The sequence below is a fragment of the Mercurialis annua genome, linkage group LG5 (assembly GCF_937616625.2).
Source record: "Mercurialis annua linkage group LG5, ddMerAnnu1.2, whole genome shotgun sequence".
NCBI classification, from domain to species: Eukaryota; Viridiplantae; Streptophyta; class Magnoliopsida; order Malpighiales; family Euphorbiaceae; genus Mercurialis; species Mercurialis annua.
The window spans coordinates 42,825,951-42,898,039 of NC_065574.1; the positions used below are offsets into that span (position 1 = coordinate 42,825,951).

General features: G+C 35.3%; 5 protein-coding genes and 1 long non-coding RNA gene across 17 annotated transcripts in view; 2 read left to right on the plus strand and 4 right to left on the minus strand.

Annotated features, from left to right (window-relative positions):
* The first annotated feature begins 23,707 nt into the window (after positions 1-23,707).
* On the plus strand, positions 23,708-25,072 carry LOC126681885 (stemmadenine O-acetyltransferase-like). Its single transcript, XM_050377443.1, has one exon. It carries the CDS (start codon positions 23,708-23,710, stop codon positions 25,070-25,072), a length of 1,365 nt encoding a protein of 454 aa, XP_050233400.1.
* Positions 25,073-26,439: 1,367 nt separating this feature from the next.
* Positions 26,440-29,186, minus strand: LOC126679880 (uncharacterized). Its single transcript, XR_007641002.2, has 2 exons — positions 28,649-29,186; positions 26,440-26,656 (listed from the first exon to the last, which is right to left on the minus strand). It is a non-coding gene; the product is annotated as an uncharacterized LOC126679880 (long non-coding RNA).
* A 1,312-nt stretch (positions 29,187-30,498) lies between these two features.
* LOC126681886 (uncharacterized) lies at positions 30,499-32,440 on the minus strand. The gene is made up of 5 exons (XM_050377444.1): positions 32,019-32,440; positions 31,817-31,943; positions 31,163-31,576; positions 30,788-30,900; positions 30,499-30,685 (listed from the first exon to the last, which is right to left on the minus strand). The coding sequence occupies exons 1-5, from the start codon at positions 32,438-32,440 to the stop codon at positions 30,499-30,501; spliced, it is 1,263 nt and encodes a 420-aa protein (XP_050233401.1).
* Positions 32,441-44,491: 12,051 nt separating this feature from the next.
* On the minus strand, positions 44,492-50,836 carry LOC126680902 (pentatricopeptide repeat-containing protein At3g61360). Of its 10 annotated transcripts, none has more exons than XM_050376185.1 (7): positions 50,707-50,836; positions 48,980-50,555; positions 48,812-48,881; positions 48,310-48,364; positions 47,579-47,661; positions 47,176-47,309; positions 44,492-46,676 (listed from the first exon to the last, which is right to left on the minus strand). In XM_050376185.1, exons 2-3 carry the CDS (start codon positions 50,482-50,484, stop codon positions 48,878-48,880), a joined length of 1,509 nt encoding a protein of 502 aa, XP_050232142.1. In that variant the 5' UTR covers positions 50,485-50,555; positions 50,707-50,836; the 3' UTR covers positions 44,492-46,676; positions 47,176-47,309; positions 47,579-47,661; positions 48,310-48,364; positions 48,812-48,877. The 10 variants fall into 10 exon arrangements, with proteins under 10 accessions (XP_050232142.1, XP_050232140.1, XP_055961683.1 ...); XM_050376183.1 differs by having other exon boundaries at positions 48,453-48,881; XM_056105708.1 differs by lacking the exon at positions 48,812-48,881 and having other exon boundaries at positions 47,176-47,281.
* LOC126680904 (cytochrome P450 89A9-like) lies at positions 44,597-46,117 on the plus strand. The gene has a single exon (XM_050376186.1). The coding sequence runs from the start codon at positions 44,597-44,599 to the stop codon at positions 46,115-46,117; it is 1,521 nt and encodes a 506-aa protein (XP_050232143.1).
* A 19,430-nt stretch (positions 50,837-70,266) lies between the features above and the next one.
* Positions 70,267-72,089, minus strand: part of LOC126682587 (serine/arginine-rich splicing factor SR34A) — a 4,556-nt gene continuing 2,733 nt past the window's right edge. For all 3 annotated transcript variants that reach the window (XM_050378311.2, XM_050378313.1, XM_050378312.1), the window contains 8 exons: positions 71,944-71,990; positions 71,810-71,867; positions 71,554-71,603; positions 71,410-71,466; positions 71,027-71,124; positions 70,865-70,936; positions 70,706-70,748; positions 70,267-70,581 (listed from right to left, as the gene is read on the minus strand). In XM_050378311.2, coding sequence (XP_050234268.1) covers positions 70,561-70,581; positions 70,706-70,748; positions 70,865-70,936; positions 71,027-71,124; positions 71,410-71,466; positions 71,554-71,603; positions 71,810-71,867; positions 71,944-71,990 — 446 coding nt within the window. In that variant the 3' untranslated portion in view covers positions 70,267-70,560. The remainder of the gene's footprint in view (positions 70,582-70,705; positions 70,749-70,864; positions 70,937-71,026; positions 71,125-71,409; positions 71,467-71,553; positions 71,604-71,809; positions 71,868-71,943; positions 71,991-72,089) is intronic.

The window sequence follows — 72,089 nt, forward strand, 5'->3', positions numbered from 1 at the left end:
GAACGATTTGATCCCTCAAATTAACAAAAGGATCTCTAAGTTAACAGAATTAAAACTGAGAGACCATTAAGTAGACTTTTGAAACAGGGGGTACCAAACTGTTAATTATGATATACCTCAATGGCCTCTATGTAATTTGCTTTGTATTTTTTAAAAAATAAGTATTAAATATTTTAGATTTATTAATATTAATATTTAATAAATAATTATTTATATATTATTAATTTTTTTAATGTAAATATTTGTTACGTTTTTTAATTTATAATTAAAGTGGCCCATACTATTACATTTTTAACCTTTAAATATACAAATATATTGATCCGTAATTGTTTTTATTTAATTGATTGTTTATTAATTTAGTTATTAAAAATTTCACCATTTCAAATACTCTCCATGATTTTGATTTAATTTAAATTTATTGTTTTCAAGTTTACTTAATGATAATTGTCATTATTCAAATACACAATAGATAGGAAGTAGTTACATGTATAGATTGATATGATTAAAATGTCCTTGGAAAGTTAACTCAAATACCTACAGTTTTTTGGAAGACGGAAATTTTATATTCATCTCCTAAAAAGGACGAAATCGCCATTGAAGTTGCGGGCTGTGTACAGCTTGGTGAAATCTATATGTACCCAGTCTGCGTATTTCTGTCATAACTCGTTTTTTCGACATTGGATTTAATTGATTTAAATATTCATGGAAAGGTAACTCGACTACCTACAACTTTCATGGAGATGTCTAATCCGGATTCAACCTGGAAAAGGGTCAAAAGTTCTCTTGAAACTTCTGCATGTGTGCAGCTCTGCGAAATCTGCATGTAATCAGTCCGAGTATTTAATTCATAAATCATTTTTCCGATATTGGAATTCGTCGATCCAAATGTCCATGGAAAGGTAACTCGCATATCTACAACGTTCATGAAGATATCCAATCCGTATTCGACTTGGAATATGGACGAAAGTTCACTTGAAACTGCTGCATGCGTTCGGAACGGTGAAATCTATATATATTCTGACTGAGTATTTCTGTCATAACTCGTTTTCCAGATGTCAGATTTTATTGACTCAAACGTTCTTGAAAAGGTAACTCGAGTACCTACAACTTTAATGAAGATGTCCAATCCAGATTCCACCTGTAAAAGAAACGAAATCTCCCTTCAAGTTGTTGCATGTTTGGAGACATGGAGAAATTTACGATGTATCACTAGGAATATCCCGTAGATTAAAATTTTACACAAGTAAATATCCATATATATCCAGCTCTTTTCAAAGAAGGTAGAAGTATCTTCCAAAAACAGCCCAGTTATTTGTGGCATAATTGTAATAACCTGAATGTTTGACGTTGCAAAAGTAAGCAACGTGTCTCATTTTGAATTGTTAAAATGTCCAAAATAAAGAATTTATAGGAGGAATTAAATAAAATAGGACCCGATAAGTTCAATATTGAAGTTCTAATAAGAGAATTTTGATATTTGAAATCCATAAAAATATGGAAACAGGACTACAAAAAATCGTAAGGAAAATGGAATAAAATTAAATTTAGGTCCCGAAATTGGATCCCAAAAATTATAATTTTAATAAATTATTGACGGGAATGAGTATTTATGAAAATAATTTCAATTATTTGGATATCGATATTTATTAAAGCAAAATATGGATGCAAAAGTAAGAAAAATAAGCTTTATGTCTCGGAATGAGATTTATGCGTTTTAGCCGAAATTTATTAAAATAAATTATCGAAAAATAAAATAATAAGGTATCAGAATGGTATTTTCTATTTGGATATAAATAATACAAAATTAAGCGAGCTTAAATGATTAAGTGATCGGTGGATGAAATTGAGAGAAAGAAAAGTTAGAAATTAAAGCGGTTTAAGTCAGTAACTTAAAGGACCAAAAGAGATAGTTTGCAAAACATTAAATATCTCTTGCATATAAAATTTTGGATTAGAATATTACATCTATAGCAACCAAAAACGAAATGAAGAACTCCTTCTTCTTCAAGCTTCCAAATCTTCAAATGGCTATAACTTCTTCGTTTTTTGACCGATTCTCTTGATTCTTACATCAATGGAACGGGGAAAATGATACCTACTGATATAGCCCATCAAATTTAAGGTAAGAATGGTGAATTTTGTTAGGGTTTCTGACCATTAAGGGTTGTTTATGATTGAAGTTTTGAGAATTGAGTTTTTGCTATATAAATCTTTAAAATCTTGTAGATTCTTCGTTTGACATCGGAATTGAGGGATTTTTGCGGCGTTACAACAAGGAAAGAATTGTATATTAATTTATATCATCAACCAAGGTAAGGAACTCGACTTTAAATTAGGGTTTTGCAATATTATGGGCTATTTTATTAGTTAAGTATTGATGATGTATGAATTGGATTAAAAAGCTGAAATTCATGAGTTTTATGCTATGATTAATGAACTTATTGGCTGTTTGTGTGTGCTTGGTGAGTTGTGAGTGTTGGTTAGTTGTGTTAGGATTTTGTTTGCATCTAACTGGAGGGTGGAGAACCACCGTACTGGCTAGTCTCATGAGCAGCAAGTCTCACGCCGTGCTGAACGTAGCACAAGGGTGAGCAGGGTGTAACAGCCCTGGTGCGACGCACAGGGCATAGCCGTAGCAGCCCTCCCCTTGTTGGACAGGGGAGGACAGGTCGAAGGAGGAAAAGGGCTGAATAAACTCTTCCTCCGCAGCTTGAACGTGTATCATTCGCGTTTAACGTAACGCTACGAAGTTAGAAACTGATTTGAATGTGTCTCGGATTCATACTTTGTTGTATGGATAAGGAAAATGAGAAATGTAAATGATAAAATGAAAAAGAATAAAAGATGTTTTCTTGTAATAAACCATTGAAAATCTTAAAGATTATAAGTCGGGAGTTAAGCGATACGTGTGCAAAACGTAAAGTACGATATCGACTTTAAAATACGGTTATCGAATTTGAAAGTTTGATAAAGTATCAAAGAGATATTGTCGAGTTAAAGAAAAATGTTAAGAATAAAAGACGTCAAACTAAGTTTATAACTTAGGATTATAATAATTGACGCTACGTTTATGAATTAAACATATTTGAATTGTATTTTGTGACAGATGTGTCGACGAGTTACGAGATTGACGGAAGCAGGGGTTCAACCAACGCATAAATATTGAAATTAATTGGATCACAAGTCGTAAGTTATATTTTACTTAACGTATTGTCATATGAAAATTATTTGAGATACTATATGATAAGTACTAAATGCATCACATATTATATATGATTTGATTGTATTGTATATGGATTTGTTGATAGTTGTGGATATGGAATCTAGTATATGATCCGAGGAAACAACTACCTATTGGGTGTCAATAGGCTGTGTGATCACCAGTGTCAAGTAAGTATTAGTTGTTAGAAATAGACTAACTCTTTTGTGAAAACACACGAGGTTGAATTCGGTGGAACTATCTCGGGACCTGTGTCTAAGGAGTTAAACTTGGTGGAACTATCCCGGGACTCATCTCGATTCGTTTGGATATGAGTAATGGTACGAGTTAAGCTGAATTGAACTATCCCAGGAATGTACCACTTGGTAAAGGTTGAACTTGGTAGAATTATCCTGCGACCTCACCAAAAGGATTTGAGAAAACAGTTCTCTCGATAAAACTAGGGAAATATCTAGTTCAGGATTGTTTTAGGATTAAGGTTTTGATCAGATCAAATACTTGGCCTATATTTTATGTTTGTATATGAACGAATTGTTTTAAATGCGATGCTATTTTTATAATACTATATAGTAACATATAATCTCACTCAGCTTAAATTGACCCTATTGATATAAATGTTTTTCAGGTGTATAGACTCTGGACCTGCCTAGTGTCCACCTTTTGATCCGAAAGTCGATTATGACATGTGCAGTTCCTGACTTCCGTAGTACTGCAGTAGTGTATTACTTTGACATAGTCGTGCCCTGAGACAGCATGTGCTATATATGTGTTATTACTTGTTGTCGTGTATATGTATTTTTTGTAGGCTACGCTAAATGTTTTGTACCACGGAGGTAAATGCCTATGATGTGACGTTAAACACTAGTATGCGTTGGGCTAGTACGTACGGGATACGGAAGTGATAAGCCCATGTGTTCTGCATCGATTTATGTTGATATGTTGCTTCCGTGTATAAGGTCAATATATGATTGATATTTGTGAAAACGTTGTAGTGAGTTTTAGGCTTACTACGGGTTTCAAAACTACTATTCTCATTTCCTAGCGCCGGCCGCGATTCCAAAATCGGGTCTTGACAATAACGTCCCTATAAAGCTAACTTGAATACCTACAACTTTCATGAAAAAAGCGTATTTATTCATCTCCTAAAAAGAACACAAAATCGTTCTTGAAACTTTTGTATGCGTAGAAACATTATAATTTTTCACCAAATCAATATATAGATATAGATAGAGATACATATATGGATATAGATATGATTTTTCTATCATAACTCGCTTTTTTGATGTCGTATATCATTGATTCAAACGTTTATAGAAAGGAAAATCGAATATCTACAACTTTCATGCAGACATCCAATACTGATTCAACCCCAAAAAGGGACAAAAGTGCCCTTGAAGCTGCTGCATTTTGTGAAGCTTTATGAAATTTGCATTTACCCAGTCCGAGTATCTAATTCATAAATCGTTTTTCCGAATTTGAATTTCAAAGATTCAAACGTCCATGAAAAGGTAACTCCAATACTTACAACTTTTATGAAGACATCCAAACCGGATTAGACCTGGAACATGGACGAAAGGTTCCTTGAAGCTGCTGCATGTGTACGGAATGCTGAAATCTATATATTCAGATTGAGTATTTTTTTATAACTCGTTGTCCGACCTCGGATTTTATTGATTCAAACGTCCCTGAAAAGATAACTCGAATATCTATAACTACTTTGTAGTTGCTGCATGTCTGGAGACATGGTGAATCTACATTGTATCCCTAAGAATATCCCGTAGATTAAAATTTTACACAAGCCATTATCCGTATATATCCAGCTCTTTTCAATAAAGGTAGAAGTATCTTCCAAAACCTGCCCGGCAATTTATAGCATAACTCTTTTTCCCAAACTCCAAGTTAACTGATTCGAAGGGCACTAGAAATTTAACTCGAACACCTACATTTTTCTTGAAGAAGATAAATTTGGATTCATCCTCAAATAAGGACAAAATTTCCCTTGAAGTTGCTGCATGTGTAAAGGCATGGTGTCTCTTCACCAAATGACGTATTTTTATGATAAACATATTTATAACTCTTCACCAATTGCATTCCGAACTCAAATAAATAGGGGAATTTATATGCTTACTTTGTTCACTTCTCCCATTAAGTAAACATTATGGAAATGGACATGGTTTATTATTATTTATATTTTATTTAAATAAGATACATATGTTTAATTATTATAAATATACCTCCTTTTTATTTATTTATAATAATCTATTTTATCCGAATAATTCAACACGCGCCAGATTTCTCCATAAATTATATTTAGCCGAAATTTATTATTTTCAAGTTTACTTATTAATAATTGGTTAAATGGGGTAGAAATTTGTTTTTGAAAACCGGCCTGAGTATTTTATCATAACTCGCTTTTCCGACGTCAGATTTCATTAATTCAAATGTTCATGGAAAGGTAGATTGAACACCTACAACTTTCATGGAGACGTCCTATCCGGATTCGAACTGAAAAGGGGCTGCAAGTTTCCTTGAAGCTGCTGCATGTGTGCAGCTTTGTAAATTCTGCATGTACCTAGTCCGTGTATTTAGTTGGTAAATTATTTTGACAACATCGTATTTCATTGATTCAAACGTCCATGGAAAGGTAACTCGAATACCTACATCTTTTATAAAGACATCAAATCTGTATTCAACATGGAACATGGACGAAAATTCTCTTGAGGCTGCTTCATTTGTACAGAATGGTCAAATCTATATATATTAAGATTGAGTATTTTTGTCATAACCCGTGTTTGCAATGTCGGATTTCATCGATTCAAACATTCCTAGAAAGATAACTCGAATACCTACAACTCATACGACAACTTTCGAATCGTATTCTACCATTAAAAGAGACGGAATCTCCCTTCAAGCTTCTATATGTGTGAAAACATGGTCAAATCTACACCGTAGCGCTAGGAATATCCCATATATTAAAATTTTACACATGATTATATCTGTTTATATCTAGCTCTTTTTGATAAAAATAGAAGTATATTTCAAAACCATCTCGGCTATTTATTGCATAACATTTTTTTCTCAACCTCCGATTTAACTGATTCGAACGGCCCTAGAAAGATAACTCGTATACCTACATTTTTCGTGAAGACATCAAATTTAGATTCATCCTTAAATAAGAACGAAATTGTTCTTGAAGCTGCTGCATGTGTAGAGGCATATTGTCTCTTCACCAAATAATTAATTTTTGTGATAAAAATGTTTAAGGCTCTTCAACAGTTGCATTCCAAACTCAATAGAGAGGGGAATTTATATGCTCGCTTTGTCCACTTATCCCCATTAATAAATATTATGGATATGGATATATTTTATTATAATTCATATTTCATTTAAGTAAAATCTATATGTTTAATTATTTTAAATTTGAATTTAAATATACATCCTTTTTATTAATTTATAATAATCTATTTTATCCGAATAATTCAACACGTCATTTCTCACGATATTATTTTTAACTAATTCAACATGTCAACTTTACTTATTAATAATTGTTAGCTATTCAAGCGATATAAAGGGGGATAGAAATTTATTTTCAAAAACCAGCCTGAGTATTTCTGTCATAACCCGCTTTTCCTTCGTCGGATTTCATTGATTCATACGTTCATGGAAAGGTAACTCGAATGCCTACAACTATCATCAGGACGTCCAATCTGATTTTGACCTGGAAGAGGGTCGAAATTTCCCTTGAAGGTTCTGCATGTGTGCAACTTTGTGAAATCTGCATGTATCCAGTCTGAGTATGTAGTTCGTAAATATTTTTTCTGACGTTGGAATTCATCAATTCAAACGTCCATGGAAAGGTAAATCGAATCCCTACAACTTTCATGAAGAAATTCAATCGGGATTCAACCTGGATCATGGATGAAAGTTCACTTTTGCTGCATGTGTACGGCACGGTGGAATCTATATATATTCATACTAAGTATTTCTATTATAATTCATTTTTCAGACATCGGATTTCATTGATTTAAACGTCTCTAGAAAGGTAACTTGAATACCTACAACTTCCATGAAGACGTCTGATCCGGATTCCACCTCTAAAAAGGACGAAAACTATTTTATCTGAACTATTCAACACACGTTATTTATCCATGAATTTTATTTAACTGAATTTTATTATTTTCAAGTTTACTTATAATTGGTAGCTATTTAAGCAAAATAAAAGGGGATGGAAAATTATTTTGAAAACAAGCCTGAGTGTTGTTATCATAACTCGCTTTTCCGACGTTGTATTTTATTAATTCAAACTTAATGGAAAGGTAGCTAGAATGCCTACAACTTTCATGAAGACGTCCAATCCGGATTCAACCTGGAAAAGGGTCAAAATTGCTTTTGAAACTGCTACATGTGTGCAGCCTTATGAAATCTGCATGTACCCAGTCCAAGTATTTAATTAATAAATCGTCTTTCCGACTTCATATTTCATCAATTAAAATGTCCATAAAAAGATAATTTGAATACCTACAGCTTTCTTGAAGAAATCCAATCCGAATTCGACCTGAAACATTGACAAAATTTCCCCTGAAGTTGTTACATGTGTATGGAATGATGAAATCTATATATATTCAGACTGAGTATTTCTGTCATAACCCGTGTTTCCGACGTTGGATTTCATTGATTCAAACGTCCCTAAAATGGTAACTCGAGTACCTACAACTTTCATGAAGACTTCTGATCTGGATTCAATCTCTAAAAGGAACGAAATATACCTTCAAGCTGCTTCATGTGTGGAAACATGATCAAATGTATCGCTATGAATATCCCGTAAATTAAAATTTTACACATGCTTATATCCGTATATGTCAAGCTCTATTTAATCAAGGAAGAAGTATCTTTCAAAAAAATGTCGGATATTTATTGCATAACGTTTTTACCCGACCTTCGATTTAAGGTATTCGAACAGCCCTAGAAAGCTAACTCAAGTACCTACATTTTTCGTGAAGACATCAAATACGAATTCAACCTCTAAAAGAAATAAAAGTTCCCTTAAAGTTTCTTCTTGTGTCATTCCATGGTGACTCTTCACCAAAGAAACGTATTTTTGTAATGAAATATTTATATCTCTTCGCCAATTGGATTCAAACTCATAAATAAGGGGCTATCTATGTTTATTTTGTCCACTTGTCTCCATTAGATTAATTTTTTAAAAAAAGATATGGAAATGCTAACGGTTTATATATGATGGATACCGAATCCTACTATAAGTACTATGAAGCCGAGTCGCAAAAGATCCACTCTCAGACGATATCGGATTCCCACCCAAAGGGCTAAGCTAGACGAAACTGGTGGCCAAATCCATGAGATCCGTCTTGACTGGAATACAATCTCTATCCGTGAGGATAATACCGAATCCCTGGGATTCGGACAGATTACCAAATCTATGAATATTCTCGAATATCTCTCCTATTTGGACACAAACTCCAATTTAGGAAGATAACTTCTAACTTAGGAAGACGAGACTATTTAAGAAGACGTTCCTAAATAGAACTCTAGTCTGAATAAAAAATCACACTCCTAATCAGGGTCAAACCCTACTAAATAGGAATCACTTTCCTATTCCATATCTACAAGGTATACATTCAACTACTATAAAAGGAGCTTGAGGTATGCCTAAGCACACAACTACATTGATATACTCAAAACGCTGCTCAAAGCTCAATACTGACTTTAGCATCGGAGAGTTAATTGGACAACCACCGTCCGGTTAGCTTCTACCCTGTTTTGCAGACTAATTTACCGGATCAGAAGGCAGAATCCATCAATTTGTGCCGTCTATGGAAAAAGCTTGACAACTTCAATTCGAAGGAGCTTTTCTGAACTCAAATAAATTCTATTGAAAGGATGACTTCTGATAGAAATTGAACAAAGACATCGAGGATTATACATCTGAACCGATAAGTCCTCAAACTCGTTAAATATTTTATTACATGTGAAATTAATTGGTCGTGTCATGATTTCAACATGTTTCACATCTTGCATGATTTCTTCTAAATTCATAGATTAATCATTTTTATAATTTACAATTAGTTTTGCATGAATCAAAATTACATTACAAGAGCTATCAAAATATATATTTTGTCTTAGTACAAATTTTGAGATATTTACTTATTAGGAAAGATTGACACATGAATAGATTTATAATGCTTTAATTAAGCATATAAATATGACTATATGAGATGCTTACTTATTAGAAAAGATATATACATGAGTAAATTAACAATGCTTTAAATTAAGCATAGCGACACAAGTATATGAGATTTTCGCCAATTAACAAAATCATATAAAAATGAATATATTGCATAATTACCACAATCTAATTTTCTAAGCTAATAAGGAAATAATTAAATACAACATAGAAAAAAATATGGAATCATTAGTTTTATTTATCAAGTAATAGATTTACTACTTGAGTATGAAATATATCGTGAAGTCCATTAAATGACTAGTAAAAATTTATAAAACTGAGACACATAAAATGAAGAAAATAAAAGGAGAAATGTCGGAGAATATACCGAAAGAAGAGATGAGATGTTCTAAAAATCAAGAAAACTAGGTGAACAACACCCAACAAAAATAGAGAACGAAATGGACCAAGAGGCGAAAATAAAAGTGGCCCGAGAGGCGAAGAGATAGATGGCCTGAAAGAGGAACCGAAGGCAAAACCAATATATAGATGAATATGAAGTTTAGATCAGGAGCAAAAAAATGGAGAAAAAGTTGAAAAATGTGCAATCAAAGAAAAATCAAGAAATCGCTTGTAATACCCCCAAGAGATTTAATTATCTAATTGGACCACGTGTCCAGTTTTGAGTTGTTGGAGTGGCGATAGCGGAAAGATATCTGAGAAGTTAAGATAAATTTTAGTAGGTCGGTTTCGGAAAAGATTATTGCGAGGAATTTAATATTATATTTCAATTTTAAAGTTGGAATTGGAATTAAAAGGAAAAATGGCAAGGTCACAAAATAAAGTTCAGGAACTAAAGTGGTAATTTAGCCAATTACGTCTCAAGAATAGAAATTATAAGTTTTGACGGGAAAATGAAAATTCTTGGATCGTATTATTTATTGGATATAAATAATACGTATACGAATTGATTAAGAGATTAATTGATTTAGTTGTGGACTAAATTGAACAAAAGAAAAGTTCAAAAGTTATTTTGTAACAAATAAAGAAAACAAGGATTAAAGAAGCAATTTAACTATGTTATATAAGAATTGGATTAGGAATGAAAGAAACAGAAGAAGAAAGGGAATGTTCCTGAGAAAAGGAGAAATCATCGACGAAGAAACGTCAATCGCGATAACTTTGTCGTCCGACGTCCGAATTCCGCGTTCTTGGTGTCAATCCTCTCGAAATCGAATACTCTACGGATTCTAAACTTCATTTTAAGGTAAGATTTCATAAATTAGGACTGAAATTGGCAAATAGTGGATGTTTTGAACACTAAACCCTAAAGACGAAATAAGGACCTCGATAACTTAAAAAGAAAGGTTTTGGCTCGACGTTTTACCCGAGTAACGATAACAAAAACGTTAAGAAAGTTATACAATTCTCGAATACGAGGAACAGTATTTGTTAATTCGTAAATACGACTAAGGGTTATCGAATACGTGAATAATATTAAGAATGAAACCAAACCTAGATTATGAAAGTGTTACTCATATAAACACAAGATTCATACCTAACTATTAAACGTTTTATCAGAGGTTCTAGCGAGTAGCGAGGTCAGTAGACGTGGGCTAGCACGAGCATATTGCCACATCGACCTCATTATAGATTGGATAGCGGTCACAGTGAGTAAACGCATCGCATTATATATATGTCTTGCTGAAATGTTATATGTTTCTATAAAGTTTTATGTACGAGAAATTGGTATGCAATCCGAAGAAACTAGCTACCTATTGGGTGTCAATAGGCTGTGTGATCACCAGTAATTAAGTCAGTCTAGAGTGTTTGACTATGAGAAATGATTTGATATATATGCATGACCTGATTATGAATACGAATTTCTAAGTTGGATATATGAATGCGATACGAGCGAGAACTCGGTTAAAGTTACCTGAGCCCTGTATCTAGTGGGTTGGACCCACCACTTGGGATTAAGAGGTTGGTCGCGGCCGACGTGGTTGAGTTAGAATTACTCCCAGGTCGGACCATTTGGATCAGTTTGATTTGAATATTTGTAAGTCGTGTTGAGTTTCAGGATTTTAGTTTCGAACGGATCAAATACTTTCCTATATATTTTTGTATTAGTGCTTATTTGAAATGCGATGTTATTTTTTTATAATACCGTTAGTAAATTGCAAGCTCACTCAGTATTTTCCCAAATATTGACCCCTCACTTTTAATATCTTTCAGGTGCTTAGTGTCCAGACCTAGCTAGAGGTCGTTTTTGGGATCCGGAAGTCAGCAGTACATGTATAGTTCTCGACTTCCGTAGCGATGTAGTAGTGGTCCTGTGTCGACAGAGTCGTAGCCTTTACAGCAGTGTATTTTGGTTTTATGCTTTACATGTTGTTTATGTTTATATCTTTTTTGTAGGCTGCGTTTGTTATGTTTTGGTCATGGTACCAGATGCCGGTGACATGTTATGATACGATAGTATGTATGTAATCCCGTGAGGCCAGTTTGTACGCGGTATAGTAACTAGAGCCCACGTGGATATCAGAAAGTGTAGTGCAAATATTTGTATATATGTATTTATGTTTGCTTCCGTTTGCATATGTGTTATATTTGCGAAAAATTATTTTTATTAATTTAGGCTTACTACGGGTTTCGGAGCTAGCACTCCCATTCCCTAGCACCGGTTGCGGCTCAATTATTTGGGTCGTGACAATGTTGGTATCAGAGCAATTGATCCAGTTACCACTGCTAGTTTGTTTGAAATGTTTGTTCGAGTTTAGATACTCTGTCAATAAGTGTACCTAGGAACTATTGCAGCGATAGAGTCGAACCTTAGTTGCTTGCATTTGTTTAATATGTGCATTATTAGTATGTTTTATAACGCGCGCGTAACAAAAACTGTTAAATGAATAAGTGTTTACTGTTTGCGCATACGAATTGCTAAGGAAACTAAGTGTTTCTTACTTACGCAAGAAGTATTAAGTGATTGAATGCTTGCGATCTGCGTATGGACTGCTTTAGTGAATATAGAATTTTATAAGATAGTATTGGTAATCTGTGTGGAAATGGGCTCAGATGGTCTCTTACGTTTGAAATTGTTTCCTTTCAGCATGTCTGGGCAAAACGGAGCTCAGCCACATGCTGCAGAAGAAGAGGAGGAAGCGCCCTCCTATTTTCAGAATGGATTTCATTATGAAGTAGGCGGACCATCTGAAGTCCACCAGAATGGATTTCACACAGACACTAGGGGATTACCTGAAATCTATTAGAACGGTTTCATGTCAGGGTCAGAAATTGGTAGTTATTCTAGAGTTAGAGGTAGAACTCTCTCGCCTGAAATAGAATATAGTAACGAAAGTGAGGAGGATCCAGAGGAGGATCCAGAGGAAGAGTCAGAAGAAGATCTTCAGGAAGAAGATTTAGAGGAAGAAGACCAGACATATGAGTCTGACGTTGAAGAATACCAAGGTGAGCGTTTCTGGTCTGATGTGCGGAGATACCGCAATCTGAGAGAGGATGCAGATATAGCTAACAGTCAGGCACAGAATGTTCTGAGTCAAGTTAGGAGGCAAATGCGCTCCTTTTCTAGGGGAATGTTACCAGTGGGGTTGTATTCTTCTGACTTTCTGCGTATGGTCGAAGGAGTCCCAAACCTTGTAACAGAACGATTAACCGCAGATATGTTAGGGGTTTGGGACCCGAGTTTGCAGAACTGTATGATTACGTTGGTGAGCACTTTGGAACGCTTACTATGATGGCTCGTAGGATCGAGAGCGACCGCGAGTGGGATGGCAATCCCGCTCGACCCTACTTTTTCAGACGCGAGTTTCACCCAAACTACACTAATCGATCCTCTGCTATTTGGACCAACTCTAGATTTGTGCATAGAGGCGGAGGCAACGCCGGTAGAAGAGTTAGGGGTCGACACACCGGTATAGTTATTAGGGAACCCAGTGTTCCACATCAGGCACCCCCAGGTATTAATGATTAATATGTTGTGTATTTGTGTTTATATGTTTGCATTGCTGTGTATATATGTTTGTCTGCATTGCATAATAGAGTATAACGATTAGGATATGCCTACAGGATAGCGCCTCGTGAAGCTAATACCTATAGGGAGAGACATCACCGATAACACGCTTAATGAAAGAATAACTATACATAACTTACAAAAACAATAACATAAAGAACAAAACATATAATACATTGTCGCGAACGTGATTCCTATATTACGTTCTAGAAGTCGTGAAGGGATAAATTGATTGCTGAAGAGGAATCGACGTGAAGAATCAATATTTAAACTTGTAATTGACTTGATACAAGTATAATGAAGGAGTGGATATAGTGATTACAGCTATAAGAAACTTCGGATTGAATTGAGTTAGTGAAGACAAGAAAAAGGAGTGGTGTTAACAAAAGAATGCTCGGGAAACGATAGAGAGTGACGGCAATATTAAAAAATCATAATATACCCAATAAATAATAAAGAGAAGCCGTTAAATTGTCGCAAAGTGTACAATCTGGAGTAACTTACAGTCTTATGAAAAGTACAAAGATTTTTATGATTTTAAAAAGGTGCAATTGAGCTCATGCATTGCATATGGCATATCATAATCACGATAGGAATGCATAAAAGAATGATTTTCAAAATGTAGATCATGCATCATACCTTTGGAATGATAAAGAAAATGCGATTTTGAGCAACTCTTTGGTGATGAGAGGTGTCATCACTCTGAGCTACAATTGTACTATTGATTTCAAACGATTTATGAGAAGTCATTGAAAGAGCTGGCCAGCCAAAAGATGTTTTGAAATTGTTTTGCTTTGTAAGTGAACTCAGATGTGAAGCTCTGTGACAAGTAATAAAAGAGTTTCGATGAACAAGATTGAAATATATAAAATGAACCCCAATAAAAGAGTTAAGCCATATTAACGATAGATTGTATAAAAGGTTAATGAAGCTAAGATGGAATGTGAATACGAATTCGACGCCGGAGGGCATACGCGATAAGGATATAATACCTTAGTAATGCCTGGAGGATACAATATTAATCCTTATATCAAGATAAGGGATGTAATGACCGAGGATCACATTGTAGAAAAGGAGAGCAAAGGATATAGACAACGGAGAAAATAATCTCGTGAGATACAGAGATTCAAGGTTAGGATGACCAGGAAATAAACGACATTGTATGGTGAATATCAAGTGACGCTCTAAGTATATACGACGTTACTAATACCAGTATCAGGAGTTATAAGTTACGTTAACAGAAAGGAGAAAAGTTAAATTGCGGAAACCCAGTATAAAGACAAGGGTAACGCATATGAATGTATGCATGAGTAAACGCAAGGATGACGAAAAACACGAAAGGAAGTGTAATAAGATACACATATACATTAGAGACTTCGCAAAATGGTTAGAGAAATGAAAGTTCTACAAATACGTTGAAAGGACTATCATAATAAATACAGCAGCAGTAGAGAGCTGTTATAAACAGATGGAAGACATAATGGATACAACAAGTAAAGGACAAGACGATATTTCATCACTATTGAATAGATAGGAGTGAATTACATCTAAGAATCCACGATGTTATAAGGACGAAAGTCGAAATTAATACATAAAAGCAAGGTACTTTAAAAGGCAATTAGAAGGTTTAGATAGTATCTCATGATTAAAAATTGTTTTTGTTTCAACATGTTTGGGAAAAATGGAGCTCAGCCACATGTTGTATCAGAAGAGGAGGAAGCGACTCCTATTTATCAAAATGGATTTCATGTAGATACTGGCGGACCATAAGAGATTCATTAGAACGGGTTTCACACTGACATCAAAGGATCACCTGAGATCCATAGGAATGGGTTCATGTCAAATAGTGATAGGTCTTTTGTATCTCGGTGTAGATCTCATTCACCTGAGATACAGTACAGTGAGTATAGCGAGAGAGTCGCCGGAGGAAGAATCATAAGAGGAGGATCCATCAGAGGACTCGAATATTGAGGAGTTTAGAGGTGAACAATTCTGGGATGAGGTACCGTGGTTTGAGAGTATGTGTTAGTGAGAGAGAATCAAGCAGAGTATAGCTTGGACAGTATTAGGGCACGGGTAAATTCTTCTTCGAGAGATATGATTTCTGTTAAAGCTTACACTGCTAAGTTTCTAAGTATGGTAGAGGCAGTTCCTAAGCTTAACAGGGACAACGATGAGGTAAATCGTCGATACATCACGGGTTTAGGACCCGACTTTGTTGAGTTGTATAACGATGCACCTATGCATTATGGATCGTTATCTGCTAGGGCTCGTCAGGTCGCCAGTGAGCGTAAGTGGAACGACGATCCTATTTGACCCTTTTTCTTCCGACCCGATAGACCAACATTCCCGGTACTTAGAAACCGCACTAGTAGTATAAGGCGTAATCCTATGTTAGTACCTAGGGGTAGAGGTAGCGCCAGACGCGCTAGAGGGCGTGGCCATGGTATCGTGATCCGAAAGATGGGTGAGTCTAGTCAGGCAGCCCCAAGTATGTTATGATTTGTGTGTTTATGTGCTTTATATGGTAATATTAGTTTGTTTGATCGATAAGGCATGCATTTATTAAATAGTATATTGTATAAGCATTAACTATAGAAATAGATTTTTATGAACCATGCTTAATAGGCTTTATCCTATACAGAGTTGCTATTATAATAATTGAACGAAAAACATATAAAATACATATAATGTAATTCCTAATATTACATTTTGATTACCGCAAAGATGGTAAGTAATATCGAAGAAAGATCGTTGTGAAGGATCAATATGTGTGCCTAAGGGCTATGCGATACAAGTTTTGGATCGAGAAAATGGATTGTCAAGATGGATAATTATTATAAAACTTTGAACGTAATATTTGGCTAGAAATGTTGGAGAAGAATAGCATTAGCTGCGAAACACTTAGGTAAGTGTTAGCGGATAACGAAATTTCCACTGTCAAAATTATAATAAACTCCAATAAATAATAACGAAAAGCCAATAATGTCGCAGAGTGTATAATCCGGAGGGACTTACGATTTTGCGAAAGATATAAAAATCTGATTGTTTTAACAATGCAATTGTGCTCAGACATCGCATATGGCATGTCATAATCATGTTAGTAATGCATACAAGTATTACTTATGTATGTAATTTATATACAAAAGAAAATTTTTAAAATATAGATCATGCATCATACTTGTACAAAAGTTAAAAAAAAAACGTGATTTTATCGAGCAACTCTTTAGTGATGAGAGATGTCATCAGTCTGAGCCACAATTGTACTAGAATTTTCAAAATGATTTAAAATTGAAAGAAAAGATTGAGAGGCCGGCCACACAAAAGATGTTTGAAATTATGTTTTGTTTTGTAAGGAAACTCCGATGTAAAGCCCTATGATAATAAAAAAAGCTTATCAATGAACGACAATAAAAACAAACTTATGAGATAAAATGTACCCCAATAAAAGAATTGAGCCTAAGTAATAATGAAATGTTGCTGAATCGATCGATATGAGCAGTAAGAGGTGTCGTTGAGATACCTATGATCAATACTTACACAAATATAAGACGGGATAAAAGTAAGAAGCGTGAGATGAAAAGAGGAGAACATAAAGACCCGAAAAGAATGCGGGATACGAGAAGATCTATTGGTATTGATGAGAATTGGATAATACGCGTTGGACGCTTAGTATTCGATGCGAATAAACAAGAAAGGGAAGTAGAACGTGAGGTGGTAGGCTAACAGAAAGACGCTTAATACAAAGATTAAGCAGTAATATAAGAAGAATTTGATTCTCTATAGCCATATGCAAAAAGATCCAAAAGGATATATTTGAAATAGGTACAAGATTGACCTTGCTGATGAACCAGATATCAGTAAGAGTCTAATACAAGAATGTACACATGACCGAGAGTTCAACACGTCGACAAATTTGAAAAGAGTAATTTTTGACCCTATATCAAAAGTCAAGATCAGAGATATTAGAATAAGAGGTATAAAATGATCGAGAAACATAGTAAAAGAAGGGAAAGGATTCCATTGGACGATGGTGAAATATAACAATACTGAATTTATTTCAGATTAGGAAAATTTTGGATGCTTGATTTATAGGCTCAAACAGCAGCCTATAAGAGTTGTTTTGCAAAACTAGCCTAAGGAGGCAACTTCCGAGCTAGTTTCTGAAACCTTCGGGTATTCTTTTCAGCTTAAAGTTTAAATGAAAGTTGTAGACAACATTGCAGACTATAGTAATACCAATTTTGGTTGGATAAACGTGCGCTTTTGGATCAACGGTTTGGATAGCCGAAGTCGGCTATAAAAGCAACTTTTGGACAAGTTAAGGTTAACTTAAAATATTCAATTATTCAATTGGATGGTTTTAATTAATCAAATATGATTTTGATTAATATCAAAGATATTTAAATGGACGTTTTAAATTTGTATCAAAAATGATACGATACGAATATGACTTTCATGGTATGAAAGAAAGAGTGAGGGATAAAAGCGTAAGTAGCCATAAATAACCTATAAAAATCCAAAGTGATTGTAGTCTAAATCCATTTGCAATGTGTTAGAAGTTTATGGGCCAATTTGCAAGTTTGACGGACTGAAATTGACCATGCCCAACCCCATAGGACCCTAGGAGACATTTTAAGCACTTCCAGACATTAAAACTTATTTTAGACACAATTTACTTAGCCCTAAAGAAATAATCCGAATTTAACTAATTAAATAGAAGTTTTTACTAATCCAAACACTAAACGGAGTTATCACTTGACACACTTGCACACTCCCGACCAAACTCAATCTCTAGCTAACCATAAGTTTTCCTCACCCCTATAAATACTACCCTTAGACATCATGGCCAAAGGTCGGAAAAATTGAATAGACCAGAGCACCAATAAACCCTAGAAAGACACCTTCAGTGGCTGAACCTCCTTGACACACACACACACACAAATTGCACTCGATTCCAGTCCTAAAACAAAGCTAAACGCTTTAATAAATCAAGTACAAAGCTACTACGCACGATTCGAAGCTGGATTATACATCCACTTTACCAGTAAACGAGCCAAAGAATCAAAACAGTACTTCTGAGGAACCTATTCCATTCTCTCATCACTTCGATTCATACAATTTTTAGAATTGTTGATTTAATGTGTTAAAATGCATGTTAGGTTTTGAAATTGCCATAATTGCCATTTTTTAATGATTTGCTAAAACTGTCATAAAATTGGGTTAGGAAGCATATTTTAGGTATGTCCTAATGTCTTTAATTCAATAAATTCAAAATTGTTTAAATCCAACAATTAGGGAGCATGTTAGTATTAAAACTGCCTCTTTTTACGTTCTTGGTGTGCCTGTCTTCTTTCCATTAAAATTGCCTTAGAAAATCATGATTTATGGTGTTTAATGCTTGTTTAATCATCTTAGATCGATTCCATAATATTTATATGTCTTTCCGTGTGCGTTTGATGTCTTTTTAGTGTTTTTGGCATGAAAAACAGATGAGAGAACGAGTAAAAACGACAAATTGTTGCCTCTACTCGAACTGGCGTCGGCGCCGCTGCCGGTGTGGACTTGCACCGCCGCCATGAAGAACTATCAACGCTGGCACTGCAACCGGCGCCAAGTTCCTCCCTTCCCTGCATCCCAGAACCGTTTCCAGATCCTATAGACTTTGATCCAAACTTGTTTTTAGGTTTTCAAGCTCGTTTGAGCTCAGACTGAAGCCCTATTTGAACCCAGAGTTAGGGTTTTTATGTTCTTTAATATTCTATTTTATAATGGGCTAGTCCCATTGTAATCCGGGCCTCGAAGCCCAAAATTGTAATCCATAATGAAAATCGGGCCCATAGGCCCACAACCGGCGAACCCAGCAACTTCTAGACAAGATTTTGGGTCCACCCAAATTTAGAATCGACCCCGGTTCAAACCCGTGGAACTGTATCGACTAGACGGACAATTTTCATGTTCTGCCTGAGACTAGTTCGTACTACACCGATAGTCAAAACATGGCAAGTGCCAGCTAGTCAAGTCAACGAGGTTTAAAAGTATCTCTCACCTTTTATGTCTATCCAACTGCCCATGAGTACGTCGATAATGTTTACTGCTTTACAAAAAGCATGCAAATTCAAATATTAACAAGCTAAAGGACTAACCACGTTAAAATTACAAATCAAATCGATTACAGCCAATCACCTAGACATATTAGGATTGCATGTAAAATGTTATTAGAGGTTGTATAGGATTTTCAAGCAAACATATACATCTGGTTTAGACTTTATGCATGTAATCAATCCAGACCAGCCAATACTTGTTATCTGTTAAAAACCGTCAAGTTTAGATCTATGTCTAGGAGTAATTGCTACTTGACCAGTCCGGATTGAGTCATATGTGCGTTAAACGTGTTTACTACTTTCATGAGTGTTTCTTTTCTTCAGCACCATATCATGTGAGCTGCAATTGAATGTAGAGATGATACTGATACATCCAGTAGATAAAAAGTAGAGGTTAATAAGCCAAGCATATCCTCGAACCCAATCTTTAGTCGACATACGATAACCTTACCCATAAGCGAGTAAGGTTATCGAGTCAATGTAAAAGGTATTTCCTAGCTGAGTTAGGTGGCAACTCCATATTATTTTAAAACTTGTATAGAATAGTGTTATGCCATAAGGCTGGGCGAACGGGAGCCCCGAAACCACCGCTTCCACTCACAACGATTATGTATAAAAATAACCTAAAATAAATGAAACCTCTTATATATATAGCATGATATTTTTATAAATATGTTTGTGAAAAGGGTAGTGAGAGAAATACTAAAAAGATGGTTGAAAAGGATGTAAATAAGTTTTAAAATGAGGTATTTTAAAATTAATTCCAAAAATTCCCCTTCTTCAAATGATAAAAAATAATAATTGAGTTGGTCGTATATTAACAAAAGGCACGATTATTATCACATAACAAAAGAGAGAATTTTTTACACGACACTATTTCCTATTTTATTCACAACTTTACATTATTTTTTTTATTTTCCCTTTTTAACTTCTTTTTTACGAAAAATGCCTTCTTTTGTTTTAAATTTTACAAATACTTTTTTTTTTGCTTTTTAATGATTTATTCTCTTTTACCATAATTTTTTTTTCTAGTATTCTTTTTTCTTTTTTAGCGTAACTATGGTGTATTATAGTGTATCTATTATGTTTTTTTAGTACAATTATGGTATTTTTATAGTGTATATATATTGGATTTATGGCATTTTGTCAGTGTTTTTATAGTGTATACTACAAAAACACTGCAAATACACCATAAACTCTGCACATACACAATAAACATTGTAAATGCACCATAGATATACTAAAAAGGGGCGGAAATACACCAAAAAACATAGATATACCGAAAAACAACAGAATTATACTATAAATACACCAAAAATATACTATAACGTAAATACATTATGAAAACACTATAAATACATCATAAATCAATTAGTTTTTTACAAAATCAGTAGCATTAAAATAAATAAAAAATCTATAAATAAGAGAAAGAGAAAATAATTATATGAATAATAGAACAATTTTATAAACAAAAAAAATTATAGATCTACAATAGTTTATTTACAAAATATTTAAATCATCACAAAAAAAATTTGAAAAATTACAAAAAAATCTAAAAACGATGTCGAGAAATCCGTAGTGCGAACGGAAGAGTCGAACGGAAAAGCGCGAACGGAAGAGACGAACCGAAAAGCGACCGTAAAAGACGAGAAACTCAGATCGGAAGTAAACGAACGGAAGTGTGAATGGAAAAGCGAACGGAAGAGACAAACAAAAAAGCAACTGGAAGAGACAAACAAAAAATCAAACAGAAAATAAAAAGAAAAGAAAAGAGAATTTTGAGAGAAGAGAATGTCACTATGTAAAAGTTTAACCTAAATTGAGATAAGGCTTTTATATATAGTAGATATTTTTATAAACAAGTTTATTATTAGTATAAAATGGGAAATTATGAACGATGGACAAATTTGTTGTAAATATGTTTCAAAATGAGGTATTTTTAAAAGGGTTAATTACATATAAAATCACCACCTTTACACGATTTTTTTTTAAAAAAACTCGACTTTTAACGTGTCAATTCAGGGTATCACCTTTAATTTCTTTTCAAAAACAACATAGGCATATTTTTAGGTAAAATTTTGTTGACTTAGACGATGGGTCTACCGCGTTTCCTGCCATGTCAGCAAATGTCACTAAAAATTGCCGATGTTGTTTTTGAAAAGAAACGAAAAGTGTTGCCCTGAATTGACACGTTTTAAAAGTTATGTTATTTTTGGAAATTCGTGTAAAGGTGGTGATTTTATATATAATTAATCTGTTTGAAAATAATCCCATAACAAAAGACATTTATGATAAGGCCTAATGTCTTAAAAAACTCCGACCTTTCATCCACTTTTCAATTCTATCCTGACGTTGCAAATTAGTCAGTTTTACCCTATTTTGTATTTTTTTTCATTGCAATTATACTCTAAAACATAAAATTGACCTTTTTTATTTGACAAAAATTCTCTAAATTGACTTTTTTTGCATTAGATTATACCTTTTATATTAAATTGACAAATTTTGAAGAATTTTTTTGAACCTTTGTCAAATAAATCAAGGTCAACTTTATGCTTTAGGGTATAATTGAAATGAAAAAATGCAAAATGGAGTAAAATTGACAAATTTTCAACGTCAGGATAGAATTGAAAAAGGGATGAAAGGTCGGATTTTTTTAAAGTACTAGTTTCGCATTACGTGCTATGCACGTGGCTCGTAACGTAACTCGTCAATGTACATATTAGTAAATTTATTATAATTAAATCAATTTTTTATATATAATTAATATTAAATTAGTTAAGAATTTTTGTAAAAGTAAATATAATATATTCGATTATTAAATTTTTTTCCATACTGAATTTATTTTTCTTTTGATTTTATAATAACCATAATTAAATATTTAATTTAATTTTATTAAAATAATAAAATAGAAATTTAAATAATAATATATTGACCAAATACAGTATTTAAATTTTGTAGTTATATCAAACTAAAAGATAGGTATTCCTACTAATTTGGAGACAATTTAGCTACCTATTCTAATTAGGACTTTAATTATAATAGTGATTAATTAAATAATTAATTAGTTAATAATTATAAAACCTTTATTTAATAATAAGATGAAAAGGATTATTCAGTAAATTTGTCTGTCCCCCCATCCGTACTTTTATATATAGTATAGATATAGATAGACCGTATGAAAATTAATATGTATAAATTTATTTCTTTAAATAAATTAATTGAGAATCAAGAAGCAATACGAATGAGTAATTTTCCTTTAAAAAAAATGAGTAATTTTAAAATAGAAAAAATCCGTCATTATTGACAGCCAAATCAATGAGCAAACATCATTTTTAATTCTCAATATAGACAAATAATTGAAGACGACAAGAATTATGATAAATTACTCTTCCACTCCTACTCATGTCACATAGTTTAATGTACAAAATACGTGGTAATTGATACTACTATGCTTTATCTCTTGAGCTGGAAACAGTATCCATGTGATCACGTAATTTAATGTAAAAATAACATGCCAATTGCTATATTTTATATTGATGCCAGCAATTTAAGACTGGTGGACGGTGCAATCAAACTACATTTTGTAAGATTTGTTCGTTGGAAGCTACAATTTTATATTCCTTCGTTACAAAAAAAAAAAAAAAAACTTCTTTCATTAACATACATATTAAAAAATTTAATTTATTTAATTAAAATAATACTAATTTTTAATAATATCTTTATTAAATAATTAATATATTCTTCTTTTCAATATATTTTTATTAATTAATAATTTAAAATCACTCATAAAACATAAATAAAATTATTTTTTGTATTAAAACTATCAAAAATAATTTATTATTGTTATTATTAAAAATATTATCAATTTAATTTAAACTAAAACTAATTTAATTAAAACAAATTTATACAATTAACTACTTTCTAAAAATAGAAATAAATTCATAACTCGGGACGCCTAAAATAGAAACAAGCCTATCTTTATGAATGAAAATAATATTATTTATTTTTTATTTGGAATATATGACTATTTGGATATTTATAAAAAGAATATTTATCTCGTACATTGATTGTGTCATGTCATATTTATAATAATCTAATGAGCATTTGCGAACAAGACCAATAATTTTATTTATAAGGGTTGTCACGGCTTGAAGTCCAAATGAAGGTTAAAAATGGAGGTTGAAAGAGTTAGTGAAGAATGCATTAAACCTTCATCATCAACTCCATCTCATCCGAAAACATACACCATTTCCTTATTAGATCAATTTATACCTTCTATGTATTTCCCCATAATTCTTTTCTATCACAACCAAAACCCTAACCTTACCGACATTAAAACCGTCATCTCCGAAAGATCAAAACTACTAAAGAAATCATTGTCCGAAACCCTAACTCGTTTTTATCCGCTTGCCGGAAAGCATAAAGATAATCTTTCCGTCGACTGCAACGACGAAGGTGTGTACTATGTCGAGGCTAGAGCTAACATTTCTTTATCAAAGTATCAAAATGAATTTATAGCATCAACTGCTACATTGTTGCCCCAAAAATTCAGTTATTATGAGGAATTAGCTCCTGGATCTTATGTTGCTATGATTCAAGAAACAAATTTTGCATGTGGTGGCATTAGTATTGGGATATTAGCTTCTCACAAGATTATGGATGGAACTGCTGCATGTTTTTTCATAAAACATTGGGCTAAGGTTGCTACCAAATCTTATGAAGGATTAGTTTGCCCTAATTTTAATAGCTCATTTATTTTTCCAAAAAATGATGAATTTCCAAAAGAAGCAAGTCTTGTTGAAATGATGTCACCTACCCTTGTTCAACAAAAGAAGATGACTACAAAAAGAATTGGATTTAATGCATCTGCCGTAGCTAGTCTTAAGGCGAAAGCAATGCGCTTAGGCGTGGAAAATCCGACCAGCGTTGAAGTGGTGTCTGCGCTGTTTACGGAACATCTCATGGCTATATCGAAGGTCCGATCAGGCACTGAGAAGGCACATGCAGTAACTCATGCAGTGAATTTACGTCGGAAAGCTTCGCCGCCTTTCTCTGAAGATTCCGTAGGGAATTTCATTTGGACTGCAGCTACATTATGCAAACCCAAAGAGGCAACGTTTAGTACCATACTATTGCAGATCAGAGAGTCCATAGCAAGCGTTGACAGTGACTTTGTGGAGAAGTTACAAGGTGACAAAGGACTTGTTAAGCTTTATGAAAGGGTGAAGGAGATGAGAACCAGTGTGATTGCGCCACCTGGATTGTCTTGTGAGGTGGATCAAATTAAGTTTGTTAGTTGGTGTAAGTTGGGTTTGTATGAGATTGACTTTGGATGGGGGAAACCTAGTTGGGCTACTAACTGTTTTGATACTTTTGATGGTTCTGAAATTATGTTTGGAGGATCGGCATTTTATTTAATGGATACAAAAGAGGAGAAGGGGATAGAAGTATGGGCCTTTTTAGATGAAAAAGACATGCTTTTGTTAGAAAAGGACAATCATTTTCTACAATTTGCTTCTATCCATCCCCTTCCCTAGGAACTCAACATATTTTGCATAGAAAATTCATGGACCGGGACTAAGTAAGAATTTTCCGAGGTTCAGTTAGTTGTCAGTTATTATGAAATCCACCATTGCTATATTCATCTGTCAATCAATTACATTACTAGTTGACTTAGTTAAATAATACGTTTGTCTGAAATAAAATAAAATTTAAATTTTCTATCTTTTATATTAAAAAATTTAATTTGAATAAATTTTAAAGAGTAGTTCGCAGATATTTATTCAATTGTTATTTATGTTTTTAAATTATAGTATATGTATAGATAATAGATATATACATGTGTGTGTACTATAAATTTTAATATTAGTGTTATAATTTCTTTAATTACAATAATAAATTTTAAAAGTAGACTCGATCGGAAATATTTAAAGAGCAGTTTCAGAAAATTCATAAATTATACAACAAATTATGCACAAATCTGGTTTCAACAAGTTTGGGCAAGATTTATCATCCGACTCTCGAGCCTTTTTATTAAGAGATGGTCCCTAAATATTCCAACACATTTAGCACCGGCAAGCGCAGTACATTTCAATCACTAAATATCACACATTATCCTAAAAAGTTTCAGAAAAGGTTCAGTCCATGACCCCATGGTCTACCGCCGGATTGGTCCAGGGCATGGACGATCACATGTTATGATGGCTTAAATATTGGCAAAACAAATTATAGCGTTTCAACTTTATAGTATTTTAATGTTATTGTTTAAGACGTTTTGTTTTTACATTTTGTAGATTACATCTATTTTCCTGTCTTTTTTGCGTAATAGTGTCGTTTTACGTGTTTTACACGTGGCTCGTAGTGTAACTCGTCAAATAATTATTTTTTATTATAAATTAAAAAAAATTATATTAAATTAATAATTATTTCTATAATTGCAAATTATATTTAAATATAAAATATCAAATAATTATTGAAATAGTAGTTATTAGAAATAGTTTATCTTACTTATAGAAAATATAATTAAAAACGAAACACAACATTTAAAGTTTGGCAAAATGTGGTGATTTATAAAAGTTTGATTATTACTGACACAATACGTATAGATTTGACATTTTTTTGGTGATTAAGTCTAAACAAAAGATATTAAATAATAATTAAATTAGTAGTTGCTTAGAAGTAGTTTGTCTTACTTAGAATTATAGATGATTGAATAATAATTAAAATAAGAATTATTAAGTAAATTAGTCTATTTTAATTAGTCCTCTAGCGAATATATCATTATAAATAATTTATTTAAATTAGTACTCTAACTCTAATAATTGTAATAATTGTAGTTTATGTAAGTTAAAACTTGCCTATGCTAAAAGGCCATTAGGAAAAAGCTACACAAGGCACACCTGAATTAAGATACTGAAAATAGGTAATCCATCATCACCTTCATCAGTTCACATACATTAATCAGTATTGAGTACACAAGGCAAGATTTTCTTTCATTTTTTTCTCAATCTTTTCCATTTTTACAAGAGACAAACATATCAACTCGACTCTGTCGGAGGCTTTTCTTTTGGATGTTTGGCGGCATAATGATCACCAAGCTGATTATGATTTGCTAGCTGCGCCTGCAATTCACATGTTGCGGGTTTAGCATATCTCAAAGATATCAGAAACAACAATATATACATTAACTGAATAGAATCTAGCATATAAGCATGAATATACTCGTGACTTGCTAAGAAGGAAACGGGTTAAATGGAAAGCGTAGAAATGGAAATTGACGAAACTTTGTTTTTTAGAAACATAAGTTATAAATATAAGTTTTGGAATTTCATAAGCATATCCGAAAATAAAGACAAAATGCCAAGATGCAGGACTTTATAAGTTTCCATGCAACAAAGCCAAAAAGCAGGAGAAATTCCATCTAAATATCAGATGCAAGCTTCTACATGAACATATGATACTCAGCTTAAATAAAAAAAGCCTTGCTGAGGATCATAATTTACCCAATCCAACTCCTCTGGATATAAGATTTGCCTAAAGTCAGACTAAAACTAAAATGTAACTTCTTCAAGTAACAAAAAATGTGCTCAAGATTGCTTAGAAGTAATATTAGCAATGAACGGTACAAACTGAAAGTTGAAAATCCAGTAACCATTTTGCTTTGTGAATTGTGATTATAAGACATGCCAAGGACAAAAATTGTAAGATAAGTAACGGTCTTTCTCATGACCTTTAGGCAACATTTTGTCAAACATTGTTGGATTTAAATTAGCTATTTGAGCCAAACATCTAATAGTCTCAACTCAACAGACAATTACATGCCACTAAAGCTAAAACATGTACATTTAAATAGGAGCTTAGAGCCTCGAAGTACAATTTTTTTGCAAAAAATCCACAATAGACCAAAATTTTAACCATCTTTACAGTTCTTGCAAATGGTTACCACATGTAAAGGTGATAGCTTGTTAGTCTAAAAGAATCCAGGCAAGAAACTCGGTTTTGTGGCACCATAATTCCTCCAATGTCAAAGTGAGTAGCCATTTATTCCCTGAACCAAATTCTCAAAATGAAATTGGATAAGTTGTTGATGCCTATCCCTTAAAAACAGCGATTGTTATTCATTTTTTTTATGTCAGATTACCTAGCAACATTGGCACATAAATGTAATAGTGAATACTAAACATTGCAAGAATACGGAGAGCATAAGTAGAGAAAGTTAATACAAGAAATGAAATACTCTATAATGGTTTAGCTTTTCCGCAAGCTTAGTTCACCCTTGAATCTCCAAAACTACATTTTGAAAATTTGCTACTCATAGATTCTTCTGCCACAACCACCCTACTACACTATCTTAGAGTTCGTAGATCGTATTGATAGTTAATTGGAGTTTCTAATTCTAAAAGTGACAAATTGTAGCTCAATTAAGTATTTCAATCATTTATCAATGGTGTTCTTAACTTTATTAAATAAAGAACTTTTATCACGTCATTTGACAACTAACATCAATGGTTATTGAAACTTGCACATCGTAAACCTAGGAGTTTGCGATGCCTTAAAAAAATTGGAGTTTCCAACCAGTTCTTTTTAAATTAAAGATTCCTATTTCCAAAACATGGGAAGCTACTCTACTCAACCAAATTTCTTAGCTTAATATCTTTTAAGTCCTCAAATGTGTACTGAAAACACTTAGCACTACCAACTCATAATTTTCTAATCGACTAAACTTTCAGTACCGAACAGTTACCATCAGTTGATTCCTTCATAAGGATAGAGCAGTCTGCAGTGTGCAGATTCAAAAACTTGCTAACCTCATCTACTACATTCATCTTGACAAGAACAAGCAAAATGGTAATCTAATTTTCATTTTTAGACCAAAGTTGCTAAAGTCATCTACACCCATGAGCAACGAGCTATAACTCAAACGGTATAAACGCTCACTAGCATTCTGCTGATATCGTGGTTCAATTCCTCCCACAAGCGCTCCTCTCAACCAATTATCAAAAAGAAAAATTTGATCGACACCCATCAACATATAATAGACAAACTCAAGAACCCAGATCATGTAACAACCAAAAGAAATCAAAAAACTTAAAAGCAAATGAAGCAAATAATACCTTGCAGATGGCACAGATGACTTTGAGAGCAACAGCTCGAGCATCGAATTGAGACCCTTTGGCCTTCTGGTTCTTCTCCGCGTTCTTTTTTTGGGCTTCGATCTTTTGTTTCCCTCTCGTCATCTTCACGATCCACCTCGATGAGGGCGACAACGGATTGCAATTATGTTTTTATCAGCGACTCGCCGACTACTTACCCAATAATTTCATTTTAATAAAGGACCAATTCACCCCCTCAACTTGCCATAAAACATCCAATAGAGGTTCATTTTGCCCCCTTAATTTGACATAAAATATCAATTAAGGATACGTTTATGGTTTTAGATAAAAACACCCACAATTCGGCTAATTTAGATCATTTTACCTCCTTATCAAATGTGGCACAAAATGGTTGGAGTAATTGGACTGAAGTGAACTAGCAACAAATTATTAAACCATTTAGAGGTGTAAGAGAAAAATGGGTCAAAATACCTATTTTGCGAATATTTTCGTTCAAAATACTTACATTAAATATATTTTTATTTAAAATCACAAATATAAATTTATTTAATCTTTCATTTCAAGTTTAAGGGGTAAAATGAATCTTTGGCTATCGTCTCAGCAAATATAGTAAAAGAATAATCCCACATTTTAAATCATTTTAACCCAAGTATATACAATTGCTCTATCCAAGTGTAGAGATTCAGATTTTTTTATTAATATTAAAAATAATTATTTAATAAAATAAAATTGACCCTAATATTGTTTTTTTTTTTGTCAATCAACCAAAAGTTTATATTACTTAAAAGGCTAGGAATAAAATCCAAAAGGGCTACATAGAAAGCCAACGGGCACAAAGCAAGCCTACAGGGCCTCAACAAAAAACACTCCACCCTGCAAAACCACTGCTTAGGCATTCATGTTTGGTATGCTCTTATACCAAATCTTATGTTATTCTATGACAGTTTCAATCTTTGCGATCTCAGTAATGGACAAACTAAAGTAAGCAAAACAACAACTTAATTGAGTTTAGCTCTAACGTAAAAAGTAATCGTGGACATAACTTGATCAACATTCTGCATTTTGCTGTTGAAAACAGCATCATTCCTTGCTTTCCAAATGTGATACACTGCTGCATTAAACCAGAGTCTTATAGCTTTGGCTAACATAGATCTACCCCTCGCTCTTCTTGAGAGACAGCTAATTTCCCTTCTCCAGCTCAAATTTTGTCTGAGCTCTCCAGAGATACTTAAAGTTTTATCCCACACCTTCGAAGAGAAACTACACTTAAAAAACAAATGATCAGTTGATTTAGTCTGAGTGTTACACAGAGGACAAGTATTGGACTGGATAACTCCCCAATTCATCAATTTATCCTTACTGTTTAATCTCCCTTTTAAAGCCAACTAGGTAATAAACGAATGTCTAGGGATTTAACCAGAACATCAGATAATTGAATACCAAGAGACTCTCAACTGCACAGGACTAAGACTTTTCCATGCACTATTCACATAGAAGCTACCACTTTGATTCCCTTTCCACTTAATCACATCTGGAACCTGAGTTCTAATTTTAAAATTACTATTCAAGAAATCCCAGGCATGTTGGGTATGCTCATCCATTGGATCAGGAAGAACCCAATTGTTATTTCTCCAAACATCAGAAATTTTGTCCTTCTTAGGAATATCAGCATCAACTAAGTTTACTTCTAGAAATTTGTCTTTGATAGACATGTCATTCATCCATAGGTTAAACCAGAAGGAGAAGGAATTTCCATTACCAAGAACATAGGAAAACAAGTGTTTAACCTTATCTCGAATCATCAAAGTTTTCCTCCAAACCCAAGAGCAATCATTAGGCTTTTCTATCCCCTAGAAACTTAATCTCTTCAGCTTGTTAGCAGACACCCACTTAGCCCACAGAGAAGCCTTCTCAGTAACTAGACCCCAAATATGCTTCACTAAGGCAGCAATATTCCAAAGCATCACAGATTTAATGCTAAGCCCTCCTGCATTTTTATTATAACACACATTATTCCAATTTACAAGCCCATGCTTCCTGCTGTTGTTACCAACTATTCACTCTATTTGTGATTCTTTGGATGAGAGTATTACAATGGTCTTTGGAGAGTCTTGTGGATATCAGAGGTAAACTAAGTACTTCACTGGTAAAGTGCCCTCCTGGAAGCCAATTATCCTAAGAAGCTCAGACTTATTAACTAAGTTGACACCATTGAAAAAATAGTGCTTTTCTGTGGTGATTAGGGGCCACACCTGAGACATTTGAGAAATTCTTTAGGGTATCATTCACAATGTTAATTGACTTGCTATCTCCATTGCAGAAGATGAACATATCATCAGCAAAGCACAAGTGGTTTAAATCAATCACTTCACAACCTTTATGATAGCTGAACCCAGATCCCTCTCATGTATTCCTCTTCATCATCCTAGTGAAGTACTCCATACACATTACAAACAGGAGGGGAGAGACTGGATCCCCCTATCTGAGGCCCCCCCCTCCAGGGAAATAGCTTACAATTTCTCCATTAACCATTATAGAAAACATAGAGGACTTAATGCATTTCATGGTTAACTTAATAAATCTGGCAAGGAAACTGAAATCATTCATCACCTCTTCAATGAAGTCCCATTCAAGGGAATCATAATCCTTCTGGATATCCACTTTAAGAGCACAGTTATTCCCTTTACCTTTATGGTAGTTCCTGACCACTTCATGAGCCAATAAGATATTATCAGCTATGTTCCTGCCTGCTACAAAATCAGACTGAAAAGAATTAATGATTTTGTTTAGTAATTTGCTGATTCTTCTGGCTATGATCTTAGAGATTCCTTTGTAAATGACATTGCTACAACTAATGGGTCTGTATTCTTCAATTGTCTCTAGGCAGTCTACTTTGGGGATCAAAGTAATAATAGTTGAGTTTGCTTGCTTAAGTATTTTACCAAAGGAAAAAAAACTCAAATAGCATTATTAACATCTGCTCCCACTACACTCCATGAAAGCTTAAAAAAAAGCACTATTGAACCCATTAGGGCCTAGGGCCTTGTCATAATTAATGGAGAAAATAGCATACTTGACCTCTTCAGCTGACACCTCCAAATCAAGAGCAGTTTTATCCAAGTCATCTAGAACTATACCCTATCCAATTAGAGTGGCATCTGTAGGAACTCTATTAGAATTCTTAGAGCCATTAAAGTCTTCAAAATGCTTAACAATCATCTCTTTAATTTTGTCAGCTTCTTTGCAGATGCTACCATCATTCAGCTTAACAGAAAGAATTTTCTTCCTAGACTGCCTTTGTTACAAGCTCCTATGGAAAAACTTAGAATTATGATCACCCAATTTGATCCACAAAACTCTAGCTTTTTGCCTTAGGATGCTTTCTTCCCAAGTCATAATCTTGTGAATATGAATACTAATGGCTCTTTCCTCATCATGCATGATTTCATTAAAGGGATCCTTTATCAACTCAGCTTGAAGATCACCAAGTAATACTCTAGTTTGATTAACTTTGCCAGAGATATCACTAAAATCCCTTTTGTTCAGACTCCTCAACTCAGGCTTGAGATATTTCAACTTCTGATACACTTGATACATTTTAGAACCCATCCTTCTGACATTCCAAAAGTTGCTAACAATCTCATAATATCTAGGATGACTACACCAAATATTAAAGAATCTAAAAATGATTTTCCTGTCATTTAGTGTATTTTCAAAGCAAACCACTAAAGGGCAATGATCAGAGATTCCTGCATTCTCAGCTTTACAATAAGAATCAATCCAATTACTCATTAGATTCTCTTATCTCCTCTTTGATTATTACACCAAGTGAAGACATTGCCTTGATGCTTTAACAAAATCACATTAGCTTGATCAGACCAAATCTCAAACTCAAACCCAGCATGAGAGACTATATCTATACCACCAATTCTATCTGTATTTGACATAACAGCATTGAAATCTCCAATTATAACCCATTTTCAGTCATATTCTCACTAATAGACTTCAACTGATCCCAAAGCTCTATCCTTTGCTTAGAAATGTATGAGCCATAAACCACAGTGCAGTTCAGATTCATTTCACCATATGACAACTTACAGTGAATGAATTGATTGTGATTTACTAAAGGAGTGATAGACACTACATCCTTGTTGTATAAGATCCAGATCCTACCCCTTCCTTGAAATATTGTAGTTATGAACAACATCCCAACTAGATAGCCTTTTTTTCATATCATTCCAAATTTTCTCAAAATTATTACTATTGACTCTAGTTTCCACTAGACCACAAACAAACAACTTATTACTATTAATAAGATTAATAACCTCTGATTGCTTGAGGGTTGTGTTAACCCCTCTAATATTCCAGCACCCTATCATCCAGGTTTTTTTGTTGGTTTAGTAGACCTCAGTCTACCCTCACCGATCACACCAGACACACTAGACCTCATATTACCCTCCCAATCACATCATGCTCAATCTCTCCTCAGGGATGCTACTAAACTTAATCAAACTACTACTTTTATTAACATCATTACTCACAACTCTCTCACTTCCAATCACCAGAGCACTATAGAAATTAGGGGATACCGCATATCTTCTGTGATTTTTGTAATACTAGGTTGTATCTCTGTAATTTCAGCATCCTTCATTAGAACTTCTTCCTCAGGTTATTTCCTATCATTTCCTTTTTTTTTCTCAGTCTCCACTTTTTCATTAGTCCTCTACATTACTCTACAGAATTTCTTAGAATGCCCCATCTTTTTACACTCCTCACAAAATAAAGGCTTCCATTCATACACTATTCTCTGCTTGAAACACTTCCTATTTTCATCCATCAGGTCTACAGAATCTGGATATAAGCCCAGCACATCCATTTCAATCAGAATTCTAGCATATCCCAATATTGACTTATTAATGGTACACTGGTCAGAAAACAGAGGAGACCCATAGAAACTCCCAATTTTACTAAGAATTTCAGGGGACCAAAATTCCCAAGGAAGACTAGGGAGTTGAATCCAAATTGGGACTGATTTTATCTCAGAGGATCCATATTCATTCTAGGATGCCTTTTTTTAGCAGAAGAGGTTTCTGGTCAAATGTGTATGGTCCTGATTCTAGAATCCTCTTACAATCATCTTCACTCTTAAACTCAAACAAGAACATGGACGCATTGATTCTAACCACATTGAGAAGGCATAAGTTACCCCATCTGTTCTTAACAAATGAATTAAGTCTTTCAAACTTAAGAAACATACCCAAAACGCATCCAACCAGAGCATTCTTCCATCTACTTTCTTCATTAACAGTTTCTTTGGAGTGGAAACTGACAAATCTTTCACCATCCTTCACAGAGGGAGGAATGTACTTCAACTCACACCCAGCACTTCTGATTCTATTATCTGTAAATAGGGAATTCCAAGTTTTAGTTTCCTCAACTTCTAGAACCCTAGCCATGGAATTACTCTCCTCATGAACCTCACTAGGTGAAATATGAACTTCAGTTATCCTTCCTTCAATTAATGTCACTTCATTGTCTATTACGCTAGGGTTTGAATCAAAATCCAAACTCTCCTCATTTCCTCGAACAAATCCCAATTGTTCAAGAGAAACATTAGAACTATGATCCATGTCAAAATTCAATCCATTCGGCTCTGGAAGTTGCTAGTTTGGTGGGCCTCGGGCTTGTGGGCCTGGTTTATACACTATGTTATATATTGGGACTTCTGGTTCCGTTTTACATCGGGTCTGGCCTATTACAATACATAATATTAAAGTATATTGGATTAGCTACGTCTAGGTTCAAATTGGGCCTGATTTGGAGTCCATACAGGCCCGGAAAAATGTTTTGAAGTTTGGATCGGAGTCTGGAAGATCTGGGAAGCAGTTCTGGAGATGCTGATGAGCGAAGAACACGACGCCGGTGTGACTGCCGACGTCGGCAGATTATAGTGGCGGCACCTCCACTTCATCCCGACGCCGCCGCCGGTTCTTAGGGACGGCGGCGGTTCGATTTGCAGCAGTTTTGGGATTTTGTTTTGCTTCGTTCTCACTCGTTTTAACTCCGTTTTTCATAGAAAAGTAGTCAAAACCGCATAAAGTTGAACAAGGAATCCAAATATGGCAGTATTAAAGTGTTTTAATCTCATTTAAACAAAAATATATTTCTGGGCAGAAACTACTTTTAGGTCTTTTTCATGCCAAAAAGAGCTAAAATCCCATAGAAACATGCATTCTATGGGGGTTAAATCAATTGGGTTTCTAGATTTGAGCTTAAACATGATTTATTACAGCAAATTAACATGTCTATCAACGATTTTATGGCAATTTGGCAATCTAAATAACAATGTTTATGGCAAAAATTAACAAACAAGCTAAACATACATCCTAATTAAATCATGACACACGAAAATCAAAAGAACAATAATAAAAGGGTCCTCAGAATTACCGGTCTGAGTCCTTGGCTCGTAGGCGAAGTGGATGCGGAATCTAGCTTCAAGTCTTTGTAGGGCCGTGTTCTTGGAGAATCAAAGCGTTCTTAGGTGTTTTCAGGTTTGAATTCAAGTGTTATTTGTGTGTGGTGTGTGTGTAAATATTTGGCCCAGGGTTTTGCTAGGGGTGTTCGAATTTTTGGTCCATGATTTTTACCTTTCTGGTCCGACCTCTGACTCAGTTGACTAGCAGTAGTATTTATAGTGAAAAGATGTGATCTAAGGTTCCCTATAATCTTCTGGAATATTCTAGGGTTGGAACTGTGTGATATGATAGGCTTTTAGGTATTGGGATTAGTTAGAAACACTATTTTTTTAATTAAATTCGTATCACAATTTGATGGCCAAGTAAAAGAGTATCAAAAGTGAATTTTGGTGTCTGAAAGTGTTAAAAAAAATTCTTTGGGCCCTATAGGTTTGGATATGGTTAATTTTAGTCCGTCAAACTTGCAAATTGGCCCATAAAATTCTAATATATTGCAATTAGTTCAATTTCTGGACTTAGATTACAATTTCTTTAGATTTTTATGGGCTATTTACGCCTAAGTATGTTTTAATCCTCAACGTTTGCAATTGTGCACAGACTATGCATGCTTAGATTCCTGTAAGCAAATTGGACGCTTCAGTTCCTTATCAAATGGGGGGAAATGAAACACTAAACTTCCAACGATTTTGACATGATAAACAACAGGACATTAGTAACTATGGACAAGAACAAAAGGTATAAGCATGAACATGTCCAACAAAAAAAATCTAACCAACGAAAGATAAATACGCAACAAAGCATATATGCCAAGATATATAAACATAAACAAGACTCTAAACAGCCATAATAAAAATAAAAACAAAAAAAATAAACCTAAGCAAAGTTTTCTTCTCACCCTTACATTAAATCATGCATAGTCCCCATTGCACTAAAAGATAAATAAAAGAAAACTGAAAATTAAAGTGAAAACGGTGAAAAAGAAACTTCAATCGTCCTCCGATGGTGGTGGACGGGGAGATGGATAGTGTCTGAGTTCCGTGGCACGCATGTACTCTCTCATCATGTGCTCGTGGTACCTTTGAGAGTGACACATCCTTTTCTGTCGCTCCTCCATAGATGTCATGCATAACCTCCAGTCAAAGAAATTGGATTGTTTATAATGCAGAAATTTATGGGCCAATTTGCATGTTCGATTAATGAAATTACCCAAAATTAAACCCTACTAGCCCTAAAAATCCTTTTTGATTCCTTTAAGGACCAAAACAACTTTTTTGCCAAGTTTTGCATGGCACACATTAATTAATACGAATTTTGTAATCAAATAATTTAAAATAGACTTTTGACCTAACCTAAACACTAACCTAACCTTAACTCTAATCCTACCTCTATAAATAGTACTCATAGAAACCCTAATTAAGGGTGGCAGTTAGATTAAGCATAAAGACATAATTAATTAAAGAATACCCTAATTGTACACACATGAACTAAAAAATTCAGCCACCACAAGAGCAATTTCCAACCACCAGTAGTCCATCAAACCGAGTTTCTACGCTACATTTCTTCAAAGAAACACTGTTGCGCTACGATCGACAAAGGATACTACGTTCAAATCTCCAGAAAACGACCCAGGAACTCAGAACAATATGTTTGAGGATCCTAAATTCAATTCCTATAACATAAATTCTCAATATATGCATGTTGTTTTTTAATTATAAATTAATAGGATGCATGATTAGGTTTTATTTTGTGTTCTTGCAATAATTTATCATAACTGTTATAATTGTCATGATTTGTCATGATTTTCACTCTAGATCTGTATATAGGGTGTTTTTTTGCATTAAACATGCCATTTTAGTTTATTTTATTTTCCAGCAACTTATTACGCTTTATTTGTCGATTTTGGCATGCTTTTTGGTGAAATCCAAGCCCGGGAGTCCCATGTCCTTCTGGCATTGCCGCCGGTGTGGAGTGGCGCTGCCGCCACTCCTTCTAGCGTCGTGGTGCTCCTGTCTTCAGCTCCTCCAAATCTTCGACCCGGCTTCCAGGTCTAGAGTTTCCAGGTTCATTCGAGCTGGGAATCGCCCTTTGTTCAAACCCACGGGCTTGTATTTAGTTGTAGGTTTTTATTTTTGTAATTATCTGGTCCAATCCCATTCAACATCTTTTTTCCACGTCAGCAATAGAGTCGCTTGCCATCTCCCCCCAACAAATACTAGAGGCATTTCCTACTATGTTCGGACCCGGAATCGACTCTAGTTGACCATTGGACTAGCATTGACCAGAGGAGTGACTTCCATATTTTGACCATATCCTGAATCCGAATGTGTTGACAGACAAATGATTGACAACTGCTTGACACTCTAAATTAAGGTTTAAAAGTATTTCTAATCTTGTATATCAACTATAGTTTGAGTATGTAAATAGTGTTTTACAGCTTTGAATGTATGTCCAAAATCCATCATTAACAACACTAATTATATAATCACGTTAATTTAGTTTTAAACTAATCAAATACATAGAAATCTTAAGGCTGCCGTGAAAACAATAATTGGTGCTTAGATATGCATTCAAGATAATAATCAATAAAATCAATCTCAAATTTATATCCGGATTAGGTTTTTATGTGTGTAATTGGAATAAAATCCACATTTGTTTGTTATGTGCTAGAATCCCTAGGAATAGATGCTTGTTTAGGAGTACAGTCGACCCTCTAATAGTTAATATTCTATAAATTAAAAATTCTAATAATTAATAGAAAATTGAGAGAACCAACTTCGTTCCACGTCGGATAATTAATAATTCTATTATTTAATAATTAATAAAATTTAAAATATATTCTACATGAATATTAATTATTAGAGAGATTTTTTTAAAGAAATATATAACAATTGATGATTTATTTGAGGAAATACTAACCTTAATTCATAAAGTGGAAGTTAAAATAACATTAAATTATGACTTTCTTATTCTTTTGAAAAATTTAAAAAAAAATTATTAGATAAACAAATTAAAATAAGTAAGGTATCTCTAGTATAAAAAATATTAAAAATTATTTTACTTTATGAATACAACTTCTTAATAATTTTTTTTTAGTTTGATATCAATTGATATTTCTTAAATTGAATATACAAATATTTCTTTTAAATTGAGTGATTGTAAAGTGTATTTAGTCAGTTTTTTTTATAATATAATATTAATATTAGGTCTATTAATATAGATGCTTTAAAATATCTTTTATAAATTTTTTTTATATAAATTCAATAAATTAATAATTCTAATAATTAATAAATTTTTGATCCACCATGTGTATTAATTATCAGAGGGTCGACTGTACTTGCTTCTTGTTCACCATATTACTCTGGATTGAGTCATATGTGAGACTCAAATGGAACGCATGTTTACATTTTCGCATTTACTTTTCAATTATTTACATTTCCGACCATTTACTTTTCACTATGCTCTATGAAATACTATATGGGTTATAAGGCAAACCGGTTTTTGATTTGTGAATCGGAAATTTAAATTCTTTAAAGCGGAAAAGAGAATTTAAAGACACAAGAGATTTAGAGTGGTTCGGATAACCTCACGATCCTACTCCACTACTCAATCTAAGATTGAGATTTTAGAATCCACTAAATGGGATTGTGCTTTATAGATAAGCACCAACTTTACAAAGAGATTTCTTAGAGATAATCTCAAACTCACAATTGATTTTTCAAGGATAATCAAGAACCTACAAGGGTTGAGTTTTTCCAAAGCTAAACTCTAACTCACAATGATTAGGAGTTTCCAAGATTACTCCAAAACTACAACAAAACTAAGTGATTAAAAATGTATGTTTGTTGTTTCAAGGTGTGTAAATCATTAACTTTGAATCATTGCAAATGGGTTTATATTTATACCCAAAGCAATCCCCACAAAAACTAGAAACAACAAAATAGCTTATGCACAAACTGGCTCGGTCGCGCCCGTGATGTACCCATCGCGCCCGTGATCCATGATGAAGACAGAATCTTCAAACGGCTAGTGCCATGTGTCAACACATCATTGGGGGGTTCAGAAATATATCCGTTGAAACTTCAACGGTCTGATTCATCGCGCCCGAGATCCGTATGTCGCCCCCGTGATACTTAGTCGCGCCCGTGATCTTTGTGTTGCGCCCGTGATACCTCCAACGGTCACTTAGGGTTTCAGCAGATATGAATATCGCGCCCGTGATTAACTTTGTAGCGCCCGTGATATCCTACTGGACAGCTTGAGGATCAAAAACTCGATTCTCGCTAGAAAGCTCCGAATCGACTTCCGATTGCTCCTATGAGGTCCTATACACTAATAAGCAATATTAGAACCCTCATAGTTGATTGTCAAAGTCAAAACAAAGGAGTTTGAAAGGACAATAGTCCAACAATCTCCCCCTTTTTGAGTTTGACAATCAACATGCTAAAATGGCTAAGTTAAGTGAGAGTCAAATTGATTTTGGCTCCCCCTTACTTTATGCACATAAGATAAAGCAATATTTAAGGCATAAACAAGAAAAATTTGGAGATACTTAGCAAATTTAAGCATAGAGATTTCTCCCCCTTTGTTAAGCACAAAAAGAATTAAAGCATGTATAAAACATTTTAGGAGAATAAGATTTGAAAAAAAAGATTCTCCCCCTCAAAACAACAATTTTGGAAAACATGGCATAGAAATTGATACAAATGTTACCTATGTTGCCATTTTCCAAAAGCTTCCTTTGATCATCCACCTTATGATTTGAGATTTGATTAGTGGACATCAATTGTACCTACAAAGCAAATCACTTAGGTACCCAAATAACTTTGGGTCCTTGAAAGTTAATGCTAGAATAGTTCAAAGGAATTAACCTTAGTTGAACTTTTCTCACATAGCAATTAGCATTAGTGTGACCATATTTCATGCAATAAAAACATTGAGTACTATGGTTCACATTTGATTGCATTTGAGGTGGCTTGGTTCTAATGGTCTCATAAGAACAAGCACAAGCATGAACACAAGAATTGACATTTGAAGATGCATGAACATGTGAGTTCTTTCTAGTCTTCTTGTTCCATTTTTGACTATATTGAGAAGCATAGCCATGTCTCAAGGGTCTTGTACCCTTGTTGCTCTTAGCCTTTTGAGCCAAGAATGGCTTAGGCCTAGGAGCTTGAGCATGCACCTTCTTTGCCTCAATTGGTTTGACCAATTTAGGAGGCACTTCTATAGAAGAAGTGTGAGGCAAAGTGGACTTCACAAAAATAGTCCCATTGGAACTAGAAACATTGTGATTATAGCCAAGTCCATATTTTATGGTTGGGCATCTTTGAGATACAAGAATTGAATCCAAAGTTGCCTTCCCTTTTTGAAATCTTGAAAGTGAATCTTTTAATTCAAGAATTTCATTCTTTAGTTGATCATTTTCCTTAAGCAAGTTATCAACATTCAAACCTTGCTTAGGGATAGATTCTAAAGATGACTTGAGAGCTTCATTTGACAATTTAAGCTCATGAAATTCTTTTGTTAAAACAATCATTTCATCTTTGGCTTTAGAAGCCTCATTTTTGAAAAATAGCATCTTGGCTTTATAATCACCACATTTAGTTACTAGTTCATCAAGCATGCTATCAATATCATTATCATCATGAGCATCATCATTAACAATATCATTAACATTAAAGCATGCATCATGTGATTCAACACCAATACCATCCCAAGATAGAAAAGATTGGGGGTTTACCTCTAGTGTTGGTTCCTCCTCAAAAGACATGAGGCACAAGTTGGCATCATGGTGGCTATCACCATCCGATTGAGAATCTCCATCCCAAAAACTCTTGGAACCCCCCTTTGAGCTCTTCCTTGAAGAGGAGGGTCTACCATGATTGCCATTTCCCTTCAACTTGAGCTCTTTGACTCTCTTTGTGAGCCTCAAGAGTTCTTCCTCATTGCTTTCCTCCTTGTTCTCTTTTTCAAGATCACTTGTTGAGGCCTTGAAAGCAATACCTTTAGCAATATGTTTCTCCTTTGCCATTTCGGCCTCAATGAGCTTGATGTAAGACATCTCATGGAGAAGAAGTTTTCCAATTAACTCATCCGTCCTCAAGGTGGACAAATCATGAGTTTCAATGATGGCGGTAGTCTTAGGTTGCCATAAAAGAATAGGAAGGGATCTTAAGATTTTACCATTGATTTCATTGAGCTTGAAGAATTTCCCAAGTTGCTCAAGACTATGAACAATCTTAAGAAGCCTTGATGTCATGGAAGAAACATCTTCATTAGGCAAGCCTTTGAAGCCTTCATACTCTCCAAGAAGCAACTCAAGCTTCTTACCCTTGACTTGTTGTGTACCTTCATAGTAGCTCTCAAGAGTTTCCCACATTTGCTTGGCACAATTCAAATGTTGAATTCTACCTTGTTCTTCTCTAGAGATTGAGGAGAGGAGAGTAGTAATGGCTTTTCTATTCATGCCATTCTCCTTGACTTGCTCTATAGACCATTCCCTTCTATTCAAAAGGACTCCATTCTTGTCACATGGAGGTGTCCATCCCCTCAAGAAGACACTCCATAGATCAACCCCTTGCATATCAAGATAATTTTCCATCATATATTTCCAAACTTTGTAATTTGACCCATCAAGAAAAGGTTTGAGAGTGATGAAAAAATTTTCGGTTGCCATTTTTGATCGAAAGCTCTAGCAATTAAGCGAAAAGAAGAGCACCTTGCTTTGATACCAATTGAAATACTATATGGGTTATAAGGCAAACCGGTTTTTGATTTGTGAATCGGAAATTTAAATTCTTTAAAGCGGAAAAGAGAATTTAAAGACACAAGAGATTTAGAGTGGTTCGGATCAACTCACGATCCTACTCCACTACTCAATCTAAGATTGAGATTTTAGAATCCACTAAATGGGATTGTGCTTTATAGATAAGCACCAACTTTACAAAGAGATTTCTTAGAGATAATCTCAAACTCACAATTGATTTTTCAAGGATAATCAAGAACCTACAAGGGTTGAGTTTTTCCAAAGCTAAACTCTAACTCACAATGATTAGGAGTTTCCAAGATTACTCCAAAACTACAACAAAACTAAGTGATTAAAAATGTATGTTTGTTGTTTCAAGGTGTGTAAATCATTAACTTTGAATCATTGCAAATGGTTTATATTTATACCCAAAGCAATCCCCACAAAAACTAGAAACAACAAAATAGCTTATGCACAAACTGGCTCGGTCGCGCCCGTGATGTACCCATCGCGCCCGTGATCCATGATGAAGACAGAATCTTCAAACGGCTAGTGCCATGTGTCAACACATCATTGGGGGGTTCAGAAATATATCCGTTGAAACTTCAACGGTCTGATTCATCGCGCCCGAGATCCGTATGTCGCCCCCGTGATACTTAGTCGCGCCCGTGATCTTTGTGTTGCGCCCGTGATACCTCCAACGGTCACTTAGGGTTTCAGCAGATATGAATATCGCGCCCGTGATTAACTTTGTAGCGCCCGTGATATCCTACTAGACAGCTTGAGGATCAAAAACTCGATTCTCGCTAGAAAGCTCCGAATCGACTTCCGATTGCTCCTATGAGGTCCTATACACTAATAAGCAATATTAGAACCCTCATAGTTGATTGTCAAAGTCAAAACAAAGGAGTTTGAAAGGACAATAGTCCAACACTCTATTTTGGACTTTCCTGCTTTGATGATATGCTTTTCTATATGGAATATGTTTGTTAAAATGGTAAAATCAATAACTCAAGTCAATAGTTATGCTGTGTCCATGAACCTGATCTTTGGTCTAATGCACGATAATCCCCTTCATATGCGCGTGAGGTTAACTATTCCGTAGAAAAGGTATTTCCAAGCTAAAGAAGGCAGCGACTCTATTTTTCAAAACTAATCTAGACCGAGTTCAGCCATAAGACTGGGTTGAGCCTGACTCCTGCTTCGCTTAAAGTCCTAATTTAAACATGTAGTTCAAATTTTAGCCTTTTTTTCAATCTTTCACCTCAATACAATTCCTATTAGCTTGATTTGGCTTTTCCGATCATTTTTAGCTTCAACCATAACAAACAAAAGTTAGAAAATTCAAAATTAGATTTTAACGTTATTTTTTATTTTTTTAATATTTTTAAAATTCTGAAAAATATATTTTGCTAATTACGAAATTAATTTATAAATTCAACTAAAAATTGAAACAATTAAATGGATTAGAAAAATATTGGCTAGAATTACATCCGATTGAAGTTACGGGAGCGGTTGTTGCTTGCTTGTGCCTTAAAATGGTAAAGGACAGAGCCCACGGAGCGGTACGGAAGTCAAGATAATGAAATTGGGACATTATTACAAAGATTAATAATTTTAAATAAAATTGCAGTAGTTCAAAAAGATTTGCATTATTTTACTATTATACCTAATATAAATTATGCTATGATGAAATGACTTTAATTTAATTTTTAAATGTTTTTACCGTTTTAATTTCAATTAAAATATTGTTAATTTTTTTAGTTTGAAAATTTAAATGAAATAAAAAATAAAATTACAAAAATTAAATATAACAAAAATAAAACAAATTAAATTAGATTTATTAAACTATTAAATCTCATAAACGTATAATTTTATTTATATTTGTGTTAGAAAAAAAAATAAAAATTATATTAAAATTTATTTATTTTTAGTTAAGCTTGTTTACTTAGTTGACTAACACCAAAAATAAACTAAAAGACAAAAATAGAATATTAAACTTCATAGATCGCGTATCTTTCACTAAATTATAAAAATAGATACTATACTTTATTTTGTTTTTTAATTGTTACCAAAGTTATCAATTAAAAGTTAGGACCCTTTTTAAATAATTTTTTTAGTTTAGTATCTTTTTTAAAATAAAATTTATAATTCAAAGACCTTTTTGAATATATATCTAAAATTAAAAAAATAACTTTTTTGCAAGTAAACTCTTGATGAAGCGAAATGATATAACTTTAGTAACAAAAACAAATGAAATAAAAGTATGTTATCTATTTTATAATTAAGTGGAAGTTCAGTGACATACAAAATTTAATGCCCGACTAATATGTTAATTGAAACAAAAGTGAAGGATTATATTGTTTAATTTTGAAATAAAAAAAAAAACTAAAAATATAAATTATAACATATATGAGTTTGAGAGAAATTTGCTCTAAATATTAAACCTTTTATTTTTAAAACTCATTTTACTTTATTGGCACATAGAATAATTTAAAAGTGGCCAAGATATTTGTTCCTTTTTCGAGAAACGGTGAGCTTTATTAAATGATGCTTATAAGGTTTTAAACATCCATTAATTTTATAGAAACATACATAAATATTAATTGAACATGTTACTAATGTTACAAACAAATTACGCATTTATAGAGATCTTTTTTGTAGTATTTATATTGCAAAGCTTTTCCTTTTTCATTACAGAAACAAAATTGTAAATTTTATTCAGAAATGGAGCCATGGCTTATAGTCATTACCTTTCTTTGTATGTCGGCTTTACTCGGAAGGTTTGTTCGTCTCTTTTTCCATACCAGAAACCTACCACCAGGACCTCCCACCGTTCCCGTTTTAGGAAATTTCTTGTGGATGCTCAAATCCTCCAACAACTTTTCTTCAATGGAGCCGGTTCTTCGTCAATTGCGCGCCAAATACGGTCCTATCGTGACCCTTCACCTGGGTTCTCGACCTTCCATTTTTATAACCACTCATGAAGCAGCACATCGAGCCCTTGTACAGACTGGTTCGCTCTTTGCTAACCGCCCTTCTGCTCTTACCTCCTCTAGTGTCTTCTTCAGCAAGCAACATACTCTCAGTACTGCTCCTTATGGCTCTCTCTGGCACTTGCTTCGTAAAAATTTCATGTCTCTTCTTCATCCTTCCCGTTTGCATTTATACTCCGACGGCCGCAAATGGGCACTCGGTGTACTCAAGACAAAACTTATTGCAGCAGCACAAGCAGACAACAAAGATATTGTTGTTGTCGAGCATTTTCAGTTTGCCATGTTTTGCTTGTTAGTGTACATATGTTTTGGTGAGCAACCGGAAGAGCATGTGATTAGAGAGATTGAGGTTGCGCTACGTGCTTCCATCACCAATTTTATTAGATTCAATGTCCTAAATTTCATCCCCAACTTAGGAAAGATTGTGTTTCGAAAACTATGGAAAGAGGTTTTAGAAATTCGTCGAAAGCAAGAAATAGTTCTCCTCCCGCTTATCAAAGCGAGAAGAGAAAAACACAAGTATGGTGTGAATAATAACATATTCTATGTCGATTCACTGTTCGATCTTCGGGTTCCAGATGGTAAAATAACAAGAGAGTTATCAGATGGAGAATTGGTGAGCTTATGTTCGGAATTCATCAATGGGGGAACAGATACTTCAACCACTACATTACAATGGGTAATGGCTAATTTAGTGAAGAAACAAGAAATACAAGATAAACTATTGCAAGAAATTAAAAACACGACAGAAGCAGATAGCTATAAGGAAATAGAAGAAGAAGAGGTTAAGAAAATGGCGTATTTGAAGGCAGTAATTTTAGAAACACTCCGACGACATCCTCCTGGGCACTTCATATTGCCAAGAGCAGTGACAAAAGACACCAAATTTGATGGCTACGACATACCAAAGGACGCTATAGTGAATTTTACAGTAGCGGAAATGGCGTGGGATCCGAAAGTGTGGGAAGATCCAATGGAGTTTAAACCCGAAAGGTTTATGAATGAGGGAGTAGCGTTTGATGTAAAAGGCATTAGAGAGATCAAGATGATGCCATTTGGTGCAGGAAGAAGAGTTTGTCCTGCGATTTCTATTGCAACGCTTCATCTTCAATATTTTGTAGCAAATTTGGTGAGAGATTTTGAATGGAAGGAAGGGAATGGATATCAGGTCGATCTGTCTGAGACTCAAGAATTCACTATGGTCATGAAGAATCCACTTAGGGTTTCTATCACTCCAACAAGGAAACTATAGCAAATGATTTAGTAAAATCAGTATCTCCAATGTTCTAACTACCCATTCAAATTCTTACCCTGCCCCCATTATCACTTATTTATTTTCTAATTACTGATAATTTTAGTTAAAACTTATTTTTTTTTTATAATTGTAGTGTTTTTTATAATTACATCAATAAAAAAAAATTCATAATTGATTGATGCTTGAATATAGTTGAGTAAGTTCAAATTCGAGCTCATTCAAAATTCGTCAACCAAATACACATATATCTACCCTTTGAAATTAAATAAAAAGCATTATAGTAGATTAAGTTTGTGAGGCACATTTTCAAGTATTAAAATATTAGAACTCAAGTGGACTCACTATTCTTCTATTTGACCAGGCTCAAACTTAACTTGGTATAATAGTTGAGATGAATTCGAGTATTTTGGGAGTCTACGTCTGAGTTAGCTTATAAATAGATCACATATAGATCACATATATAGAGATGTTCGATGTACCTCTTTAATCCACTACATTTGAATTTTTCCGCACTGCTTTCCGTTATCACTCCTAGAGTCTCATTTGAAATTGCAGCCTAAAGAAACACAAAGAATGTAATGATTAATTGAAACACTCTGATCAAAGCATTAAAGAACGGAGGCTGGGATATATATATACAATTTCAGCTATCTCAATAAAACAATAACACAAATAGAGCTCTAATTTCAACTCTAAACAATTTTCAACAGGAATCACAGCCCACCATTTGCTAAACATACAATAGCTTTCCTAAATTACTCATATCAATTAATCAATTAAGGGAATACTCTCAGTGTTAAGTGGGCCACGATAACTTACCACTCTTCTAACTTCTAATTCTTCTGAATGTTTGGGATAATTACAACTAAGTCCCTCATTTGATGTAAAAAGAACAATTGAATTCTCATATTTTCAAGAATACTTTTTGTAGTCATTATTCGACAGGTCTAAGATTCGGTGTTCGGACAAAATTATATGTATACAGAATCTGAAAACTAAAATGGTCTATAATACTAGGTGGTATAAATTAGAGGTAACTTTACCATATAGCTTACTTTTAACAGTCATTATGGAGAGTGAGCCTGCAAACCATTCAGCGCACTCCTTCCAGCAGCCATATTACTCATAGCTGGTGTCTGGTGACGATAAATTGCTAGCTTGCTGTATCCATGTGAAATTGTCATATGCTCTGATGCTCGTATGGGAATGTGCAAAAACCGAATCAAACCGAATAACTTAGCCGACATACGGTTCAAATTGACATTATAATTTTTTTTAGTTTTTGGATCGATTTGGTTTTAAATGTAAAGAATTTTAATACAGTTTTGGTACAAACCGCACCAAGAAAACTGAACCAAAAAAACCAACAGAACCGACTGGTTTGGTTTGGTTTGAAATATAAGTTCGGTCCAGTTTTGAATAAAATCAAATTTGGATTCAATTAGGTTTAGTTCGTACCAAATGCACACAGCTATGCTGATACATTGCTGCCAATAGCACCAAAACCAACACAAAGTCTAAAATTAGTTTTGAGAGCTAACCTGCAAAAAAGAAAAGGCCAGTTCAAAAACACACTCAAAAATAGAGGAACAAAAAAATGAAAGAAGTAATCTAATACAGCATCTAAATATTAAATTACTGAGAAAAAGTAAGGTGCATATTGAAATAATGAAACAAGAAGAATATGTTAGTGAACAATGAGATGATAAGATTCCAATTGTTATTAGAGCATATCTCTTAGAATTATTTTAAAAGAAGTGGTGGTAAGTCCCAGTTAGTTAATGGAAGTATATGGAAACAAGCTCCGTTTCGACATGATCAGACAGTTAATGAAACAGAAACCCAGAAATAGAATTATATTAAGATACATATGCAGTTGCTCATTAATGTACTAGAAAATTTTAAGATGCGATGGTGGTGCATAAAACAGATAGACTCACTACTGATCATGTAAGCTCACATTGGAATTGACGGTAAGAGTATCCTTTGTTGTTATACAAAGCAAAGGAACAATAAAAATGATTCCTTTTTAAACGAAGGTGCAATAATATAAACAGCATCATTCAGCAAATACCAAACTAAACAAAAGAATACACTCACTTGTATCTCTATATCATTGTAACAGTAAGCAAACTAGAGAAATCTTTTAAAGTTTTAAACAAATCACTGCGAGAGTAAATCTGACTTACCATGATGCGAAAAATTGAGGCACTGGAAGACTAACAACTGTAAGTTCACAGATCCCTGAAACGTCCTCCCAGCGATTAGAGTATATAGTATGAATCTTACATATATAGATGAAAGGAAACGAAGCTGTGATGCAAAAGCATACATAATTTTGTGCTCTGCTGTCTTCAGCTCCATATATGTAAAAGTAAATCAATGCTAGAAAAGGATTAGATTTTACTGGGTACTAACTATATTGTATTTATGCAATTTCGGATTCCTCAAATATAATTCACTTTCACAGTTGGATAAAAAAATTATAGAGCTTTCAGTATTTGCCAAGACTCTAGCAGGGTATAACAAAAAAACTGCAGTACATTACATAAGAAGGTTCTCTTTGAATACTATATCAAGGATCCCATTTTTCATATGTAACCAAACAGAAGGCATTGCAAAAAAAACTCAGCATTGATTTATGTCATGTTTATTTCTACCAACTTCAATTAATTGAAAAAATTAACATACCGGTTCATTGCATTTTAAGTCATGGCCTCAATACATTTTTTTTATTGGCTTTGTTTGGTAACTAATTCAGCTACAGCATAGAAGACACTGATACGCAATTAAGCCTTTATATAAAAAACAAAACTTCATTACAACATTGAGCTAAATAATGTTAGAAGAGAATATTACTTTATAGCAGTGGTGAAAGAATAAGCCAATGCATGCCCCTTGGATGGGGGCAAAACAGAATGCAGATTTTTGATCATTTGGTTGAGCTCCTTCAACTTGTCTGGGCTATCAGATTGTTGTAAATACCTTTCCAACATTCGGTGTAGTGAATCACTCATACGCATCCCTCTCTCCACAAATTGCTTTGAGCATTCAAAAGCTTCTTGCAGCCTCCCCCGAGAGCACAGTCCTGTTACTAACAGATCTAATGCATGACCATGAGGACAATATCCCTTCTCCAACATGTACTTCCAAAATTCCATACCCAAATCAAGCCGACTATTTACACAAAAGAACTTCATCAACATAACCACTGTTCGTGTTTTTGGAACAAAATTTCTGCTGATCATCCTTTTGTAAAAATCACAAACTTTCTCCACATCGTTCTGTTTCATTAATCCAAAGAAAACTGTGTGATAGGTGACATTGTCATGCATAATATGCCTCTCTTCCATCTCATTCATAAACTCCATGGCTGAAATGATATCTCTACACTTAACCAGTGAGCTGATCAGAGCATTATAAGCTCCAGTATCAGGCTGCAAGTTTCTCTCGCCGATTTCATTAAACAACTGTCTGGCCTTATTTATGTTTCGAGCAATTCCTGACCCATGAATCAAAGTAGTGATTGTTTTCAGAGAAGGCGGGAAATTAGCATGTTCCATTTCTTCAAAAATCCGCAAAGCATCACCAAAATAACCTTTCTTACAATAAGCATCGATCCTGATATTATACGTTGAAGAATTTGCCTTGAACCCTCTCCGAACAATCTCATGGTAAAACAGTTCCATAGCAGTAATATCTCTTGCTTCCTTGAAACCCAACAGCAAGATATTCATGGTCTTAATATTGGGAGTAAACCGATGATGCATCTTTTGGAACACAGATCGTGCCTCTTTCACCTCTCTCTCAGTACAAAATGCTTGAAGAAGCACATTAAACTCTTCAGTACCAAATTTGTGTCCAACAAAAACTTTCTTCTCCAACCTCTCAAATGCTTCAAGGGTATCTTCATACGACTGAAACTTAGCAATTTTAGACAGTATAATGCTCATTGACTTAAGCGTAAGCAAGGAAGGGTGCGTTTTTCCAATATCCCCCATGAATTCCCAAGCTTTCTCAAAATAGCGCATCCGCACAAGGATGTGAAGGGTCATTTCAAACGAAAACGAACTCGGAACAGAATGACGAAGAGAAAATCTGAAAAACTCCAAGGCTTTAAGGCCATTGGAGTGAGCTGCAAAGAGGGAGCCGAGCACATTTTCTACGAAATCAGCGGAAAGTGCGGCAGGTTGGATATATTTCGAAAGGGCGAGGTGTAAGGGTTTGCCGGGAAACGGGCTATCATTAATAAGGCTGGTAACTCTTTCAACTTCAGAAACACTGAATGATTTGCAGGCAACAAGAACAAAGATTGAAGGTCTCATGGTAGGAATTTGTGAAAGATGCTTACAAAGGGAGTGCATTGTGATGTTGCAGGCTTGTTGGAAAACTAAAATTACTACAAGTCTTGCATTTCAGACAACACTACCTAAAGCTGATTAATAGAAAGCAAAGAAATTTGAAGCTAAGTTTTGACAGAAGCAATTTATAATAAACTAAAGGATATATTGCAATTGTTTGAAGTAAAATTAAGAAGAAATGAAAAAATTAACATAGTTTTATGAACAGCGAGTTTGGTAAAATACCTGGTACAACTATGGCTAGTCTGCAGAGAGATGAAACTGTGTCTGCTTAGCTCACTAGGAAAGCCGATGACAGGAGAAAGTGAGGGAGACAACGTTGCGGCTCTATAGACCAGAATAGTCCCATGGGCTAAAAGCCCCTCCGTCTTTGTGGAATCGAATGATTCTTGGATTGATTTAAAAAAGGGGAAATTACAAATAAATGGAAAAAAGTAAAAAAAAAATACGCACTTCCTAAAAAGTAGATTCTCACTTTCTACGTAGTGTAGCAGAGATGTATTGATCAAATATGTATCAAACATGTATTTTTTTTACAGTAAAAAATATACGTAAATTATGTAAAGTTTTCTAGTTTTAGGTAAAATTGAAATTTTTTAAGTAAATATGTATTTTTATAAATTAAATAATTTTTTAAAACAGTTTCGTAGGTATCCCTTAAACAGAGAAGAAATACACTTATGACTCATTTTTTATAAAGTTAAATGTCAGTGACTTATAAAATTATTTAATGCAAAAATCTCTCAATTTTTTTTTTAAATTTTTATATTTATACCTCATTCTATTTTTATTCCTATTTTACCATGTACTAATAAGTAGAGGATATTTTTCTCTCGGAGCAAATCATTTTTTCTCTAAAGTTGCAAAATCGCTTTGATCTTTACTGGAGGAGGAACGAAAAGGGTGCCGCAACCGAGGGAATGAGACGACGGAGCCTTCACCGAAGAATGTTGCAATTATAGACGGATTTCATGCTCGGACGTTCCGCTATGATAAAGATTCTATTGCCATTGATGCTTTCGGAGCTACACAACTAGAATTTTTTGTCTCTTACTCGGCTAGTAACTCTGGTCCAAGTCCTTCTACTGCTGTAATTATGGCACATCTCTGTCTTTATAAAATTATTCCGCGAATATTGACCTTAAGAATATTCACTGACTTATAAATTATTTTATTTTAATTTATAACCTTTTCCTTAGTCCCGATAAATCTCACTTATTAAAATTTAAATTCCAAATTTAAATTTTAAACTCCTATAACTTCGATATATTCTTAGGGACAATTATAAATTAAATTTACTTACTCTTAGTCCTATAAAATCACACCATGTGACTTAATTAATGACCTAAAATTTTCGGGGTGTTACAACAGCTTATTGTGATGCTTCAAGAGTTGGATTGAGATTTGTTTTGATGCACCATGATCGAATGATATCATATGCTTCTCGCCAACTGATAAAGCACGAAGTGAACTATCTGACTCATCACTTGGAGTTAGCAGCAGTAACTTTTGAGCTGGAAATTTTGAGGCATTACTTGTATGGTGCAACGTGTGAGATATTCACGGGTCATAAGAGTTTGAAGTATATTTTTTATCAACGTGAATTAAACCTCATATAGAGAAGGTGGTTAGAATTACTAAAGGATTATGATTGCACTATATAGTATCATCCGGGTAAAACCAATGTGGTAGCGGATGCGCTAATTAGAAAGTCTGCAGGAAACCTAGTGCATGTTACTACTCTGTGGTGAAGACCATTAGTTAAGAAGATTCATACGCTATTGAATCAGGTATCGAGTTTGAAATTTCAAACTTTGAGAATTTGTTGGCTCGTTTAAGTAGGCCAATACTGATCGACCGAATTAAGGAATTACAAGATGATGATCTTCAACTGAAGCATGTAATGGATGAAGTTCAGAAAGGAAAGTGATGAGATTTCAGTGTGGTTAACAGTGCATTAAAGTATGGTACCAGATTATGTGTACCTGACATTGAGAACTTAAGGTAAAAGATTATGGAAGAAACTCATAGTTCAACATACAATATTCATCCATGTTCCATAAAGATGTATCGTGATATTAAGAAAATGTACTGGTGGAACATAATAAAGAAGGAAATAGTAGAGTTTGTGGCAAAGTGTCTAGTATGTTAGCAAGTTAAGCTGGAACATCAATGACCAGATGGATTTTTGCAGCCTTTGCCCATTCCAAATTGGAAATGGGAAAGGATTAAAATAGATTTCGTGGTCGGATTACTTAGGATGCATAAAGGTTTTGATTCGATATGGATGATTGTGGATTGTATGACAAAGTCAGCACATTCTACGGAAAAAATTGGCACAAGTATATATAGGCAGGATTATCAGTTTACATGGAGTCCCTATGTCAATAGTTTTAGACCGAGGTTCGGTGTTTACCTCTAGTTTTTGGGGAAGTTTACAAGAGGTTTTGTGAACGCGATTAGATTTTAGTGCCGGTTTTCATCCACAAACCGATGGACAGACTGAAAGGACTATTCAGACGTTAGAATATATGCTTCGATTATGTGTGCTGGATTTTGGAGGTAGTTGGAATATGTATCTACCTTTAGTAGAGTTTCCATACAATAACATATATCATTCTAGTATTGAGATGGCTCTGTATGAGGCGTTATACGGCCGTAAGTGTCGTTCTCCCATCTATTGGGAGGAAGTTGGAGAAAGGTAGTTAATGGGAGCAGAGATTATTCAGATTACCTTCGAGAAGGTACCATTGATTAAGCAGCGGTTGAAAACTGCTTTTAGTCGCCAAAAGAGTTATGCAAACCCAAAAGGGAAAGAGATAGAGTTTCAAGTTGGCGGTTACGTGTTTCTTAAGGTATCACCTACGAAAGGTGTGATTAGGTTTGGTAAGAAAGGGAGTTAATTCCAAGATATCTGGGATCGTATAAAATAACGGAACGTGTGGGAATGGTGGCTTATAAGTTAGTCCTACCCCAACACATGTCGTAAGTTCATCCCGTTTTCCACACATCGATGCTGCAAAAGTATATCGCAGATCCTTCTCACATTATTCAACCACAAGCTGTGAAAATAAACGAGGAACTTTTTTATAAGGAGGAACCAATTGAGATTGTGGATACTCAACTAAAAGAGTTTTGCACTCAGGAGATTACAATGATGAAATTATTGTGGAGTAACCACTCAATAGAAGAGTATACGTGGGAAACAAAATCGGATATGCGACAACGATATCATTACCTGTTTCCACAAATTTATACACGGCGCTGAGGTGGCACTCATTCAATTGTGTAAAATGACCTCCACCTCAGACAATTACACCAATGGAGTCGTGACACCTCCGCACCGTGTATGAATTTGAAAAAAAAAAGTGGTAGTTCATGAATGAAAATGACAAAATTTAAATTACGTGATTAAAAATTACAAAACATGTAAAGTTTGTGATTTTTTTTGACATTATCCCTAATATGAATTGAGATTAGGGTTTTCGTCTGGATCTGTATTAGGGTGCATATGCAATAAACTATTTGTTGCATGTGATTTGTTTTATCAAATATTCATTAGTAAATTATATGAACTCACTCAATATTGACCCCCGTTGGTATTTCCCTTTTTCTGGTAAATAGAGTTTTGACGTGACCAGGCTTCTAGTCCTTTCTGTGGAAATCGTTTTTATGTAATGTCACTCTAGAGCTGCATAGTAGTTCAGTCTATCCCACAGTAGTTCATTTATTAAATGGTTTACTCTGATATGAAACTATTGTTTTATATATATGCTTTTAAATGTTGCGTGTTTGTACAAAGGACTTTTGTCTGTTGTTTATAAAGTAAAGCTGGATTTATGTTAAAGCTATATATTTGTACAAAATGTTTTAACCATTTGTTTATTATGTTAAATGTTCTTATATTATTGGTATTGTATTCAGACAGGGCTATTATGTTATATGAAAAGTATGCATACGCCCTAAGTTCTAGAGATATAATCACATTGTTTTGATTAGATTTTCAGATTAAGGTTTTCAAGTGCTTATGAACAGATGTTGAGAACTTTTTATGTTTTCAAAACGCAAAAAAAATATAGAGGATTCTAGGCTTGCTACGCGTTTCGGAACTGCCATTCCCATTCTCTAACACCAATCTCGACTCATGAAATTGGATGGTGACAAAGTTAATATCAGAGCAATGGTCTATGATTCCATTGTCTATGACACCATTGCTAATACTAGATGTGATAGAATCTAAGGAACTACTGCAACAAATAGAATTTGAGTTATGTCATTGATACGTATTCGTTTGTTTTTGAAAGGTGAAAGTTTCTTTTTCCTCTAGGTTGTGAGTCTATGTTATGTTTGACATGAGATATATGTGTCACGACCCAATCTCATGGGCCGAGACCGACGCTAGGGAATGGGAGTGCTAGCTCCGAAACCCATAGCAAGCATAAAAACACTGTAAATTTTTCGCTTTTCAAAATACTTTTATTCATAAAACAATTATATAACACATGTGATCCCATTTATAAAAGCATCAGAGTTAAAACGCTTAAATATAATTACATAGTCAAAGAAACTCTAGTCTACTACGGACTTCTAGAACCAAAATCTTTATTTCAAATCTCGCATAAAAAGACTCCCGAGGAATGAAAACTTCAGAAGCTTACTTCTTCGGATCATAACTTACTAAACCTGAAAAATTTGGAGGAACAACGGGGTCAGTATAAAACTGAGTGAGTGGACAATATTACAAGTAAATATTACATAAAGGGTGAAAACATTTTAAATCTGCTTTATGTAAAATAAAATCTTTTCAAATCATACTTAAGATAAAGATAGATCATACTCAATATAAATCATACCAAAACTCTTACTTCATTTAAACTCGCATACCGTATACCTCCAAAACGATCATATAAGTATTTCGTATTCATACTTAATATCCTTTGTCACTTATGTATATTCAATATATTTCTTTAACTTTATTTGCCTGACATCGATAGCAACGCCAACCGATGTACACGTATACCTAACATCGATAGCAAAGCCAACCGATGTATTACGATCAGCTGACATCGATAGCAAAGCCAACCGATGTGTTATGATTACCTGACATCGATAGCAAAGCCAACCAATGTGTTTTATTTCTCCTATCATGATTATTGTTTGCATAATTGGTTCTCGATACTTTATGTTTGACTTTTATTATCATATGAGTCCCGAGGACTTCTATTGAATGCTAGTGAGATACAGGTCCCGGAATAATTCTACCGAGTTACCTCGTATCTCAGAACTTATTATCAAGTGTACAATAGTACAGTTTATTCGTTACTTTTGTTTAGCGTTTCTGTACTTTATTTCTAGTTATATTGATCCTTAGTTGGACCATGACAAGCATATAACAAATAAGATCACACATCCATAAAACATACTCATATAAAGCATTTGATCCGCTTAGTAGTATATATCGTCATTTACTAAGTCTCTTAAGGTGCATATTGGGCGATATTCAAATACGTATTATGTTTACTTTCCCTTCCCCGCACTATAACTACTTGACTTATTTATCATAGGTTTATGTTATTCTTAAAATAACATGTTACGTTAAATACTTATTTTCAAAACATACGTAATATAATACTTTTCAAACACACCAAACAATATACGATCTAAACATAAGGTATATTATTCACATAGCCTTTAGTATATGAAAATACTTGGCTTTATGAATATCTACGAGTAATAAAGTGTACTCACAGTAAACGTTATCCACAACAGCTATAATAGATACGTTGATTGATTCCCACGAATACTTGAACTCGTCAATCTCGTAGTTCATCGAATCCACTGTTACATCATAGTATCAGAATGGGTTTAATTTATAAACGCAAACTTACTATGAAACCCTAGGTCTAGGACTAAACCGATGTCATGCTTCCTTGCTTTGTTCCACTTTTAGGGTTTCATACAACTTCGGGTTTTAAACACTAGTTATTCTTAGTCCAAAGCATTTTCAATTACCCTTTAGATCCATCTGAATCAACCTCGGACGTATAATGCGATTACGGATCAAAATTGTTGAGAAAACATCGAACGAGTCGTCGTGTAAGTGCACAGCTGACTGTGCGATCGCACAGTTCCTCACAGTGTGTTGTGCGTCCTCACAGTGTGTTGTGCGTTCGCACAGTGTGCTGTGCGTTCGCACAGTGTGCTGTGCGTTCGCACAGTGTGCTGTGCGTTCGCACAGCCACAGGATTTCTGATCACGGGGCCAAACCGACCTACCCCCGCTTCAATTTCTTCTTCAGGGACAACTTTAACATAAATATCCATCCAAAAATGTATTCAAAACACTTAATCCAAATTCTAAAACTTTAATTGATGAAACCGCACAAAACCCTAACTTAAATTATCGAATAATAACCTATAATTGTCAAAAATGGAATTCCAAATCAATGTAATTACCTCAATTGATTAGAAAATCCATAGAATTACATACTCGCTGAAGTACCATCGATAGACTTCAACTTATCCGTTATCCGCACTTGAATTACCATGCTCCGCACTTGTTTTCCTTAAATCAAAGCTTGATTATTTGTTTGATTTAAGTTTAGATGATATTTTGGTGAAACAATAGTGTTTTTAGGGTTTTAGGATGAATTCTAGGGTTTTTGGAGCTTCAGGAACGAAGGAAGATGAGTTTCTCCGCTTCTAGAACGTTCAGGGTCGAATTTATAGTCCCTGCTACCGACTTAGAAAGTGTGCGTTCGGACACTCCTTAAATTTCAGGGTGTGCGTTCGCACACTACTAGAAACTTGGCAGATTCAAAATTCCAACAGTCACTTTATAGATTTACCTCTTAGGAAGGCTTCTGTCAAGTTTTGTCTCGATCCGACGGTTCAATTAGGAGAGATCTATGTTTTACTAAACAGTTTCAGTGTGCAGGCAGCACTTGCGCACTATCCTGGAAACTTCTTCAAAATGCATCGAAACGATTTTGAATCAACTCCAATTTGAAAACTCACTATGCCACTTCATATATGATTCATACCTATTCATCTCACCTTAAGAATGTACGGGATTCCATTCTATCCGTGATCAAATCGTTGAGTGACATGTTCTCACATTTTATTTCATTGCTTTGCTTAACATATAACATTTCCATTTCCATCAAATTACTAAATCCGTATTCCATATAACTTTGATTTCACTTAACTCTTTATATATCACACGTGTCATGAAAAGATGCTGACAATTCACACGTCATACGTCAATAATTGACGTTACAGAAGTATGGGGTATTACAATATGATAAGATGAGCATATGTATTTGTTGAGCTCGTGTTTGTCGTGTGTTTTGTTTGATAGAAGCATGGTTTGATTTGGTTAGTGATGGAATAAGACCAAAATGACACAAACCAAGCAAATCCCACATCGCCCAAAAGAAACAATGAGCACACTCGCCTATAAAAAGGCCAATCCCAAGCCACAAGAGGGGATCAGGACATCAACAGACCATACAATGACCGGATCTGGAGCTCATACCTTCAATATGAACTTGTACTAGAAACCCCACAATAATCCTTTGTAAAATCCCCACATCTATCATTTGGCGCCGTCTACAGGAACTCAGTTCTCAAAACAAAATCCTATTGGTAGAAGCGGGGATAAAACAGTGAGAGCCCAACAAACCCACAAACCCAGCCCGAAGCACAGCCAAGATGGATGCGCCAGAGAAACGCAAAGCTAGTAAGAGGAAGAGAGAAACGAGCATGGAGGATCGAAGACAAGGTTACAAGCGAGGCAGAACCGCCTTACCAGTGATTGAATGCAATGTAACTCCGGAGCCACGACTAGAGGAACATGAAGGATCCCTCGTAGTGACGAACAAGGTTGGAGAACGTGAGGTCCGGAGGATATCGACGAATCTAAGAGCGTACGCCAATATAATCGTGGAAAGAGCTTATCGGACCCTAGGATGGAGCTTGATCCGGATACGAAAACAGCCCGAAAATCTCCGAGGAATAGGAGGGGCACGGTTACCGGCTATAGGAACGACGAAGATCCGATTGGTCTTCAAAGATTCAGAGGGACGAGAAAAAAAAGATCGCCTCCCTGTTCTGGATAGTGGAGAGGGGGCTCCCGTATGACATGATGTTGGGACGACCATTTCTCTACGATTCAAGAACGTTCATCGACATTAAGAACAAAAGAATGATGATTCCCACAAAAGAAGGAACCATGCTGGTCACATGAAGCCAAAGGGGGGAAGAAGCCTGCCACCTTTTGGCACTAGCAGAGTTGCTACCCATAGACAAAATACTCGAACTCTCATGTGAAGAATCAACGACAGAACCAAGTCAGAGAAACGAGGCCTTAGGAAATCCACCCGGGAAAGAACGTAAAAATTGGTACCAACGTGAAAGGTCCGACAGAAAGTGAAATCAAAAAGGTGCTCTAAGAGTTCCAAGGGACCTTCGCCACTAAGGCTTCGGAGATCGGGGGAGTAGACCCAGGAGTAGCATGTCACGGATTAAACGTCAGCCCTACTATGAAGCCGGTCCGGAAGAAGAATAGGAGACATTGAGAGGAACGGCAAAAAGCAATATCAGAGGAAGTAGAGAAGCTGCTCGGGGCAGGTTTCATTGAGGAGGTCAGATATCCGGAATGGTTAAGTAACGTGGTCTTGGTGAAAAAGGCGAACGGCAAATATCGCATGTGGGTCGACTTCACATACCTAAACAAAGTATGTCTGAAAGATTGCTTTCCCCTACCCAACATCGACCAACTAGTCGACTCTACCGCAGGCTATAAGTTGTACAGCATGGTAGACATGGCGCGAGGATACAATTAGATACCTGTGAATAAAGAAGACCATACCAAAACAAGCTTTGTCACCGATAAAGGTACTTACTGTTACACAATCATGCCATTTGGGTTAAAAAAATGCAGGTGCAACATACCACCGGTTGATGAAGTACATATTCAAGGATCAAATTGGTAAAACAATGGAAGTATACGTCAATGACGTTATTGTGAAAAGAAAAAGAAAGGAGGACCACCCAAAAGATATACAGGCGATGATAAAAGTGCTCAACAAGTTCAACATGAAGATGAACCCGGAGAAATGCACATTCGGAGTGGAAGGAGGAAAATTTCTCGGATATATGGTGTCACAAAGAGGAATAGAAGCTAATCCGGAGAAAATCAAGGTCATCCTGGAAAAGAGCCCGCCGAAGAACCAACGAGAAGTGCAAATCCTCAATGGCAGAGTAACAGCACTGGGAAGGTTCATCTCGTCATAAGCAAAAAGATGACTCCTGTTCTACAACACATTGAAAACAAAAACATTCAAGTGGAGCAAAGAATACGACCAAGCCTTCGACGATTTGTAGAATTTCTTGCTCAAACCACCACTACTGAGCCGGCCTGTAGACACAGAAAAACTTTATCTATACATCTTGGTATGCAGAGATACCATAGCAACGGTTCTAGTAAGAGAAGAGGAAGGTCAGCAACTCCCTATGTACTATGTAAGCCGGACCCTGAAGGACGTGGAATATAGATATCCGGAAATCGAAAAGATGGCGCAATCCCTAATAACGACAGTAAAGAAATTGAAACCATATTTGCAAGCACATCCAATAGTCGTACGAACCGACCAATCGCTAAGGCAAGCACTCCAAAGTCCTAAGCTCTCAAGAAGACTAGTCAAATGGTCAATACAACTAGGGGAGCACGATATCAGATATGAGCCAAGACAAGCGATGAAAGCTCAGGCCCTAGCTGATTTTATGGAGGACTCACTGGCTATTCCAAACCAGAAACGAAAGTAAAAGAGAAATGGGAACTATACGTCGACGGGGCAAAAAATTAAAAGGGAGCAGAAGCAGGAGTCATCCTCAAAGGCCCGCACAAGATGCGAATCGAGTACGCAGTCCACTTGAGCTTCACATCAATGAACAATTTGGCCGAGTGCGAGGCACCGATATCCGAATTAGCGCGGGCGGCCGAGGTAAGAACTAAAAACTTGAAGATCTATTGTGATTCACAGTTGGTGGTTGGACAAATCGAGGGAACATTCGCCACAAAGGAGGAAAACCTGGTACAATATCATAATAGGGCAAAGGGAAGAAATTGTAAAAAGAGGAGGACAGTGGCAAATAAAAAAAATCGGGAGGGAAGAAAATGCAGAAGTAGACTTAATAGCAAAAGCCGCCTCAGAGAAAAATGACAAATTTCAGCATATGGAGCTCAAAGAGGAGATACAGGAACCAACGATCGATACACCAGCAAACTACCACATACAAGAGTTAGACCCATGGATGGAACCTATTTAGAAATATCTTGAGAAGGGAGAAGCTCCTGAAGATAGAGGAGAAGCTGAGAAGGTTAGAAGGACAGCAAGCTGGTATGCAATCTACCAAAACGATGTACCGAACGTCAACAAGCCACCCATGGTCCAGGTGCGTATCAACAAGAGAAGGGTAGTACATCCTAAGCCAAGTACACGATGAAATTTACGAAGCTCACGAAGGACCGACCGCCATGGTCAGAAAGGAATCATTGCAAGGATACTATTGGCCAACCATGGAGTTAGACGCAGAGGAGCTGGTCAGAAAATGCGACAAATGCCAGAAGCACGGAGATAGATCGCACATACTAGCCCAAGAGACAAAGCCAGCACACAGTCCCTGGCTGTTTGCAAAATGAGGAATAGACATCCTGGGACCGTTCCCAACGGTGAAGAACCAAAAGAAATTCATCTGTGTAGCAGTCGATCATTCTACTAAATGGGTGGAAGTAGAAGTTGTTTCTACGATAACTGCAGCCAGAGCTGAGGAGTTCTTCTAGAGAGAAGTGGTATGTCGGTTTGGCAATACCTAAGACGCTAGTGACGGATAAAAGGAAGCAGTTCGATAGCGCTATATTCAGAGGCTTGAGTGAGAACTTAGGGATAAAGCTACAATTTACATCGGTGGCCCACCCACAAAACCACATAATGATAGAGGTTACAAACAGAACAATCTGCAAAGGGCCGAAGAAAAGGTTAGACGAAGCAAAAGGCAATTGGGCGGAGGAGCTACACAATTTAATTTGGGCATAAAGAACAACACCAAGGAAAGAAACAAGAGAAACGCCCTTCCGGTTGACGTACGAGGAAGAAGCGGTCATCCCAGTGGAAATTGGAATGCCCACGATGAGAACAAAACACTACAGCAAAGAAATAAATGAAAAAGAACTACGGCTATCAAAGGACCACTTGGAAGAAAGAAGACATTCGGTAAACATCCGAGCGGAAGCATACGAAGTCAAGCGGCAAGATATCACAACAAAAGGGTATAAGCAAGGGAATTCAAGGTGGGAAACAAAAGGGTACAAGCAAGGGAATTCAAGGTGGGAGACCTGGTTCTAAGAGATGCTGAAATAGGCAAGGGCAATGCTGGAGTAGGTAAGCTGGAAAGCAACTGGGAAGGACCATACCGAGTAACCAAGAAAACTGGAAAGGGAGCCTACCGCTTAGAAATAATAGAGGGAGAATAAGTACCCAGCTTCTAGAATGTAGAACATCTTAAAATGTATCATGAATGAATAAATCTCTCAAAGAAATGTTTACCAGAAGCAAGAAAATTCATAAATAAACAAACTATACGGGAAATAATCCTCAAAAGGCAACGGCCACGACATTTGAGAAACATTTCTTAAAAGGCAACGGTCAATATTTGAGAGGCATCTCTCAAAAGGCAACGGTCAAAACATCTGAGGAATATTCCTCAAGATAAAAAAAAAGAAAACAAATAAGGCAACAGCCAAAATATCTGAGGAACATTCCCCACACGAAAATAGCAAGGCAGCGATAGACAAAATAAAATGGTTGGAAACATTCCACCAAGAAAGCAAAGACGAAACGCACGAATAATAACAAGAGTGAACCAGAGAAATGGAAACAAAATAAAGATAAAGGAAAACACAAAAATTCATTAAGATAATAGCAATGGCCAATAAGAGCCTACAAAGCAAACTGCTCTACAAAACTATCCCCCATTTGGAGTATCTAAGAAGTTAAAATCCTAAAAAAATTAGCATGCTGGGATTCGGCAAGGCTAAAGGCTGAGAAGAAAACGGAGAAGGGAAGCCCAACGACAGCGGAGGAATGCTTGGGTGACTATCGAGAGTCGAAGGAGCGGGAGGAGCCGACAAAGGCACACTAGCAGGAGGCAGCACGACTTGACCATGCTTATGCTCCGCCAACAAACATTGATCCTCTTCCTTTAAGGCACGAGCATCGACAGCCAAGAAAGAGGTATCTCCACCAGGATGAATAGACAAATAGTTATCACGAATAGCCCTTCAGTGCAACCTCAGCATCCGGGAGACGAGGAAAGAAGAATCCTCTAAACTCTCCTCCATCGCAGCATGGTCGGCCTTAACCCGACTCAATTCAGCTAGCAAAGCGATGTTGTCATTCCGCTGAAGGTCTTGTTCGATCAAAGCCTCCTTCACTTATACAGTAGCAAACTTGAGGTCCGCCAACTCAGCCACAAATTCACACTCCTTAACAACGTACCTCTGTTGAGGAACGCGCACAACATCAACAATGTTGAGGAAGCCTTGGCAAATGGAGTCATAAAGGTCGTTGTCCTCCATGCGATGGTAAATAGAGGTAGGTTCCATCATCCTAATAAAATCACGGACTTGGTGAAGAACGCCCAAGTCATTGCGACTGCAATTGTCTGGGAGGATCAGGTGAGAACCAGGGTGAACAACAGCGTCAGGAAAATGCGGCTACCTCCTCCTCAACAGCCTGAGAAGAAGAAGAATCTGAAGCAGCCAAAGGACCCAGAGATACCGGCCCAAGAAGGAGGATAAGATGGCGATACCAAAGGAATCGGCGCTACCTCAGCACGAGAAGCCGGTGATGGTACAATGGCAGGCGGACCTCCGGATGAAGCGGGAAGAGTAACACCGGTTTCCCTCAACGGGGTGGTAGAAGGAACCAAAGGAGGCGAAGGAGACGCGGTGGCGGGCTTCTTCTTAGGCGGATGTTCTGAGTCATCACTAAGGACACGTTTCCGAGGAACAACGGCAGACTCAGTAAGAAGCAGAACAGAAGGAGAAGTGGAACAACCTACCAAAGCCAACATAAAGTAAGTAACACAACAACACAAAAAGAAAGAAAGAATAAAAACACAACACAAAATATACCAGCAGAAGAAGCAACGACCGGAAGAATGTCGGTCACTGGGGTGGCATGCCTCCATAAATACTCGTTGATGAAATCAACATATTTCTGGGACCCTCGGCACTGGTGGTATCAATACGTTCCATTAAAGCCTGTTCTTCCACCGGTATCGACAGTGGCTCTCGAGGGTTGATATGAAAACGCCAAGGCGCATGCCTAAAGGAACGAGAAGGGTGAGAGATAATAAAAAACTTGCCTTTCCACCTCTTCAAAGAATCTGGGATGTCAGCAAACGTCTTTAACCCCGAACGGAAGGCTAAGGTAATGAACGGCCAGTCCCTACGGCAGTAGGGAGAGTTCATCCAGTAATGAATACGGGCAACCGCGCACCATGAAGATGATAGAGCGACTTAAGGCATATGAAATGACGGATAGCATTAGGATGCAATTGAGACAAAGCAACACCCCAATTTTCTAGATAGCAGAGCAGCATTGCATCTAAAGGAACACGGAGACCAGCCAACAGTTGTTCCTAAAAACCAAACGATTGACCAAAAAGAAGGCGAGAGATCGCAAACTGACCATCGCTTGGCCGATCCATAAGATAGTCGTCGGGGATTCCATAAACTAGTGACTCTTGAGTCAACGATCAAGGCTATTTCTTTAAAGAAGCGACAACCTTCGAGTAATCTTCATCCATAGTCAAGGAAGAAAAAAGGAAGGAAATTCAACAAAAAAAGTAGGAAAGGAGAGAAAGAAGACGAAAGTAGAAAGACAGTGAGAATAAAAAGAGGAAAAGAGACATTTTAGGCAAATTTTGATAACAAAAAGGAAATGAAACGACGGATGACCACGAAAGGGTGCAAGACGCATTAATTGCTACATAGGAGGCTGTTAGAAAGGCGCAAAAAGAGAAGAAGAGAAAGACGAACCAACGACCCGGCCCACTAAAGCCCGCTTCGCAATATAGGCATAAATATCTATACGAAATGGAAATGGAGGGGGGAGATTAATGATGGAATAAGACTAAAATGCCACAAAGCATGCATATCCCACATCGCCCAAATGACACAATGAGCACACGCTTGCCTATAAAAAGACCAATCCCAAGCCACAAAAGGGGATTAGGACATCAAGAGACCACACAATGATCGGATCTGGAGCTCATACCTTCAATATGAACCTGTACTAGAAATCCCACAATAACCCTTTGTAAAAATCCCCACATCTATCAGTTAGGATGGATGACCAAAGACAAAACATGAGCTCGTTCTACGATGGCATAAAATGAGGAAGAGGGTCGTGATGAGTCAATTCTTCAAGGAGGATAGAATGTACCAGACCAAGCGGCGGGTAGACGTAGAGGTAGAGGTAGAGCTAGAGGTCATGCTGCAGAGGTACAAGAACCAGTTAAGGCACCAGGAAAGCCTCAACCACGTAATTCCCAGGCTTTGGCATGAATCAATTTTTGACTGGAGTATCGGCTATACAGGCTAGTTAAGTTGAGACTCAAAAAATGCATAGGGAGAAACTATTGCAACAACAACAGCGTGTTGATGCAAATGTTGATAGGGATATTATCCTGGCTTATATGAGGCTTAAGCCAACAGAATTTGACGGTTCTAGAGATGCTTTATATTTTCTTGGGGAAGTTAAGCGTATTGCTAGACATCTACAGGCTGATGAGAGATATTCAATCTTATTAATCAAGATGTCAATGAAGGGACCAGCAAAGGATTGGTTTCAACGTACGATTCAGCCGACGATAGGTCAGATGACTTGGGCACAACTTGTCATTCCATATTGAGAGTTCTTTCTGGCTTTTTTCCATGATAGAAAGCTAGCGAGACAAATTATTAGCCTTAACCAAGGGTGATAGATCGGTGCATGAGAATGTGACGGAGTTCACCAGGCTGAGTAGGTTTGCACCTGATTTGATGTTAGACGCGGTGAGGGTTAACGCGAGATTTGTGAAAGTCTTAGGACCCGAATTTGTCACTTTAGTCTCTGATGTCAATAAATTTTTGGTCCAAGTGATTTACAATGCATGTCAGATGGAAAACTTCTCTAATTCAATTTGGAAGAATTGCAAATCCATCTGGATTACCTCAAGCCGGAAGTGAAAACACTCTTGCTGAGTATAATGATCCAACCAAGTCTGACACAGGGGATTATTTGAAACAACATCGTATACGAGGACATAAGAAGGGTAGAAATAGTAAACAATCTAATACCTTTGGAGTAGAATTTGATGTAAGAACTATGGACAGTACATGAGTCGGGACTCCTATTTGTCCAACCTGTAACAAGAGACACTTTGGAGTGTGCTATCGTGCTACAAGAGCATGTTTTATATGTGGCCAACAAGGCCATTTTGCTAGAGAATGTCTGATATCAGGACAACAAGGGTCTACAGCCAGTGTGGCACAACCTTTTTATCAACAGCAGCGACCTATGTATCCAACAACTTTTGGTCAAAGACAAACTGGAAGTACTTTTATTGGCCAGAGAGGCAGAGGATTTGGTAATAGAGGTGGAGAAAGGAACACCAGTGGGCGAGGAACTGGTCAGACGTCTAAGGTAGAAGGAAGTTAAGTTAGAATGTTAGCTCTAAACCCATAAAAAACTCAAACCTCTAATGCAGTCGTGCAATGTATCTTTTTTATAGCTTCTTTAGATGCATTAGTTTTGTTGATTCGGTTTTTCGTAAGGTACGTGGCTATAACTGAAATTCGAGGACAAATTTTTATAAGGTGACGAGCATGTAACACCCCGTAAAATTATAAGTCGTTAATTCAGCCATGTAGTGTGACTTTATAGGACCGGAAGTACATATGTTAAGTTTAATTTATATTTGCCCTTAAATATATATAGGAGTTTAAAATTTAAATTTGAATAAAAAGAATTAATCGGGACTAGGAAAATACTTATAAATTAAAATAAAATAATTTACAAGTCTCGAGTGAGTATTTTTTAGATCAATATGCACGAAATAATTTTAGGAAGTCACCGTTAAAATTTCATAAAATTTGTACGTAGTTTTTATATTAAGTGGTATTGATCTAAACCCAACACATCGATAAAAATTTATTAAAAATAAAATATAAGTTATGTGCGAATAAAAATTATATTTTTATTCGTTTTATATTCTATGAAATTTTCAGGTGAAGTTTCATGAAATTAGGAGTTAGTTTTCGTATTAGGTACGATGAATAATTAAAAATTTGAGTTAAAGTGACGTGTAAGTAACTGGGACTAGTTTGGATTTTAGCCAAAATATATAAAACCTTTCCTTTGATTTTAAAATGATGTAGAGATGTCATTTTTTTTTTCTTTCCTTATATTCTTCGTACAATAATTAGGTTTAGCGATTTCGATACAATTTGTCGTTTCGGACTCAAATTTCTTTTAGAATCCGCTAGTATTCGAGGTAATAATTGTTAATTTGAATTTGGTTATTCATAATTTGGATTATATTTGAGTTTATAACGGTTATCGAATCGATCGAATTCGAGTCGATTTCACGTTTCGATTGCAAAATTGGATTGTATTGAATATGTTTTAGTGTTCAGAACGAAAATATTGGATCGAAACACGTCGGAATAGCCCCGGGGTTAGTCCCCGTGGCTATGCGAGACGCACAGCCAAAGGGCAAAGGGTTGTGTGGACGCATAGTCTAGACTGTGCGGAGGTACAGGGATGCCGACTTGACGACACTTGGACGATTTATCCTAATTTCGAGTAGTATACCCGAACTTGACTTAAATGGACTTTGAAATGTAAACTGGGATGTTTAAAAGGTTAAAAAGAACATAAACATATAGAGATAGTCACTTTAATAAAACGATGTGACGTTTTAATAAAGTTGTACAGTAATCAAATTGATTAATGATAAGAAGACTACAAATGTATACCGAGAGTCGGGATTAGGTTATATGTTATGAGTTATGTTTGTTTATGGAGTCTACTCTTTAGAGTTAGAGTTTTTATCTGAATTGTATTTTAACAATTGAATTCTAACTATAGCTGACGGGCCAGCGAGCTATCGGACCAGAGGAGTAGAAGGGGTTCAAGAAAGTTGTTTTTGGGAATAGCGGTTTTTGTGAGTTTGTATATATTTCTTTTGAGTATTTAAATGTGCAATGCTTTAGAACACAAAATATTTTATACGAATTGCATACATACATTGGTTTGAAATCAATATAGATATGATGAAACGTATCTTCCTATTGGGCGATAATAGGACTATGTGATCATCAGTTTCGTTCCGAGCATTAGTTATATTTGTGTATGCAAAGCATAAGTTGGACATTGTTTATTAGATAGGAATTGAAGTAACTCGGTGAAGTCTCTCGGAACTGAGATCTCGGTAGAGAATACTCTCGGAACTTGTATCTAGTGAGTAACTCGGTAGAGATTTTCGGGACTCACAACTTGGGATTAAGAAATGGTATCGATAACTCGGCACTGTGCTACATGGATTTATTTAATTTGATATGGTTTGATATGGATATAGTACGAGTAGCTTATAATATGAATTGGGATTAGGGTTTCAATCTGGATCCGTATTGGGATGCATGTGCAATAAACTATTTGTAGTATGTGATTTGTTTTATCAAATATTCATTAGTAAATTACATGAACTCACTCAATATTGACCCATGTTGATATTTCCCTTTTACTGGTAAATACAGTTTTTGCGTGATCAGGCTTCCAATCTTTTATTCGAAAGTCGCTTTTGTGTAATGTCTAAAGCTATAGTAATTTATTTTTAAATGGTTTACTCTGATATAAAACTATTGTTTTGTATATATGGTTTTAAATGCTGCGTGTTTGTACAAAGGGTTTTTTTTCCAGTTGTTTATAAAGTAAAACTGGATTTATGTTAAAGTTATATGTGTGTACAAAATAATTTAAACAGTTGTTTATAATGGTAATTGGTTTTATACTGTTGGCATTATTCGGACAGGGCTATTATATTATATGGAAAGTACGAGTATGTCCTAAGTTCTACAGATACGTTCACATTGTTTTGATTACATTTTCAGACAAAGGTTTTCAAGTGCTAATAAAACGATGTTTAGACCTTTTTACGTTTTCAAAACGCGAAAATATTATAGAGGTTTCTAGGCTTGCTACGGTTTTTGGAAATATCATTCTCATTCCCTAGCGCTAGTCTCGACTCATGGAATTGGGTAGTGACACTCACTAAATATTGACCCCGTTGATATTTCCACTTTATAGGTAAATAGTGTTTTTGATGTGACCAGACTTCCATTCGTTGCTTCAGAAGTCGTTTTTGTGTAATGTCACAATAGTAATGTCACAATAATCGTTTCTAAAATTCTAGAGTTGCATAGTTCAGTACTTGGAATAGTCTATCAGATAGTAGTTCATTTTAAATAGTTGCTCTGATCAACTATTGTTATTTGTATATTATTTTGAAGGCTACGTGTTTATATAAAATGTCTTACCAATTATTTGATATGCTAAACTGATTTAACGATTTTGAATTATATTTGAAATAAGGCGGTTATGTTATATAAGATTTATGTTTACGATCTATTTTATAAAAATGCAATCACAATTTTGTGATAATGTTTTTGTAAAGGTTTTTAAAGTGTTTTTGAAAAGAAATTAAAAACCTTTTTGTTATTTCAAAACGCAAAAAAATTATAGAGGTTTTTAGGCTTGATACGAGTTTTAGAACTATCATTCCCCTTCCTTAACGGTGGTTTGGATTTGGGTCGTGACATCCACGCCTGAGGAGGAGCAGATCTACTCCTCATCAGGCGCTTGGAGCAGATCTGCTTTAGGCGAAGAGCGACTCATCTTCCCAGAGAAGACGAGTCTGTGAAGAACAACTCTCACCTGTTCTTCATCGTGAAGAAAACGTCTGGGTTTTCCCCTCACCTGAGATGATGACTGGTTCGTCTTCTCAGGGGACGAATCGACCAGAAAAAATGGCGAATGGGAAAATGGTGCCCTAAAAAAAGGGTGGCCAGAAAATAGTGGTGGCCAGAACAAAATATCATTGGATTTTGAGTTGTTTGGTTTGTTTGCTTAGTTTGGTTTGACTTTTTGATTTTTTTTAATTTTTTAGTGAAATGATATTTTGAGTATTTTTAATTTTTTTGGTGAAAGTAATTGGTTTTTTGAGTAAATTATTATTTTTTAAATAACACCTAAGCAAAATGGACGGCACTAAATGGAAGGAAAGGAACCGGCCCAATTAGTAATATTTAGGAGATTTTGTGATTTTTAGGAGATTTTGTGATAAGAAGCCCAAAAATAAGATGCCACAGTTGATTATTAGCCGATTTTTTTTACCAAGTTCAAGCAGCAAAATAAACCTTTATCGAGAGCATACAAAAACAAGATGCAATGTATACTATTATTAGAGTATAAAATAAGTTATCCAAATGACAAAAAGTATTGACTAACAAATATTTAATGATACCTCTCTAATATAAAATACAATATTTTCGGCTTTAATAATTTAAACATAAGCAGCCAAACTATTATAATGTGAAATACCGATCAATTTTTCAATAAATATAGTAATATGATAACATTCCCACCCATGATGCATCCAGTACAAGGTAATAATATAATTATAAAACCAGAAAGCATATCTAATTATGCTAAATTCAAACCCCACTTGGTTCATCCAATATCCATGATAGGAGAAACTGAAAGGCCAGGATCCAGTTCAACCGGAACAAGTTTGACGACTAAATGACAATACTGTGTATTCCACAAGTCCACAAATGAATCATAAATCATAAAAACCGAAAATACCTCATTCCTATTGCTGAGTGTTGATTACTACATTTTAACCAAAAAAAATCCCGATCAAACTCTAGTGAAGCTTCGACACCAACTAGTCAACATGTGTAAATGATTCAGCCACTTCCAGACTGTGCCTGCAAACAGATAGCTCAATTCAGCTAATGCAAATGTCTTGCAGGAAAGTAGAGCAAAATACTTTTCAAAATATGTAACTACACAAACTACCCACTTCCCTTAATCTAACCAAGACTCACTAACCTTGATCGGAGATCCTGATCTAGACCTTGACCTGGATTTTGTTCTGCACATTCCAAGATAAAAGAATTATACATTCTTGTTACGTAAACTCGAAAAGAAAATGAAACATTTAAAATCTAATAACGTATAAAATGGCCATTGTACGCTAACTCCAAATACCTAGGTGACTTGACAGGTGATGCTGATTTAGATTTTGACACTGATTTTGGAGGAGAGCGTTCCACGGATTTGCTGCATAAGAAAATAGAAACTCTCTCACTATGTAGTAAAATCAGAAAACAAGAGCATTAATCTTCCTGTTAACAGATTGCCCAAGCACACCTTCTATTCCTTCTCGGACTTCTACTGCGGCTTCTACTGCGGCTTCTACTGCGACTTCTACTTTGGCTCCTTGATGGGGTATCCTCATACCTCTTAACCTGCAAAAATCAATGTACACACAATGTGCCATCATGAACTCTTCAAGCATCATATTAGTTGTTTACTTGTCAATTCATAATGCATAATCTTGAATTCTTCAAGTATCAATAGTTGGTGGATGGAGATGGAAAAGTAAGTCTAAGGCAGTCTTAATGTTCCACCTTCGTCATAATTGCAAATATTATGGGCTAATTATTACCCAAATAATAACACAAAATAGGGTAGGGCTCACTAGAAGAAACATTATTTAGACGAACAATGAACAATTTGTATAGAATAGTTACCCGGATATAAGCTCTAGTCCAAGGATTTCTAAACTCAGTGTCATCAAGCTTCCGAATCTAAATAGGAGAAGATTTGGTTTGTTGATGGTTAAAGAATTACCAAAATAAAACATTTGAGGGGTTGTAGGAGGTAGAACAACTTACAGCATATTTCATGTCTTCATAGTTAGTATAATCAACGAGTCCAAAAGTCCCTGAATGAACATAAGTAGACATTGTCATCTTGGTAAGGACATGGATGACAAAACGCATCAAACGTTTTAATGCACATAATAGTCAATTACATGCAAATCATTTTTCACTCAATCCCATTGAAGGATAATGTCAGTGGACAAAAAAAAGGAACAAAAAGCTAAAGTGTGAATGAGTTTCTAAGAAGTAACTCTTGCAAAGGGCATACCATCACTGTCACGAGAAACTTCAGCAAAGCACACATCGCCTGCTTTTCGCATATGATCCTGAATCAAATGTATTGATTATATGACAAGTACAAGAACTAGAAATCTTGCTGCTTGAAATCAGAAGTTTTCAAACCTTCAAATCCTGCCAAGACGCAGAAGATGGAAGTCCACGAACAGTAACTGCAAATGAAGATGCCAGTATGATGTTGAGAATAATACTTGGTACCACCAAGAAAAAGTTTTTGAATTGCATTTTCCTAGTGTTTCTTTACATTCTAG

What these genes read in the sequence shown, in the direction of transcription:
- LOC126681885 (XM_050377443.1), top strand. Translation starts at nt 23,708, where the DNA reads ATGGAGGTTGAAAGAGTTAGTGAAGAATGCATTAAACCTTCATCATCA.
- LOC126680904 (XM_050376186.1), top strand. Translation starts at nt 44,597, where the DNA reads ATGGAGCCATGGCTTATAGTCATTACCTTTCTTTGTATGTCGGCTTTA.
- LOC126681886 (XM_050377444.1), bottom strand. Translation starts at nt 32,440, where the DNA reads ATGAGTAATTGGATTGATTCTTATTGTAAAGCTGAGAATGCAGGAATC. An exon ending in GCTCTAAGAATTCTAATAGA is followed by an intron (nt 31,577 to 31,816) that starts GTTCCTACAGAT and finishes AAAATACTTAAG; the next exon opens with CAAGCAAACTCAACTATTAT. An exon ending in GAGGGCACTTTACCAGTGAA is followed by an intron (nt 30,686 to 30,787) that starts GTACTTAGTTTA and finishes TAACAACAGCAG; the next exon opens with GAAGCATGGGCTTGTAAATT.
- LOC126680902 (XM_050376182.1), bottom strand. Translation starts at nt 50,484, where the DNA reads ATGCACTCCCTTTGTAAGCATCTTTCACAAATTCCTACCATGAGACCT.